General features: G+C 37.6%; 1 protein-coding gene across 3 annotated transcripts; it reads left to right on the top strand.

Annotated features, from left to right (window-relative positions):
• On the top strand, window positions 13,807-56,474 carry IL17REL (interleukin 17 receptor E like). 3 transcript variants are annotated; one of them, XM_021384728.1, is made up of 17 exons: window positions 13,807-13,982; window positions 31,045-31,072; window positions 37,952-38,101; window positions 38,841-38,950; window positions 40,390-40,504; window positions 42,082-42,126; window positions 42,934-43,073; window positions 43,228-43,299; window positions 45,480-45,534; window positions 45,762-45,925; window positions 48,225-48,269; window positions 48,934-48,991; window positions 49,200-49,345; window positions 51,325-51,384; window positions 52,302-52,359; window positions 54,538-54,592; window positions 55,553-56,474. In XM_021384728.1, exons 1-17 carry the CDS (start codon window positions 13,848-13,850, stop codon window positions 55,578-55,580), a joined length of 1,464 nt encoding a protein of 487 aa, XP_021240403.1. In that variant the 5' UTR covers window positions 13,807-13,847; the 3' UTR covers window positions 55,581-56,474. The 3 variants fall into 3 exon arrangements, with proteins under 3 accessions (XP_021240403.1, XP_021240402.1, XP_021240404.1); XM_021384727.1 differs by having other exon boundaries at window positions 48,222-48,269; XM_021384729.1 differs by lacking the exon at window positions 51,325-51,384 and having other exon boundaries at window positions 48,222-48,269.

Genomic DNA, 60,150 nt, shown 5'->3' with positions numbered 1-60,150 from the left:
GTGATTTGCATAGTCATGTGCCCCATCTTGTTTCCATCCCCTGTTCCAAAAGTCAGACTTGCATGTGATCCATACCAGGAACTGCAACTTATGACTGCCCGTATGATCTGTGTTGGTAGATCTCTATCAGCAGAGTTAAATGTGTTCTTCAGATAAGAAAATGGCATGGTTTGTGATCTGCATTTTGTGTTTCTGAAGAGCGTCCATCAGATCAAAATAATAAAATCTAAATTAGTTTCAGAAACGGGATTAGTCAGGCTTCCTTGGCAACTGGCTTGGTTTTATAATATTTTCCTGTTTTTTCAAATGTTAGAAGTACTAACATTTGTACGTTACTGAGTGGGAAGTCCCTCAGGGAGAAGCTGACAGCCGAAGAAAACGCGAGTGTCATTCATTTTATGAATGATTGTACCTTAGGTAAGTATCTTCAAAAGATGAAATTTGGATTATTTTTTTCCCCTAAGCTTGTGTTACCTGTCTAATGCTGAGCTACTTCACGATAAACTTTTTCTGCCCCTGGGAGAACATCCAAGGAGTGAAGTAATAATGCCAGAGCTGAGCGTGATGATGAATCAGATTTGTGCAGAAGGAAACTGTGCTAGCTTTAAGCGATGGAGATGAAAATAATTTGTATTGAAATATCTGTATTTTGTTAATATCAAATTATGAACATCAAATATGATAAAAAACTGTTTTTCAGAATTCCTTTTTCAAGACAGGAGAGGTCTCCCAGTATCAAAAATCCTGCTGTAAAGTGTACTGGAGCTTTCCTCAGAGTATATTTTTTAACTTTTTAAAATTATGGTTAATGAATAAACCTTTCTGTTTACGGGTCATTGTTCATTCTTTCAAAAATTGCACCTTTTCAGTGAACAAGTTATAATTTTTCCTTTCTGTCCTGTGAAGATGAACTGTTACAGGGAGAAAAAATATAAAACCGAGACTTTATTTTTTTTTAAATGCAAATGATTTTCCCCCGAGCTCACTCATTTTTAAAATGTGATAAAAATCCTAATCAGAGAACTCCTTATTACATACATGTTTGCAAGTGGCCATTTCTTCAGAGGGCGAACTTTTAGGTTTAAATTGGCTCTGCGCTTTTCTGTTCGACTTCTTGTGAACTGTAGAGGCAGAAAGACATCCAGATATCCAGTGTTTTTAGGGATTCTGGTATCAGGAACTGCCCAGAATGAGAAAATAAATAGTGTTCAAATAGCGTATGCACAAGAGGATTTGCTTGTTTTGCAGTGTTGTGCTTTATGCTGTCAGACCTTGGGCGTCAAGAGCGAACTTGGAAATGTGTTGCTGAATGGTCAGCCTTGCTTTCCAGCAGCTGCAAGATGCCAAGGGTACTCTGGTTGCTTTCGGAAGCCCCATCGGAGGGGAGATGCTGATGGCATACTCCTTACCTCCATCCTGTTCTCCACGTCTCTGTGGTAGAGCATAGGCTGGCTTGCCCACCGCCCCTCTCATGACAGTGCAGGGACAGTGACTGATCTCGGGTCTCTCCAGGCTCACCATTTAACCAATAACCAGAATTAATATCAACTACTCTGGTATTTGTTTTTCTAGACAGAGATCTTGATTCACTGGGGCTCAGTTCTGGGGATATGTACTCTTTGCCAGCAATCCTGGTTTAAATTATTCACGTTCTTCTGATGCTCTTTTACCCAGTTCCATTGAAGTCTATGGAAAGAGCTTCATTTAATTCAGTATGGTTCATCTTTCAGTCTCTGTATTTATTTTTTGTGTTCTTTCCAACATCTGATTTATATAAAAAGTTACATAAAGTCAGAATTTTATCCACGTTGAATAAACCCTGAAGTTCAAGATTGAAATGGAAATGAAAAGTGATAGCATAAAAACATAAACCTACTCCATACTGCCTGCTTCCGTGGTGTAGATTCCAGAAAGACACTTCTGGTGCTTCAATCCGAGCTGCCTAAAAACCCCCAAATCACTCAAATCACACAATATCACTTTTTGTTCCGAAGTTTTAGAATTGCATTGATGTCCTTTCATAGTTTACAGTGTGGTCCCACAACCCGCAGTTCAGCTGAGGGACTGAGATGATACAGCACAGCACAGCAGATACAGCGACATCTTAGGCCAGAGCTGTTGCTGCTTATGTTTTCAAACCGTGATATGTGGTATGACAACTTCTTTAATGATCTCCCTGTTGCAGAAGTTATTTTTTCAGTTGTACAGTCACAATGGGCCAAACTCTGAGAATCAGACACATGACATAGAACAGGTATTTGCTTGGTGGCTAGCAGAAAAAGATGCCGGTAAATAATTATTTAGTATTTAGATCTGCTCCAAAGGTAACGCCTCCTCTTTTACTAGTTTGGCCCACAGTGTCAGAGGCAGATGTTGGTGGTATGGCAGTAGATGTTGAACATTCCCACCAGGATTTCATTAAATGTTGTTGCTTTGTGACACTTGTAGCACTGAAGCAGATCCCAGCTCTGGAGAAGTTTCCTGTCATGTTACTGTCAGATACATTGTGTGGGAGAATCAGTTCAGGGACTTCGCAAATACAAGAAGTTGGCTGAAGGTTAGCATGCTTTCCCAAATCCTACATTCTAAGCCAAGAAGGGATTTAATTAAAGTAAAACAAAAACTAACCCCTGGTGTTCCACTTTCTCAAAATGCTCTCTTCTTCTCATCCTTACTCCTCGGCTGTTGTTATGTAAGTAGTTATTTATGCAACATTGCAAATTACTTCTAAACCACTTAAACTTGATCTGAAAAGTCTCCATGCTGATGTAAATATCCAATTACTTACTAGAGCCCTCCATAGTAAGGCTAAATATGTTATTTCTTTTAGGATTTTTAGGGTTTTGACTTATTATCTCACTGGTAATCAAATTTACAAAAAAAATTGAACCCTTGTCTATCAAACCTGGCAGCACTGGTAATTTCTGTCTGCAACTTGGAGACCATGTGATTTCAGCAACCTTATTATTATAACTGTGAATGAGGCAGGTTTTGCCCAATGATGAAACATCTGATCATAAATGCAAGATACATTGTCCTTTCTTATGGTCAAGAACAAAGAGACATTTTCCTTTCTTACCATCCAAGACTGATATAAAAAGAGAATTTATATCGAGATTACATAGATGGAAACCCTTGGAAATTAATGACTATTAATACTAGACTATTTTTGCACAAAGCCACAGAAAGTATGACCTAAGCAATCAAGTAGTCAGATTTTTTTTTTTTTGTTCATAGAATATTTAGCTGGCTTTATAACACACTGCAGGAGCTCTGGAATCTCACTCCAGAGAGCAGAGAAATCCTGGTGGACATGTTCACCTTGCCAGATGCAGGATGTTCACAGGTTATTCACATACTGGTGCACACTTACAAAGACAAACCAAATATGAGTCGAGTCTAGAAAACTCAGCACATTACAACATCAAATACAGTCAGAAACATTCTGTTGTTTTGCTGTCTTCTCTCCTGCAAGAGAATATGCATAAGCAAAGTCTACTATTTGGGATGTACTGGTAATGCACATCTTACAGTGATAACACAGAATGCAAACATGTTAATCTTCACGTTACCTCATTTACCCCCGGGGTTCTTCAGGAAAATGAAGTAGATTCATTAGTCATTCAGCTACTTAACTAACATTTGAGCATAGTTTGCATAACTGTAAAGTTTGGCCTTAAAGATGCATTCCTTTCTATTACATGAGAAGAAAATGAAATTTTATAGCTTTTAAAAGTGAGCCTCCTTTAGAAAGTTGCACAGCTTCCATGGCTGTTGTAACTTTCACAATGCCTGTGAGATTGATTGGCAAATGGGTCATAATCATAACCTATGTTGTATTTGAAAAGTGCTTGACTACTTTTGTTCTTTTCGGAAAGCTACGCTGCTAGCGTATACTACAGCTGGAAATAACTGCATCCTCTGAAGTCAAGGCCTTCCTTTTTACATGGTTAGGATACAAGGTTCCCTGCCACTGGAGGATATTGCTTGCATGGCAGATATTTCAAGCACAGCAAATAACTATTGTTGCAAGAAAAAAAAGACATTTTAGTTTGGTAATTGAAGAACTATTTTAAAGTAGTCTTATCTTACTGATACCACATTCAAAGGAAGATCAATGATTCTTCACTGTGATTAACAGATACACAGAGCAATTAAAAGGTTAAAGTATCTGAAGGAGGATGCAAGGCCCTGGAACTGTCATTTACAGAGTATGTACTTCTGCCTGAGGCTCTCCAAAGTTCCATATTCCATCAGCCAGCTGACTGGATGTCCACAGCATGTGTGATCAGGTTAGGAGTTAAATATGGCCTCTAAAAAAAAAATAATTGTTCCTTTTTTAAAAATACAAAAACAAAACACACTTCTAATCAGAAGAATAGATTGTTTCTCTGGACTTCCCCAGGGTCTGATTTCTTCCTTTTCAGTAGGAGTGCAAAAACAAAGATTATGCAACAGATCAGAACGTACGGACAGATTTACTTCCAAACATGCAAGCCCACACATACAGAAGTTTTTAAGTGGATGTTAAAGTATTTTTAAGTGGCATGTGAATATCATTCGCTCACTTAAAATGTGTTTCATATGACTGAATGTTTGATGATATGAGCAAGAGGAACTTGGCAGGGTTTTAATTTTAGATCTGCCCTCAGAGTAAGGAGGCCAGTGCCAACCCAGTGCCTGAACAAAGTGGTTTTTTCCATGCTAGGCTGAGGGTTCGTCAAAGGATCAATTTGCCAGTGTTTCATTTCCAGAGGGCAAGTGGGCAGTGGAATTCCTTTAGAGTTATTGAGGTATTGATTAGATTTAGTGAAACATAACTTACAATAATGTGATTTATTTTAGAAGACTTCTGGAATACAGCAGCTTCTGTATTCTTCTCCAAGTGCATTTAAATGCCAGCAGTGGAATGCCACAGGACACTGAAGAAAAAAGCAAAAAGAGAAATGTATATGCAGAGAAAGGTATTAATTATTATTGTTTTAAAATTTTGTTTTTAAAAGTAGTCAAGGCATAGCTTGCAATTAATACATTTTCAAAGGATGAATACTGTATTTTTTCTTCCACTGCTGTAACTAAAATGGTTGGACTGAGGCCAATTGTATGAGCTTCATGGGGAGTGGCTGAGGGAACTGGGATTGTTCAGTCTGGAGAAAAGGAGGCTCTGGGAGACCTTATTGCCCTCTACAAATACCAGAAAGGAGGTTGTGGCGAGGTGGGGGTCAGCCTCTTGTCCTGGCTAACTAGTGATATGACAAGAGGGAATGACTTTAAGTTGTGTCGGGGAGGTTCAGGGTGGATATTAGGAAAAACAACTCCAAAAGACTGGTCAGGCTCTGGTAATGGGCTGCCCAGGAAGGTGGTGGAGACCCTGTCCCTGGATGTGTTCAAGAAACATGGAGATGTGGCACTGAGGGGCAGGGTTAGTGGATAGGCTGATAGTTGGACTTGATGATCTTAGAGGTCTTTTCCAACCTTTATGATTCTGTGACTCTGTAAAATGGTTGCAATTTAAACTTATTGTCATCACAGCTGCTTACACAGTTCTAGACATTAATGTATAACAATTACATTATAATTTCAGTGATGTACAGAGAATTGTAGGGGTGGAGGGAGATGTATCTGGAAACTGTAGTAAGGATCCCAAATTCCTATTGTAATTCAAATCTCTTCTGAATCAAAAAGGTTGACTAAGTTTAATTTGTCTAGTGCATATAGTCCATTCTTTTGCAATCATTGATTGAGTTTCCTGAGGAGTGAAGACAAGTGTTAAGGACACAATATCCCTCTTACCTATTGCTGGCATGTGCTGGCGCAATACATTTTGCTTTATCACATAATGTATTTGCACAAGTTATCATTGACCTAATTCTACTCTTTCATTTTGTGTGGCTTTTATTTCCTTAAAAGCTTATGCAAAAAAAAAAAAAAAAAAAAAAAAAAAAAGACTTCTATCTAAGCAAATAATTATTTAGAAAAAACTTAAGGAATGAAGGTTGCTTCCATTGACACATTGGCACAAATCATTACTATGAGCTCCATTTCAGTTAGATCAGCAATGATGGCTGGATATTTCAGAGCTGGGTAAGTACAGAAATTCAGTGTTTATGTATTTAATCAATGGCACATAGTATTGGTTTATGACCCACAACATAATGAGTCAATTACACATGCTTGGGTACTGTGAAATGTATTTTGGATATAACTAGGATATAACTGTGCCTTTCAAGGATATTTCAAATCTGTTGGGGAACAGGGATTGATGGCAGGTTGCTGATAGAGGGAGTATCTGGGAAACTGCAGAAATAAAACAAAAATTCTCTCAGGAGAGCGGAATATTGATCCACTGAAGGGCAGAACAAGGCATGTATATCTAAGGAGGTATCTATCAGGAGAAAAGTATGAAAAGGAGAATTTGAACCCGAGTCCTGCCATAATCAGGCACATCTTCACATAATCAGGGGACAGTCAGGCTGAATATCAGAAGAAGGTCCTTCACCAGAGGGTGGTTATGCACTGGAACAGGCTGCTCAGGGCAGTGGGCATGGCACCAAGCTGCTGGAGTGCAAGGAGCGCTTGGACAACGCCGTCAGACATACACTCTGATTTTTGACTGGTCCTGCATGGAGCCAGGAATTGGACTCAATGATCCTTATGGATCCCTTCCAAATCAGGATATTCTATGATTCTGTGATATTGAGCTCTTCACTGTAGGATTGCCAGGGCGAAGGGCAAATTTGTGTCAGAGCTTTCCTAGTGCTAGGAAATCCTGTCTTCCAGTGGGTGGCCAGGAAAGGCTTGACAGCTGTGAATATTGTCTTACACCAGCAGACTTAGCAATGTGCACAGAGAATTGTTCATCTAAACATACTTCATTGGTTCATGAAGAGTGGAATGGATTTCTCACTATTCGCAAAATGTCTTTACGTTCACTTGACACAGTCTAGTTGATGCTTCAAGATATCCAGTGTGTGAAGAAAGATAAACTTTTGTCATATGCTGGTGTCATTGTCCAGGGTGAAGGATGGAAGTATGAGTGTATTCTAAGGATGTGGCTTTTCTCTCAAATTTGATGTTGATTCTGCTTTGTATATGCAAGTCTCCACGTGACTTTCTCTGCATGGATATTTTGAACACCACTGGATGTAAGCCTTTTCTTTTTTAAACTCTATTTCTTTTCTACAAAAGAAAGCATCCCAATCTAAGCAGAGGAACTATTCTCCAGACAAAACCCAGTTCCCTTTTCCATGTCAATACAGCTGCCAGATATATCTTACAGTTACAAAGTCCTTAAGCTGTGGAATGCTTTCTTTTGTAATTATATATGTGGTTAGACAAAGTGTTGAGAGATGCCATGAATTCCAGTTTTTTTTTTTTTTTTTGAAGGTTCTGAATGTTGTAGCGAAATGAAAGACAGATTCTTGGACTAGTAATAGACATTGCTTGCCTCGAGAGTGACACCTACCTTGAGCAGATGGTGTCAATGTTTCTGTGCAGCATTTGCCACGTTTCTGTGTGCATGAATTGCACAGAAATGCACAAAGAGGTCCTCTGGGGCACATAGAAATTTTCCTTTTTATTTTGTATTGTAGACATTTACAGAGTAGCTGGCTGTCCTGCCATAGTCAGTGAAAAGAAATGAATTACTTTATCATTACTATTCTATTCCTCAGTACATTTCTGCTACTGCAGTCAACTGCTTTAAATACCAGCCATGGCTAAAAATTAGATTAGGACAATGAATAGGTCTTTACATTGCAAAATTTTATAAGAAAAAAAAAGATATAAAGAGGTTCTGTCTGTTTTTAAAGTATGTTGAAATTGTTGGAATACAAACATATTAATTTTGTGTTGCTGCCATTGTTCCCTTTGGATTTACAGGAGAGATCTTCTTTCAAAGTATAATGTCAAGCGTAGCATAAAAATGTGTCTTTTTCAGGTAGTTTGCCAGGAAGAAATGAGACATTCTGTTGCTACCTAAAATCTTATAGTAGATTCCTGTGCTTTTCCAGCTTGTTGTGCTGGTGTCAGACAAGCGCTGCTGGGTTTGTGCAGAGGAAGAACGGTGCTGCCCCTTCAGCTGTGAGTGCTGCTCAGCTCATCTTACATAGCTTATACCAGAGGCACTATCTGTAAGCAGATGAGAATGGAAAATAATGGATACAGTTCACAGATTTCCTTGGAGAGAGGAAAGACCACACCAATTGGTGATACCTTGGTAAATCAAAAGCTTAGTTATGTAGACAAGTGTTGGTGTTGATACACCACTTCAGACAGTGCCTGTCCGGTACCTGTGGTGGCGTAACCTTGGCTAAGCGCCAAACTCCTCCCAGCTGTTCACTCACAAGCTTTTGGATTGAGATAAGGGTACTGCTTACCAGTTGGTGCCACAGGCGAAAGAGACAGTGTGAAAGGCCTTACCAGATTCCAGGCAAACAGTATCCTCTGCTCTCCCCTCATCCATCGGGCTGGGCATCTCATTGTGAGAGCTTGTCAAGTTGGTCAAGCCTGAGTTTGTTCAGGTCAGTGCTCAGTAGAGAAGTGTGTTAGTGTGGTATTTGTATCAGAGGGAGAAGGGTGAGGGCAGGGACTCCTTGCAGCAGTGACTCATTCTTTCTTGCCCTTTGCCTGACAGAAAGGAAGGGGGTGGGCTGAGAAGTGGAAATGAGAAGAGTGGAAAGGAGAGACGTCATTCACAGGAGAGACTTTTTTGCTTTGACAGGGAAGCGACATCACCAGACACAATACCCTGGCTAGCTGTTTTACCTGGAAGTAAATCACTTCTTACCTAGAGATTGTTGCCCTGACACAGTATACGTGATTTTAATAGCAGCTGCAAACATGAGAATAAATCTCTAGGTGTTTTTTGTACCAGACCTTCCTCTGCTTCAGACTGTGCTTTGAAATTTGCATTTTCCCAAGGGGACCAAATGAAAGACAATTGCTAAAACTGTGTACAATGGATTCTGCCTGCTTGTAGTGCACCTTGTTACAGATGAAATAGCAGCCTTCACTTTTTGCATCCTACTGAGCAATTTATTCTCCTCCTTGTACTACAGACATGCTCAGTATGACATTTCCAACCTTTAACTGCAGTTCTGGGTGTGTTTTGGCTATAAGTTGTAGGCAATATTCCTAAGGTGCTGCCTGCTTTATCATTGGTCATCGTTGCTGAATACTTAGCACTTTTGTATGAAACAGGATGGAGAATGACTGTGGGGTTCTTTGGATCATGTAGACAAAGTAAGAGGTGATTGGTTTTCGACAGTGAAGCAGTATCATGTTGAATACAGAAGCACTTAGGCAACACCTGTGTCACCAGCTAGCCTGTGGCACTTCAGTACCTCTGCTTAGTACCTGAGTGTCTCCATAAATATTCAGCAAGCATTGATGAATGTCAATATGTGCAGTTTTTTTTCTGTATGTAGGATTTCAGTGACACACCTTTGCTTCATACACACTTCCACGTCAGACATCATTTTGTCAGACTTCCCCTCTGCTGCCATCGGTCACATGACAACAAAATGTAATGGGATACTGGTGGGAAGGTTCAACCTCTACTGCCATACTGCCAGCACCCACCTCTGACACTGTGGGCCAACATGATAAAATGGAAGGCCTTACTTTTGAAGCAGCCCTTGTAAAATATATATAATATAGTTAGTGTATACAAGTAACAAAGTTTATTTTATTTTTGATTACAAACATAAAAAAGAGAGCAACAAAACCATAAAACTAGTGGGATATTTGACCATGTTTTTGTGAAACTAATGCATCAGTCTTGTTCGATGGCAGTGGTTGCAATGTGCAGTGAGTTCTCAAGGTGTTTGTCAGAGATTTTTATGAAATTTTACTCTTCCTGTGCTTTATCCTTGAAAACAGTCGTTAAGACATGTATGTACTGCCAAAAGTGATGACATGAATAAGGGAAGCGAGGGGTATCTTTCTGTGGTAAGAGAGCTCTTACAGGAGTCTGGTAAAGAGGCATAGTCAGATTTTTCGGAGTCAGAGTTTAGTATCTGACTGCAGCTCTATACATTCCATTTCAAAATTCATAAGTAATGTATTTATGTTGACAGAAAGTGGAATTTCAAATATACAAAAAAGTGATTTTCTCAGCACTCTTGAAACCTCTTCTGAAATTCTTTTATCAAAACAGAAACTAGGCTGCATTTTTCTTGCTGTGTTCAGCCAGCGTATCAAAATGCATACAATTACTTGCCATCACTTGAGTCAGCACTGCACTGTGCCCTCCCCGTGCCCTGGTCTCAGTCCAGGCAGTGCCAATCACACACTGATGTTTGATTGGTGCTGAGCGATGGGTGTGTGCCCAGGGCTGGGCTGGGCCGCTCGGCAGGGCGCTGCCACTGCCATGATGGCATGGGGCAGGGGGTGGCTGCAGGGCAGGCTGGCCGGGCCACACGTGGCTGACTTAGTACATGCCCTGGCTGCGAGGGCTCACTCAGGACAGGGGATGTAGGCAAACTTCTATAAAACTGCAGCTCTGTAGGAGCTCTGAATCACTGAATATTTTGTTGTGATGACAGTAGTACCCCACATGGCTCTACACCAAAGCTTGCCTAACATGACAAGAAGCTGTAGAGTTATAAACGCTCAGCTGTCTTTTGGTTGATGTGAGTGGCCCTGAGGCAAGATGTCTGCTCCCTGGTGCAGGCAGTGTGACTGCACACTGAGTTCAAAGAGAAGCCATGGAACTGTGCTGGCTATGGTCCTTCATCTCAAGACAGCTGTAATGACAATATGTCTGCCTGTGTTGGTGAGACATGAAAGTATGTAGTGCTGTACCACAGGATACTCTTGCAAAATGTAGTGTGAATGTGGCTATTGTGGACCAAAGTAGGCTGGGACTTGTCCAGTCTGGATGTGACAGGGATATGCCTACCAGCCTAGGCACTGATATGCTCATCTCAACAAAGTCAGTACGTGTGTAGCCAAGTAGAAATTTGTGTAGATTTCTGCACTTAAACTCCTACAAAAACTGGCAATATCTGACTACTTGAGTCTATCTAGTGATATGCCTATCCTAACTTGAGCATTGGTGGTATCTCTTGAGATACTGGGATACAAATTATATGAGAAAGAAAATTGTGCTGGTTGAGACATAATTTTAAAAAAGTTTACTGTCAAATAAAGTATAAAACAACAAGGTTATTAACAACTCACTGAACCTAGTAGCAGGTATTATAGAAACTTTCAGGACTGAAAGAGTATACTGTTAGAGCAGTGCTACTTACTAGTGTGTTTATATGGTGACAGAAATGTGCCAAGAAACATCAGAGAGAGTGAGAAAGAAGAAAACATAATAAAAGTGAGTGACATCAGTAACTTCTATGGAAATGGAGGAGTGTTACTCTGGGGCTTGATATAGAATCTTAATCAGTATAAACACTATAAATGACTTAAACACTATAAATGACTGTTGCTTGAAGCAAGTAATCATAGACCCCATAGGAAGAAAAGAACTCTTGGGGCTTTTCCAAGCAGCCACTTAAACAACCACTCTTCAATAGTGGCACAAATTCAATATCCAAAAAATGTGCAGTGCTAAAGTATGAGTAAAAAAGTAACTATGTAAAATGAACAAGTGTTTGAAAGGAACTTAAAAGGGGCAGTTTAAAGGGTGGAACTATATAAAATGAACAAGTGTCCAAAAGGAAATTAAAAGGAGAAGTTTTAAGGGTAGAAACTTTCCAGGCTTACAGAGCTTGTTTTAAAGTAATACAGTGAAAGCTCAGAAGAGAGCACACTTAAGATATATCCCCAAACTCCACCAGTGAGACGTCATTTAGCAGAGCTTAATGAATGAGTAGTTTTACGAAGGGTAAAATAGCATCCTTTTTTAACCAAAGATGAGAAGGAAGACCCATAAGGAGTCTATGGAGCTGACTAGAAATGGAGATATGAAAGGACACCTTATGTTTAAGGCATCTAATGGCACAATAAAACATGAAGTGCTTGGTTGCAGTAAAGTTCATTACAGGGAAACATACTAAAGGGTAAGCTGAAGGAAATGTCTCAGAATCAGTTTTCTACAGAGTCCCATAAATTGCAATTGAAGTTGAAGTTGCAAAACGACTGACAGTGGTGTATGCTGAACTGGCTTTTCTGCAGTGAACATGCTGGTAAATGTGATACACCAAGGGAGAGGCACAATGCACTTTTGTTTGAGGCAAATCATGCCACTGATGATTTGGTCAACATCACTGTGCTATTGTACAAATGGTCTTTGGGCTGATCACTCCTGAACAGTCCTGAGCAGAACCTCCATCTTACAGAAGGGTATAGTGAAAATAAAGAGGTCTATTCTTAATCTTAAAATTAATAATAATAATAATAAGGCAATGCTCAATTTTCTAATGCAAGAACAAGAAAAGAACCCTACTGAACTATTTAGAAGCAGCTTAAACTCAAAACAAAGCAAGTAAACATAGTTTAATAGTGTAACTCTTTGCCACAGGATGTTTTGAAAACTAGATGGATAAATAGATGTTGTTTGTACAATAGATGTTATTGTACAAATTCATATAAAAAAAGGTCCAGAAATAGCTATTAAAAATAGTGACATGCACATGGCTTTCTGTTTGGGAAATTCATAAACTATGGATCACTGGAGAGTAGACTGGGCGGATCTTTGATGAAGTGCGTTTTTACATTTACAAGTGATGACATTTACTTGTTATTTTTTAGGCAAAGTAATTTAATGACAATTTGTTCAGTACTGTGACTGTTGCCATTTTTCATCTTAAAAAAAAAAATTGGAAAATTGACAAACTGGACTCGTGACAATATCTAAAACACTAAAATATGAATACAGTAGATTCACTGGCAAAGTAGACATTGTCTCTAACCAAAAGAAATATTAGTAAAGCTTCATCCTATCAGATGGAGTTAATTGTGCATCCCCTACTGTAACTAATGTGAAAGGTTTAATTAGAGCACTGAAGATGTGGGTTCTAGCACTGTCCTGTGGAAGATATCTCTAAGTTGTGAGCAAACCCACTGTGGTGTAATACTTCCCTATTCCACCTACAGGCATAACATACTATGTAGCCTCCATATGAAACAGAAAGTGTGTTTTATGGAATACTTACTTATATAAACTTTGTAGGATCAGACCAAGAAATGCATTCCTAAGCAGTGGATTATTAAGGCATAGCTCTCTCATACACAGCTTTCAGAGCTGGTGGTGTTCAGCTTCTTCAGCAAAGCGTACTTCCCAAATGTGATGAAAATCCAAAAACTGGAGGTAGGCTATCGGACAAGAGGCTTCTATCAATACAATTCTATAGTACACAAAATAAATCCAGGACACAGATTCCTAGGATAAAAGAAGCTGTTTTTCTTCTTGATGAAAAGCAAGAAATGAGTCTTCCAAAACTACTTATCCCAACACAACTGTTCTTTATTTTTAAGATACATTTTTATTTTGGTGCAGTAGAAAACCAAGAAAAGTAGACGTAATAATGCATTTTTTATTTCAGTGAAGCTGCCTGCTAGAAACAAAATTCCCATTAATACACAGAATTACAGAAAAGAAATGCACTAAAAATCATTCAAAGCTAACATGGTGAAATCCAGAAGAAAAAGTCTTTTACTGCGATTGTCAGAAATTCAAGTTTCCCATTTTTCACTAAGGAACATAATAAACGAACTGAGCATGCTTTATATTTCCCACAACTAGCAATTTTCTGTCTTTGGAAACTTTCAGTGGGAGGAGTTGAAAGGTGCTGTGGGAGGGACTAAAATTCATACTAAAGTTTTGGCTTGAGAGAGAGAATTGTCAGAGTAGAAGATTTCTTCTGAGGTTTTTCTTCTTCTTCCCCCCCATGTCTTTTTTTTTGTTTTGTTTTCACTTTAGGATGATAAGTATTCATGTTCTGATTCTTCTTATAATTATGTTTTGGAATTGTGATTGTCATATTATTCCCAGGATTGAAGAATGTGGACTTTCATGTTCTCAGGTAAACCTCTTACTTGTTCTTATTTGCTATCTCTTAATACAATAGTTGTATGCTGATAAAATAATTGTAAGCAAAGCAATAAAGGAAAAATGGAAAAATATTTCAACTGTCCTGACCATTCACTTGATATTCCTGTCATCTGCATTAAGTACCCAAAGTGGCAATGATGACTGTTGTAAGAAAATAAGAAAATGCTTTATTTCCAGCTCTTGTTGTTGTTGTTACCTTTAAAAATTTAATTTTTGCATTTAGAAAACAGTAATAAAACTGATTTAATTTATATTAATTACTTTGGAGATTCCATTTTTACAACAGCAGTGGTGTCAACTGACAGGAGGAGGAATGGGAGGTTGCAGAAGTTGCTAATTATGTTAGGAATATAGGAAATACTGATTTTCCTGTAAATAAATGGATTAAACTTGAGAAGGAGTAAAACCTGTTTTTCATTTTGTGTAATGAATGCAACTGGCCTATTACATTTAATGACTTATGTATGTGCCCAAAATTGGAGTGTGAACTATACTATCACTTTAAGTGTTGAATTTTGAATGCTTCCAAATATCCCCACAAAGGGGCAGTATAGGGACATTCTGCTTCTGTTAGCTTTCTGAAAGTTCAAGAATACAGTACATGGAAAGACATATCAGAAAATAAAATAATAGGGTATAAATAACAGGTTATCTGATATTTTCAGTCTGAGTAGGCAAGAATAGCTATGTAGTTGCTATGGAGAAGTGGAATTAATAGCATAAAAGAATTTGGCTGAATGTGGACTTCTGCTTGAAAATATCACAGTACTCTGCAGTCCCTGGGACAGACAACTGAGACATACTAAACATTGTCTAACTGTGATTGTACTATCTAGATATTGTCAGTATGTTACAGCAATTAACTCTGTATTTTATATGTGTATTCTAGGATGTATCTGGAGTGAAGATGCTTATTAAACACTGGAGTTGAGGGGAAATAAACCCTCTATTTCAAATATTGCTTTACATTCCCGAATTCAAATTCTGTGCAGTCTCACCACATTTAGATATTGCTTTTAAAAGAATAAAATATAGTCATCAGAGGTCCATTTTTGGATGTACCTGAGCACTTTCCAGCAAATTATGTACTTATGAATGTAAAAGCATGTGCGTTTAAAATAATTTATTCTCCGTGGTCTGCAACAATGAGTATTTAAAAAAGATCTGATTTAACTTTCTGATTTATTTCTCCAGAGAGTGGTTTGCTCTCAGACTCAGAATGTGAAAAACAATAACAACTTTTAGTCTGGGGCCCTTAAAAGACATCCTTCTCTGTTGTATCTTAGGTATCTATTTCAGGAAGGCTGATTCACTAGCTGCCTAAGATGCTGACATAAAGAAAGGATCCCTTTCTTTGCCTTCCAGATATTGTCTTGCATCTTTTCCAGTGCTGAAGGTTGGATAAATGAGAAAGCTCTATTTTTTTTTTTTTCAGTTTAGTTGGAAAACACATTCTTTCCAGTGTAACAATCAAGTATAAACACCGTTTGTGATGTTAAGATAGAATTCACTTCATGTTCTGTATGTTATTTTTCTGCTAGTTGTATTCAGTAGAATCTTGAATGCATTAATGACTTTTTAAGACAAAAATGTTTTCTTACTGGAAACAATAATGATCTCAACAGGACAAATTACTGCCAGCTTAGCATTTGCAATCCAGTGCAAAGCATTTTGAGCATTTTGTACTCCTTAGCAGAGTAAGGCATTGGTGATACTTAAGAAGGAAATAGCGATTTAACTGTTTTGAGGAATGTGACCTAATAAAACCTTTACACTCACCTGTCTAGATTTTGGGTCCTATTACAGCTTAACAAATCATTCTTAGCTTACCAGGAGTGTCCAGCAAGGCATCTTTGCACTGCCTTATATAATATCCAGGTACCATTACTATAACACAAATTACTTTATCCAGTATAGGAAAGGAGAAAACAAAAAGTCACTTCATATTTATGCAAGTATTACGCAAACATTTAAACAGCATGAAAATATACAATTGTGGTTGAATGATGGCAAAGGAACATACAAGTTTTTATTATGTATTGTGATTTTTTTTCTTCTTCCTTATTTTAATGGCTTGTCTTTAATGCTTGCGTTATATTCTGGTATTCAAAGGTTAACTACCATGGGCTTGGTCTTCAGACCTCACCCAAAAGCAAATACAACTATCAACCAAGATTCCCTGTAAAAGCACAGGGGAATCCCAGCCTGCAATTGATACAGAGTTGGTGCTCTACTTGCTTTACAATCCACATTGTTTGCAGGCTGTACACAAAGGAACAAGCTCACGCCAAGTTTGACTCAACAGCTGGTAAAGATCATGAGCACTACATTTAAAAAAAACTTCCCAGAAAACTATGAAATAGTATTTGTATTGTCAGCCTTTAAATGTAGCAACATTTCCAAAGTTCGCAAATAAAGAAGAAATGAATGAAGAAAAGAGACTGAATGTGGGATTTTCCTGCAACTATAAAGGTTATTGGTAGTAAATTTTTGATATAGCTGTTGCCTGTTCATGCTACTCATACTGAAAATATGTAGTGTTTCTTGTCTGGATATTTATGTCATTGATCAGAGTGTTCTGACTGAATACTACGCACTGCGAAACCGATGATATAATACAGCTCTCAGGCTACTAACTCAGGCATTCATTGTTCTCTATCAAGGTAAGCAATTTGTATTTTAAAAGTAATCCTAAGACTCTCAGCAATGTACAAGAGTATCTAGTGTCTGATTTTCTTGGAGTGAGATACATCAGCATGAAGACACAAGAAGGGAAGAATCACCACAGGTGTTTTTGTGTGCAAAGGTATACCCAATGACTGGAGGAGACGTAAAAATATGAAACATATTCTCTGCTAAAATCTGCTGTTGTGCAGTGCAGTCCATGGGAGCATGCTGTTAATGGAAAGCCTGGGTTTTACATCCCTGCCTGTCATTGACTTATTTGTGTGGGCCTAGTCGAGTAATTTTACCTCTGCAGTTTTCACAAGTACAAAATAGTGCTGACCTTCCTGTGAGATGTCTTAATTACATTTTTTAATTAGATGCCTTGAATACTATAATTAAATATTAAGTTTTCATTAGTCAAAACAATCATACTAAAGCAGTTCTCGAATCACTGCATTAGAATGACATTAACCATTTTCTTGCCTGCTTTGCTTGTAGTCAGGAGAGCTGCTGTTTAGCAAGTTTATGTGACTTATGATCTGTGTTTTATAGGATCAAAAATAGCTTGGCAATGACAGGAGACTGTTGGCTTTCGGGTTTCCTGCTGTTTCCTGTGCCACTGATTGGTTAGCATCCCATTTCCTCACCCCCACCAAGAGTCAGATACACATACAAACGGGGACTTAAACTCTCCAATGTTCCCCATAGTTAGAGCATCTATTAGCACTTCTTTCAGGAGAGGTGGAGATGGCGAAAGCTCTGCAGTTTGAAACTTGCAAAAAATGCAGCAGTAGCTCTTGTTTTTTTCTTTCTCACTCCTTCCTCAAAAACTCTGGAAAAAGATTACAAGGTCTGGAAGGAGATGAGCCACTGGCGTAGCAAAAGCAAAGGCACTATAGACAGTCATGACAGTTTGGGACATAAAATTAGCTGATTTTGAAACTGGACCTGACAAGGTGTCCTGAACTTCAAATACAAGGCAGTGCTACCTGTAATTTCATCTAAATTGTGACTTCTAATCATGAAATCATGGAATGGTTGAAGTTGGAAGGGTCTTCTACAGGTCATCTTGTCCAACCCCCCTGCTCAAGAAAAGACACCTGAAGGAGGCTGCCGGGACTGTGTCCATATGACTTTTAAGTATCTCCAAGGAAGGAGATAATTTAGGCAGGACAAATTTTGCAGAGAGAGATAGTAACTTGTCCTAGACAAGGTGGTGTGGCCTAGCTGGAATTCTTGCAGTGAAATCAACAATTGGCTTAATTTGTAACTTTGCTGGAGCTGGCAGTGCTGTACCTATTACTTTGTCATGTTGATTTATACAGTTTTGTTCTCCTACTCTTGGCAGAATGCCTGTGCTGGTGAGAGAATCAGGAGTGATCCAAAATGAGAAGTAAGAAGAGGTTTTAAATAATTCCTTTCTAAAGATAGTTTTGGATAGTCTCCTGGCTTTTTGGTGTTTGCCTCAGCATTGAGAAGCTCCCAGATAGGTAGGTAACTTGGACCAAAGGGAGGAGGTCAAAGGTTTCTATCACTGAGTGAAAATCATTTGATTTTTGGGAGCCATGAATTCCCAGGTGCAATGCAATGGGTACCAAACTGTAAAAACCAGAAACCCACATTTAAAATTACACATCTTCTGTTACCATCACCCCCAGAAGAGATGCCTTGTTTTGTACATCAATTTGGGCACAGGTCAATCATGAAGTTATAAAACAGCCCAGCTCAGCTGCAACTTTTTTGAGAAAAGGAGCCTAAATGAGATTCTAGTACCCTGTCCAATTGCACCTTGAAAACCTCCAGTGCTGAGGACTCTATGCTGTTCCTGTGTAGGTGGTTGTAGTGATTTGTTGTTCTCTCTGTGAAAAATTTTTCTTATATAAAGAATAAACCTTTCCCAATAAAACTTGTACCTGTTGTCCTTTGGCTTCTCCATGTGGCTTCTTGTGAGGAAAGAGCATCTCTCCTCTTTATAGCCATCTTTTAAGTATTGGGAAACTGTAAATATCACTCTTGAGACTTCTTTTCTCCAGATAACTCCTTCAGTTTTTTCTTGTAGGATAAGTTCTCCAGTCATCTGGTCGTCTTTGTTTTTATGGCACTTTTGGTACTTTGAAGAAAACTTACTTATTTGTAAATCTTTTTTCGTCTGATTTTGTTACCATTTATTGTATGTTTTTTGAAGACCAATAAATTATTTGTCTTCCTAAAAGTTTAGATAAAACACAAACCAGAAAATGTTCCTAAACAGTAGCGTGTGGCAGAGGAGGTTCCAGAGTAGCTCTGAACTACTTGGCTAGGAATGATCACAAGACCAGTAAATTCATGTATACTCAGGTGGGTTGTACACTTATCAAATCCCTGACTCTGCCTCACAGCTATGTGAATTCACTGGGCCTGAATTTTGTGAAGTTGTGAATGATCTGGAAAGTCATAGTGGCTAATGATGCTGAGCATTCTAATGGATTGCCTGTGGAGCTTGTAGAGATCTCCTCACATGCTAGGCAAATATCTCTCAGATATGTCTTAGATAAAGGACGTTCTTCCTAAGGCAGTAGTACTGAGTAGGTGGCATCTTGAGTTCTTTTCTAACCATAGTATCTCTACCTTTATGTGCAATTTCATCTTTTTGGGGGATCTAAAGATGGTCATATTCAAGTCATAATTAAATTACTGCTTTGAAACAGTCAGTAGAGCCAAAGACCTGTTTTGCTGCATTGTACATGCTGTCCTTTCAGTATGCAAAATCTAGGACTGGCAATTTCATTCAGGAAGTGTCCGTGGGAAAATGAACAAAGTATAAGTTTTACTTAGCAAATGATCAGTGGCTCTTTCTCCTGCAGGAAAGTGTTTCAGGTTAGTTACTTTGAATATGTGTGGCAAGTTTCAATAACTTCTGGAAAACTGATTGTCTTGGAGTTGTCTGTGCTTGCCTACATATTTTCAGAAAGTATGAATCATATGAACACCCTTGTACAATAGATGTGCATTCATTTTCTTCTCTTGGAAAAATATTGAGGAAATAGAATTTATTAAAACTGTCTCCAATTTTGTTTTTCCCTTTCATTCCTATGTATGAAAACTTCCTTGATCTTTTTCCCACTTCTTCATCTCTCTGACTGTACTTCCTTCTGTGGCGGTAATGACAGATTTCTCCATTGTTTTTAAAATATTAATATCTTTGTATTATTATTTTCCTTCTTTCTACTTTTTTTTTTATTTTAGCAATTTTCATTAGAGTATCAAGTTTAATGCCGAATTTTGATCAGCAGCATATGTTCTTTTAATTTTGTCCCCTCGATTTTCATTTATTATTTTTCTATAGCATTTAGAATATAGTTTTAGAGCTTGATCACATCTGTGTTAGCCTCTAGTCTGCTTTTGTAGCTTATTTTCTCATCTACATTGGAGAAAAAGTAACACATACACTTTTTAGGAAAGTGTGTGGCATAGGTGATTTTCAGTGACTAAAGGCTGTCATTAAAAATGAGAGATAGGGTGAAGAAGCAAAGGAAGGTACTGAACACTGGTGGGTTCATTAAGCTGAGGCCATGCCCAGGAATCATTGCTGCCTCTAGGGACAAAGGCATGATCAAGAGAGTCAAGTGAAACAATGCTGCTGTTGTAAAGCTGGTGGAATCCTTCCTCTTTGGAACCACTTCTTTTGGACCTCTGCCACCTTTAATTGGACCTGTGCTAACTTTAGCAACTACAGATTCACAAGATAAAGTTGAACTAGATGATTAGTTCTTAGTTGCTTTTTTTTTTAAACCTCCTCCCCCCAAATTGAGTTAACTGTATAAAAGTGAAATAGACTAGGTAATGACTTTGTAAGTAATTTTTATTTTTTAAAATATTTTATATGATTTATTCTTCCTTAGAATTTCCATTTTCATTCCTTTGTCAATTATCTCAAATTGCAGATCTTTCAACTGAAATGCACATTATAGATATTTTCTTTAGGGTTTTTCAACACAGCTAACTCTTTCAGGGGAAAGATTTTGTTGCTCCTGGCAATACACACTGGGAATCTGGTATGAATTTTTGATGTGTATTAAGACTTTCAGAAGCCATAAAAATATAAATTACTCTTTAGGGAATAAGTCATCTCTCTCCAAAATCTTCAAGCATACAGCAGCAAAAAGGTTTTCATCTACGTATGCTAAGACAACTTTCCTTTCTGTGCTGTGGTTAGAGTGTTTCTGTAACTCATGCGAGCACAATTAGAGCTAGTCAGATATCTTTATCATGAACTCTATAATGGAAGCAGTTCCTTAACTGATAATGTGGCACCAAGGAGGAATGTAGACCTCTCAGGATTGTCATCTGAGACTACTCTACTGCCGCTTCTAGCATGGCCTGAGGGATCATTTGTATGACCTTATATCCTTACACAACAACATAACAAGCTAAGGCTAGAATAGAAACAAAATGAACATTAAATAATTTTTCTTACCAGGAAGAACTGTTCTAAGTTTTTGTCATGGTTTTATGATTTTTGGTTATTGGTATTCCACATCGTAACATCATGTAGTGGATATACCTGGTTCTCAGAAGAGAAGGACTACTACATTCCCCAGGGGACTTTGCTCCTCTGTTACCATTTCCGGTCAGAGGGAAAGATAAAAACTTGCAAATCACAAGACCTTGCTCTCTTTCCGCACATCTCTTGTCCTGGCAGCACCTCGCTCCCCAGCCGTCTTATCGTCAATATTAGAGTAAGGCCTACCTTGATTTTGGGACATTCTCTCTCATTGTATTGGATTTGTCAGCTTAAATTGTAATTATATTGTATTATAGTGTGTTGTTTTGCATTCCGATATCTTATTTAGTAAATTAGTTTGTTTCTCCTCAGATCGTTGCTACTGTTTTAGCTCTCAGGCCCATCTCCTTACCCTTTTTTCCCTTTTCCCTTTCCTGGGGCGTGGCTCCGTGGGTCCCCCCTCCTATTTGTCACGGAACCGGGCCGAATGCCCATAAACCGTTGACAGTTTTGATATGACTTTGTGATTCACACTGGCAGGGATGGGAAGGGATTATGAAGCTCATTTTTAAGAACTCACTCTTTTCTACACCCAAAAATTTAGGATAGCGTCTGTAGAACTTTCACATGTTCTTTAATCCAGCTCCTTTTCTGTCGTTCTGGATTATTAAATGCAGGCTAAATGGAGATTGTGAGATGGCATTAAACATCTGCTATGACAATATGAGAAACCTGAATATTCACCGTGATGAAACCTTGTGAAAGTAGAAGTAAGCAGTTAGTAAGAAGTAAGAAGATAAGCACAAGCTTAATCTGAACTCCACTCTCTGGAGCCCAGACCTGAGTTAGGATCCTCAGGTTAGGAGCCTCCTAACCTGAGTTAGGAGCTAGAGTTTGGTGTTCTCTCTTCAGAGTAGCTTCTGAGAACCACTCTTCCAAAGTTTCAGGTTTTCTTTTTGTTTTGCTTTGTTTTCCTGGTGAAAATGGAAATAGCCTTTGTTTGAAGTAAGAAACAGATCTTGCAACTGAATGTTGAAAGCACTCAACTTTAAAAATGACCGTCTCTCTTCCCTGTCCTTCTCTCAAACCATCAGTTTGCCATTTCATACAGTATCATTGTTCTGATAGGAGGCCTGGGAGACTCATGTTTACTGGAGAAGCATTGCAAAAAGATAACTTGTGTAAGGTTAGAACTTCAGGCTAAGGAAGGTGTTGAACTTGGCTGCTCTTGAGGTTAGGATTTGAACAGCCAGAGTATAACAGCTGGAACATGCTCTTGGCCTGCTTATCTTCTCCAGCACTTCCATTTTGGAGGAGAAGCTACACTTGATCTTTGTTAATTTGATCTCTGTTAGATTACCTCCAGCCTCCTGGTGCACTGGGGACATAAGAGTCTCACAAATTAGTGTCTGCTATCCCAAAGAGCTTTGGTGTGAGGTGGATGCCATTCAAGCTCAGTTCTGATCATACATATCAAGGCTCAAGCGTCCAGGGAGCTTTTAGATCAGAAAGACAGGTACCTAATAGGCTTAGGTGCTAGGGTTTGGTAGCAATTAATGGGGTATTAATGGATCATGGTGTTTGGCTGTGATTACTACAGCTTTTTAAAGTGATGTTTCAGGTACCTAAATCCTCTTTTAGATTTGGACCACAAACGACTACAAACTCTGACTTCATTTCCCTACCAGTAGTAATGCAAAATCCACGAAGAGAAATTGCTTACTTGGAAATGGTGTTAGTGGCAGTACTCTTGTGGGCAGAGCTAAAGTTTGTACACGCAAATAGTTTCTACCACATTTAAATCTGAATCAAAGTTCATTAAAATGTGGGGAAGGAGTTTCAGTGACTTTCAAAGGCTTGCAGTTAAAATCATAGAGTTCTGCATTTTGTGAATGTGAGCAGGATGGCATTTATCATTTATAAAGGCCACAGTACACTGCAGTACGGTGTTCTTCTACTGGAAATGACTCTAAGAAAAAGCAAAATGAATAGCTGACCAGAGCAGAATGGTGAGAGCCTTGCTGTGTATGCCAGAGCACAGGAAAGCCAGGCCTGCATCCTATTGCATCTTTTGCTGAGTAACAGTGTTGGGATGCATGAGAAGACAGTGACTGGAATAGCAAAAATCTTTAGATCTTCCAAAAGAAATAGGCACTGCCTCCAGCAGCAGCAGGAGGAGCAAATCCAGCCCACAGGGTCTCTTTCCATAATCTTCAGTTCTTGCTTTCTTGCTTGTTGGGTTTTTTTTTTTTTTTCCTTTCCCATGGCAATCTCTCTACCCACTGGTTCCAGTCACCTCTCAGTGCTGTTTGTGCAGCTGAGGGATCTGCTCTAAACTTTTCTTGTAGCCTCTTCTGGGCTACAAGACATGACACCATCCAAACCTTAAAGTACTAGACACCAGTGGATGTCTAGAGAGGTTGTAGAACCTACATCCTTGAGTTTTTCAAGAAACAGGCAAATTCGTGTCTAAATTGGTCTGGTGTTGGTCACAGTGCTGCTTCTAGCAGGCTGGACTTGGTGACCTTCAGAGACTCCTTCCACTCAGAATTTCCTTGATTCCATTTTATCATCCTCTGTATGGGAAATCCAGTCATTCACTGAAATAACCATTAATGCTGTGTAACATTGTCCCTGTCTCATCGTTAGACTAGAAGTGCTGATTTGGTAGATTAGTTGTCCTTTCAAGAAGCTGAGTGGTCTGACATTTTTGACACTCTGTGTATGGGATGGTGCTGATTTATACCAGCTGAGAATATGGCATTCAAAGTGCATTGTAATTTTACTTTGTCTATTGTATGCAATTCTGTTTTGTTAACAACTTGTTTTAATATTTCAGGAAACATGACATCAAAATGATTGACTTTATTTATTTATTTTTGTTTTTTTTTATTTCTAAAAAAAAAAAAAAAGAGCATACTGTTGCTTGAAGCAAATTCTGTTTCCAGTCCTGGAGCTGAAGCACACAATAGATCAGGCAGCTTTTATTTCAGGCTGTCACAGTTCCCTTTGGTTCAAAAATTTTAAAAGCAAGTGTTTTCTGTGTAAGCCCTTTTTGTATCACAGGATTATTTTTATGTACAGTTAACTTAAAGTACAAGGGGGGAATATTCTTCCCAGTTGTGAGACCTCAAAGTATTGTTGTTTTGACTGGACATTCAGTTATAGGATGAATGCATGCCTCTGCATGCAGGTCAGTGGAAGTTATATGCCACGTGCAGTCCATGTGGCATATATGGGAATGGGATTCCTCTGCATCGATACAATGCTTGAGGATACATATACTGTCTTGAAGACATGAATTTCTGTTATATCTGAATAGTAGCAAGTAAACAAAAATCTAAACAAAAATCTAAGAGTCCTGAAGAACTTGTTTTAGTCATATGCATTATAATAATACTCCTAAACTGTAAGGGAGACGTTGGCTTTCAGTTTTGACAAACTCCAGGTTGTGGAGGATGGGGTCCATGCATTTGCATCAGTGAAGCTTTACTGAGAATTGTCCTGTAATCTTCAGTAAACCCAATATTCTTTCCCCTGTTTGTTCATTATCAGCTCAGTGGACAGATGCTCCATTTCAGAAAAGGTCTCTTGGGGACAGTGTATCAGTAGAACTAACCAAATCCTTAGCAGTCCTAAATGTTCATATTATGTGTATTAATTGTTATAATTCCTCTAGTTCTTAGTAAATATTATAATTATTCAATTGCCAGGTGTGTTCTGTAGGTATATTATTTTTCATTTTCACTCATGTCTAGTAACACATCCTTTTGCATAAGCACTTGGCCTTGATGTAATTAAGATTTTTTTTAGTGGAACAGGAATCATTATATTATGCTTTCTTGTACTGTAAAGGAGTCTGTTTCCTACATTTGGTAAGATAAATACAGGGGTGATCTTTATACCTGTCTTAAAATGAAATAAAATTGTGTGAGAAAAATTCCCTGAGGTTTCAGTTCTCACCATCATTAAGGATATGTAAAATGCAAAGTTATTATCTCCTTTGTGTATGAAAAAAGCTCTGGGAAAAGCTACACTATACTCAGTTGCTTCTATCTGTGAAGTTTCCCCTAGATGATTTCTGTATATGAACATTTTTGTAAGAAATTAATGCAATGTCTTGAAAATCTAGAAAGTTAAGAAAGTCTAAGATCATGGTACAGTTCTTAATTTTCTCTTTTTCCATCCAGGGACTGTCCACCACTCAAAGATCTTTTTTTTTCTTATGAAAGTGACTGAAATCACGTTAGCAATTTCAGGTTTTTCATTAGAGACCTTGACAAATCATTTATGACTCTTAAAGACCAGCATCTGTAGGGTCTTTCCTCCACAAACTGAATAGGATAAGCAGATGGAGAAAAGAGGCTGGCAGTGGATTGCATACATAGTAAGGGGTAAATAAACCCCTCTCTGTATTGCAGGGTAGCCACCAATATGACATGGCTGAGACAAAGAATATTACCACTTTACAAGGCATCAAATAAACCCTTGTGGAAAACTCTTTTCAGAACTGTACATGGCTCTGCTCACCCCAGTTGTAATGCAGTAAAGTAGAGTAGAGTAGAGTAGAGTAGAGTAGAGTAGAGTAGAAATAGAATAGAATAGAATAGAATAGAATAGAATAGAATAGAATAGAATAGAATAGAATAGAATAATTCTTCAAAGATCATCTAGTCCAAATGTCTGGTCTCAGGAAAGATGAGTTAACACAGACATAAAAAGAAGGAAAAGCTATTTTATTAGAGGAGAATAAAAGAGCTTGGCTCTCATAGCCTTGCAAAACAAAATCTGAGAAAAGTTAAATTACTGGCTGTAGATAAATAGAAATTAAATTCCAGGGTGGAAAGCATCTATTTAAGTGAAAAACCAATAAACAGAATCAGACGTCAATGCAAACTGAGCATTATTTTATTTACCTTAGAAAATAGAAGTTTTGTTGCTGCCAGAGAACAGGGCTTCTGGAAAAGCCTTAGCATCAGAGCAGTCCAAAACCTGTTTTTAAATGTTTTTGAAATGGATTAGATGATGTGGCACTTGTGGTTCTCAAGGGACTAGACCCAGTGGTCTGTGATATCCCTTCTAATTCTGCATAGAATAACATGAATTTGTGCAGAGCAACCTCTCCTGACTGAAAATCAAGAAGAACTTGTCGGGATTCATCAGCCTTATGAGCTTTTTGGTTACAATTTGAGAAGCAGTTCTTGCAAGACCCTGAGTTGTAAGACTATATACAGCCTCATGCTTGCTTTTTATGGTAATTAAATAACAGAAATTTCTGGAGCAGAGGGAAACTTCATAAAATGGTTGTGTTCCTTTTTCTCTTCTCTCTGATAATTAGGTAGGAGTGTAGGTAGTAGTTTTGTTGCTGAGAATCTCTCAAAAGACTCACTTTGCATTTACTGACATTAATGCAGGCATCTTGAAAGAGCGAATGTGGAATGTCTGACAACCTGTCCCAAATTGTGATCAGAATACATTTTAAAGCATTTTCAAGCACGTTTCTGCTCTTTCTGGAGTTGTGAAAGAGCTTTCATGAGCTCTTGTATGAGCCAGGTACAACAGAGGTGGTGAGCAGACTAGGAAACAAAATTTGCCTCGGACTCTTTCTGTGTTGACAGAACATTCAGGGAAGAATTTCTACAGTTCTGCTTTTGCTTTGGTGCCTGGAGGTATAAAGGGAAGTGAGAAATAGGTCCAATCTTTTTTTCTTTTCCTCAGCAATTTCATTTCATGAAAGTACTCCTTGAGCCTTCAAATTTAAATCTTTCTCTGTCAATCTTACTTTCTGCTCTACAGTCTTTAAAAGCACAATGTGCTATTACAGTTGAATTAGATTGAGAAGTTACTGTGCTGGCTAAAAAGCTGGCACCACACCTCCTATTCAGAATGATTCGTATTGGTGGTGTCTGTTCAGATAACCTCTAGCTACAGTTGACTAATACCACAAGTGGGGAAAACCCTAGAGAAATAGGAAAATCCCTAACTGTTTGTGCATTGTGTAAGTGTATTTTGCTTAGGCTTTTTGCCAAAGCAGATATGAATCAGAGATGCTCTCTGTATTGCACTAAATTGTACCATCATGTTCAAGACCTCATTTTTGCATAAAAGACACCCACAGCATTTGTGAAAGGAGAAGAAAATTTCCATTCTGGTTTTACTGTGTTATGTTTTTTTATTGCATTCATCACTGAAAATTCCTGAAAACAAAAGATATAGAAAGTGGGAAAGGAGCTTGGTTCATTTATTTGAGTTCTTTGAGACAAATGGTCTCTCTTTTGACTATTTTGCAAAATGATTATAAAAGAGGAAAAAAAAAAACCCTTTGGCATTGTGCAATAAAAATAATCACTTATTAAAAAAAAGAATTGAACTGTGACCGAATGCTTGCTTTAACTGGCAAGTGTTTGAGTAAATGCTTGATTATTTATGTACACCATCCAAACAGCTCCTCATCCAGCACAAACCTAAGGACCCAAGAACAACAAAATATCTCCTTACCTGAACAAACATCGTTACTGGATATATTACCTTTTCCCCATGGAGTGGATGAGTAAATAGATACAAGATGTTACTAAAAAGTGATCAGAGATTAGGATTCATCTAAACAATAGTGAAAAACAAGAATTAATTGGGATAGAAGATGTATTTCTGTATCATCCTGCAGCCCCAGAGAAGTTGGTGGTTTGTTTTCTCACACGTAACTTAATTTATTTACATACAATTTGCATTTTTCAGGTGTCAGAACAGGGGATCTTAAGCATAGATCTTTGAGTGTAGACTAGATGCTTTGAGTTTTTTCAGATTTTCTGTTTATTTCAATGGAATTTTTTTTTATTTATTGAATTTTTGTACTGTGACCATAAAGAGAAGATAGTAGACAACTAGTTTCTTCTGAGAATTTTTCACTTGCAATCGAGATCTCTCTCAAACCACCTGACTAGAACATTTTCAGTAGTTTTGCTGTAAAATGGGAAGTTAAATATACAAAGGTAATTTACTAGATTATCAGCCTCATTAGAGATTAATTCCTTCCAGTGAGTAGTAGCTCATCAATTTGCTGATCCAATAGTTAGATTTTCTTACCAAAAATCTAGCTTCCTAGCTCACTCACTCATTGAATTTTTTGCAGTTTGTGTATTTGTCTATTCCATTTCCTAAGGCCATCAAAAACCTCAAGCAAAGGAGACTGAATTCAAGTTGTCCTCCTGCATACTCCTGCAGGGTCTCATTAAAAATTAGTTCAAAATTAGGGCTTTGAAACTGCAGTTAAAATTCCAGCGGAGTTTTGTATGAGTTGGCATGTTCTGCTTCTATTAGATTAGTGTTACAGTGAGTAAGTGAGAAAGCTATATTCTTCTTTCTATTAATGAATCTGCATTGTGAAAATCAGCAAACTACGAAGTCTTTCTTCAGAAGTAATTTGTAAGTGACAAATATATCTATGAACATATTGCAGGAGAAATAAGGTCACATCAGTTACATTTTTTACTCCTTCGGGGGATCTGAGGAATTTATGAAACCACTGAAATAGAAGTACCCCAGTTTTAGAACAGTTACGTAAAGAAGTTTGATTTCCTTGGAGGTCCTGATGGATGAAAACCTGGACATGAGCCCCCCGACTTGGTGTTATCTGCAGACTTACTGAGGGTGCACTCAATTCCTTCATCCAAATCATCAATAAAGATATTAAACAGGATGGGCCCCAACACTGACCCCTGGGGAGCACCACTTGTGACTGGTCATCAGCTGGATTTAACTCCATGTACCACCTCTCTCTAGGCCTGGCCCTCCAGCCAGTTCTTTACCCAGCACAGAGTGTACCTGTTCAATCCATAGGCTGCCAGCTTCCCCAGGAGAATAGTGTGGGAGACAGTGTCAAAGGCTTTGCTGAAGTATGGGTAGACTACTTCAACAGCCTTTCCCTCATCCACCAGGCGGGTTACTCAGAAGGAGATTGGGTTGGTTAATCAGGACCTGCCTTTTGTTAACCAGGTTGTCTAGGCCTGATCCCCTGGTTGTCCTGCTCATGCTGTGTGATCTCACTCAAGATGGTCTGTTTCATAACCTTCCCTGGCACCTAGGTCAGGCTGACATTACGACCTTTCTTGTAAATGGGTCACATTGGCAAGCCTCCAGTCCATTGGGACATCTCTGGTTGACCAGGAATGCTGATAGATGGTGGAAAGTGGCTTGGCAATCACATCCGCCAGCTCCCTCAGCACCCTCAGGTGGATCCCATCCAGCCCAATGGACTCGTGGTAGTTCAGGTAGAGTAGTAGATCTCTGACTGTTTCCACCTGAATCATGGGGGGTTTATTCTGCTCCCCATCCAAGACTTCCAGGTCAGGGAGTAGAGTACCCTGAGGATAACTGGTCTGACTTTTAAAGAGAGATGTAAAGAAGGCACTGAGAACCTCAGCCTTTTCCTTATTCTCAGTGGTCACGTTCCCTGACGCATCCAGTAAAGGATGGAGATTCTCCTCTTACTGTTAATATATTTTTAAAATGTTTTTCATTCTCTTTTACTGCAGTGGCCAAATGTAGCCATGAAGGGCAGAAACACTTTTCAGCTACTCTGGGGTAAGACCATGCATGTGTACAGCTACCACAGGGCTGTCATTTCACACTTTCAGAAATTAGATTTTACAGCTGTGTTTATGGGGTGGACAGAAAGACCTGTGGGTGACAGCCACATAGAAGACCAAGTAATAGTTCTTTTATGACATGCTAGTACTCACCCGGGCTGCTGACGGTATTTGTCTACAACTTGAGAACTTCCAAATGTCTGCTGAGAGACTTTCGCTGGCTCTAAATCTCATGGATTGTTGGCTTACTGGCAGGGTCCTGAAATGCTTTAAAAGGACTAACGGCTGCCAGTCCATCTGAGAGCAGAGGAGACAAGGTGATGCCTGCTTCTTTTGCAGTTGTGACAAAAGCATCTCTGTGAATAATGCACTGATTTTAAAAGAAAGTAGAGGGGAATATACTTTATGCCATACAGAAAGGAATGCTGGTAGAAGTGTTATATCAGAAGCTTGAATGCCAGAACAGCAGGAAAATAATTTTTTTGGTTTGGTAATATCCTGTATTTAGAAAGTGATACACAGTATTCAAAATAATATTTGTTATTTTTATATTCTACAGAATTTTGGTGTGTGGTTGAGTGTTTATTTTACTTGGAAAATGGGTGTAGCCTGTCTGAAAGACAGCTGGAAACCTGCTCAAATCTCAATATCAGGTTCACTTTGCCTCTTACAAAAAAAGAAACTTACTCACTTGACGTGGTATTGTGCCTGAGTAATTTCAATTTCAGGATTATGAGCCAGATAGTTCTCAGAAATAAACTGGCAAGTCCTATTCCTCAACTTCATTTGCAGTTGATTGTAATACGCCCTGTTGGCCTGGTGTGACCTTCTAAAACTTATCTAATATTCATAAGTTTTATAGATATCTTCCATTAAAAAGTCACTTGTTTTCTTTGCCTGGTTTATTTATTTATGTTTATTTATGTCTGAATCAATAAATAAACTATTTTTTTTTTAAAGCTATGTTTTTGTTTTTTTGTTTTTTTTTTTTTTGTTGGGCAGTGTCTGATTGAGGTCTCAGTTTGATGGAACTTTAGACTTGTAACAGTTACAACTCAGTAGAAAATACATGAAAATATGGATAACACTGATCATGTGTCCCTAAACTTATCTGGCCATCATACGAACTAGCATTTTCACTGTATTTGAAAATCCGTTTTAATTTAAAAATTGATTTCTGTTAAGGACTGCTTACTTTTTATAAGTATGTTTATACATGTGTATAATGATTAAATAATATTTATTTTTATCATCATCTCAGAAGACCTATTATAATATCTATTTTTTTCTGTTTGCAGGGAATTCATTGTAAAAGTAAACCTTCCAGTGAGTATACATCATTCACTTTTTACTGCATTTATTTTTGGAAAATAAAGATAATTTATTGCAGATAATAGATCCACTTTCCTGGTCACTTTAGATCACTGTGTCATAGAATCAAAGAATCATAGAATCATAGAATGGCTTGGGTTGGAAGGGACAACAAAGATCATATAGTTCCAACTCCCCTGTCCCCCAGGATCAGGCTGCTCAGTAACCCATTAAGCCTGGTCTTGAATGCCTCCAGGAATGGGGCACCTACAGCTTCTCTGGGCAGCTTGTTCCACTGCCTACAACCCTGTGAGTAATGAATTTCTTCTGAACATCTAACCCAAACCTCCCCTCTTCCAGTATGAATCCAAGTTTCCGTGTTCCAAACGTAGGAAATTGGTAGGCTGTAGTAAATAATAGGTTAATAATTGTGCATTATTGCTTGACAGTTTTCTTAACCATAGATAGTCATTGGGAGAATTTGCTTGGACATTTCACTCACATGTTTACTTTGCTTTTACTTACTATTTTTGGCTACAGTAGCAATATAGGCTCTTGAATTTCCTAAACTCTGAAGCCTCCATCAGTCACTCCTCCAGTGTGCATACTTGCTTGACAAGGAAGTACAACGCAAGTGCCTTGCAGGCTGTCCTCTTTCAGAGGACGGTTGTACCTGGAGGCTCAGCTCTGAGCGCTGCTTATCTTCAGAAAGCCTTTCCTGGATTCTCATGGCAGAATACCCATGGACACAGAGAAGCTCTGTTAGTGAACCACAGACATGTGAGGTTCTGATGCTATTGGGTGGGGCAGTGAGCTGGATGGCAGTTGTCCTGAGTCTTATTCTGAAGGCATAATATTTATGGGACACATACTGTTGAGGTGTAGAGAAAGAACATGGCTTTGGGAAGGATGCAATTAAAAGTCCCGCTTGAAAAAGTCATTAGCCTTCTACTAGTGAAGAGATTGAACCATCAGTGACTGGATCAGGGCTGTGAATGAGTCTTATTTGAGTTAGACAGCTGATCTGCCAGTTACACAAACTGCATGGAAGGAGTCATAGAATAAGAGAGAAATGGGTACTGAACTTTGCCAAGCTGAAGCTTGCCTTCATGCCTTTGGGTAGCACAGGCTGAGGAAACCAAACCCTATAACTCTGGCCTCTAAGGGAAGGACACTTGCAATACTGTTGATTATGAGCTAAAATAATTGCTAGGTATTACACAAATGCAAATCTAGATAGTGGAGACAGTACTGATAACAGAAGATGGTGATTTAATCTTAGGTCAAAGTGAATTACATGCTGGGAGGAAGGCAAGAGGGGATCTTCCTCTCCTTTGCCTGCCAAAGGTAAGCACCTTATGATGTATATAAGCTTAAACTAGTTTAACTCTGAGCTGGATATATTCTTTGGGCTTGAAGAGCTTGTAAGCTGAAGATCCGTATCTTCCAATACAGTGTACATCAAGCAGAGCAGATTGTAGGTTTTCAGTACTGCCTGAAAATGACTTATCAGCTATCTTTAATACGAGCAACACATAGGATGACTCAGCCTTACAGGGGTGACGAAAAAACATTTTTTTCAGTCTTCATCCTAGTTGTCTTGTGCAACATTGGGTGTATACTTATTTCCATACTTCCTTTTCTATAGTCATACTTCGTATTAATTATTTTTGAGGTAAAATTACCTCAGAAGACCTTTAATGTGTAATACAGCACTTTTGCAGTAGTCATTGCTTTTAGCTGCACCAAAAATTCTGCAGAATTTGTGGATATCAGCTCTGTAGTGTTTGGCAGTAGAGCTTTGTTTCTGCCTTCTCCCTCCCCTTCTCACAAACTATTAGTAGTACATTAAGGCTACTGCAGTATTTTAAATTAACTGTACTTTTTCAAGACCCCTTAATTTTAAAATCACTCCGAAAATATATTTGACATAGTGTAACATCGTACCATTCATCATTCTTGCAAGTCTGAAATACTTCCTGAACATACAACTGTGGAACTCTTCTGAATTTACTCTGTATTGAAATCTATTGTAAAAGAGAAAACTGAACTGTAATCAATTTCATAACTGGTTCAAGTACTTTTAAGTTGCAGATTTTGATATTTGTTAACATAAATGCATCACGTTGTTATCTTAGGTGAGTGTACCTAGTTTGTTTATGAAGACTGTTGAATCATCATAATGTACAGATGCAGCAGATACTGTGGTAAATCATATGCAAATAGGTTTGAAATGTTACTGCAATTTATACTTGTGGAATGATGCCCCATTGAAGCAATTTCAGTGCACAGTATATATGCTAACAGATGTATCCCTGTCAATATCCTAAGTAGTAGAAATTCTTAGCATTCTTGTGGGGAAGAAATACCAGAAAAAAAAGAAAACAGTTAGGAGTTTCTTTCGGAAGTTGCCCTGGGCCTATTCTTAATGGGCATTCTCTGCTTTCTTTTTGTTTTTCCTGTTCTCCAATTTCATCTTCTTGCCTGGGGCTTCAAATTATCCATCCAATCATTTCTATTGCGTATTCATTGCTCAGCTCTGGCTTCTATTATCCAAGGATACTAAGGTGTGTTTTGCTGTCATGACAGTTCTAGGTTGATTGTTGCATCAACAGATAGATAAAAAAATAATCTGCTGTGGTTAAGCTGATGGCAAAAGTACAAGGAAAGTGTCTACATACTGAATAATAAGTCTTGGCTTCTTTATGCCTTGGTTTATATCTGTCCATAATTAAGGATTCTTTTATTACAGCAACAATCCTTCTCTCATGTAGGGCTAATTACAGTTAAAATTCACAAACATAAAGTTTAGGCAAGATTTGCTTAGGAGACGGTTTGTGTAGCAAGATGTTCCTTTATGTCTTCTGTGGTGTAGATCAAACTACTCATGAGAAAGAGGTGTCCATTCCAGAGGAAACTATTTAAGTGGGGAGGAGGATTAAAGATGGTAAGGGAAGAGTTTACTGAGGAATTAGTCAGAAGTGTCTCCTTTTGTGATTACTGAAATGTCGGTGATGATTTATAGCAAATAAATTCTTTTCTGTAAGCTCTTTCTTGTATCATGCATTTATTGAGATTGAAACTAATATCTTCATGCATGATATAATTCATTTAAATTATTATTGATGAGTTTTGTGGCATCTTTTGCAATTCCCAAAATTAATGGAAAAAAATTCCTAAAATTAATCCAAAAAAAAATCCAAAGTGAAAGAGTCTTTTCATTTTATCCAGTGTATTGCTCAGTTGTTCTCAGTTTGAATGTAAAAACCATGACCAAGAAAAGCAGTGTCCCTGCATACTGATGCAGCAGTTCTAAAACTGATCATACTGATCCAATGTTGGTAATGCACCTAGGAATGACCTGGGATTCTCCTTAGAGAGGCAAAGCCTGTGACATCTAATAATACTATACCTCAAGCAGTAATAACTAAGGATAAAATTCAATTGGCTCAAAACAATCTCCCTTAAAAATATATAGGATCAAATAATATGGTCAAATTCACTCAGATAGAACACTTTGTCAAGAAGTATCACATTCCTCTTCCCTTGAATCATTTCTACACAGACATAAAAGTAGGCAAGGTAAGGCCTTGATCAAGCAATTGACAACTGAGGAACTAATCTGAAAAAATTTATTGACTTATTTCAGATACTGCTTATTTTCTTATGGAAATAACATAGACTGGTTATTTAGGGCAGGTGCACCTAACTGCTTATCATTCAATGTATTCAATGTAGGTAGATCTGGCAGCCCTGATCTGAAATGGATAGACCAAGTGGCTGAAGAAATCCAAGAAAACATGTTTTGAGCAAAGAGCTGAAAGTAAAACTGGTCATTACATTTTTAGCACATTAGTAATATTAATAATTATCAAGTAGTTCTGCAGTATAATTAACTGGGTGGATTGATTGGGTGTTGTAGAATAACTCTCCATCTTGAGACACCTTCAGGATTATTACACAACCCATTCTTGGAAAATGGAATAGAATGTTCACATCTGGCTGCTATGCACTGTACTTCTTAAGTCTGCTTCATCTTTGTGGAAACATGTTCCCAGGGTTCTGAAGGACCTGGCTGAGATGGTTGCTGAGCCGCTCTCCATCATATTTGAAAAGTCATGGCTGTCAGGTGAGGTCCTGGGTTACTGAAAAAAGGGTTATATCACTCCCATTTATAAAAAAGGGAGCAAGGAGGACCCGGGGAACTACAGGCCAGTGAGTCTCACCTCTGTGCCTGGGAAGACCATGGGACAGATCCTCCTGGATGACATGCTAGATCACATGAGGAATGGGCGTGTGATCCGAGACAGCCAGCACGGCTTCACTAGGGGAAGGTCATGCCTAACCAATCTGGTGGCCTTCTGTGATGGAGCGATGTCATTGGTGGACAAAGGGAAGGCTACCAGTGTCATTTACCTGGACTTGTGCAAGGCCTTTGACATGGTCCCCCACCACATCCTTATCTCCAAAGTACCTAAAGGGAGCCTACAAGCAGGAGGGGAGTCAACTCTATGAAAGGGTAGGTAATGGCAGGACAAGGGGAAATGGTTTTAAGTTGAAGAAGGGAAGATTTAGGTTGGATATCAGGGGGAAGTTCTTTATTGAGAGAGAGGTGAGCTGCTGGAACAGGCTACCCAGAGAGGTTGTGGATGCCCCCATCCCTGGAGGTGTTCAAGGCCAGGTTGGATGGGGCCCTAGGCAGCCTGGTCTAGTATTAGATGTGGAGGTTGGAGGCCCTGCCTGTGGCAGGGGGGTTGGAGCTTGATGATCCCTGAGGTCCTTTCCAACCCAAGTCATTCTATGATTCTATGATTCTATGTTTAAAAATGCTCCAAAAGTCAATGTACTCCTCTTATAGCCTCATTTGTGCATTTTGAATGACCTGTGCTTGTTCTTTGTTTTGCTTCTCTCACTGCTGGTATTACCTTGGATAACTGAGAGTTGGGTTCACTGTCAGTTGATGAAAAGTGTCCTTCTTTTCCCGCTTTTCCACTTAGTTAAGGTCAGAATAACCTACAGTGTGTTTAATGGCAAGAAAACCACAGGTTAATGTAGTGGAGATTCAGGTATTTTGTATTTTTTGACTTGTGATATCTCCTGATACCAAATGTGAGGGCACCTTAAGGCCTGACAGAGTCAAGCCAAAGTACCACATTTATATCAGCCTGTCTTCATGTTCTGCATGTATCAGAATTTGATCCCTGAGAATGGGCTTCTGCTTGAAATGGGAAGCGAAAGTGCTAGAAAGTGCTCTTGTACAGGTTATTATTCTTTCAGTCTTTACACTTAGAGCACTTTTCTTCATGACTGAAGGAGTAAATAAGGATATGCTTTGTCTTTCCGTTCTACCTTTCCTCTGGGAGAACACTGGATGCATCTTCCAAGTGAGCCAGTGAGAATCCATGCCTTGACAATAATTATTGGCTAGACACTGAAGGCCGCACACTTTCCTAATAATTTAAAGTAGGATTATTAGGATGTGAGGAAATGGTCCCAAGCTGTGGGAGAGGAGGGACTGTGGCAGGTCAGGTTCATGGTTGGTCTTGATGATCTCAAAGGTCAACCTAGATAATTCTATGGTTCTATGCTATTCTGTATTTTTTATGGTAAGCACAGTATTATGCCATTGCACTTACATACTATGCTTTTCTCCATAATAACTGGACACCTTCTAGGAGTATGCTTAGCAGCATGACTAACAAGAGTCAAAAGGTTGAAAAGGTGAATGAGCTGTGAAATACTTTGTCTTACTCAAGTGTCTTTTAACTTTCATGCTGAAGTTAGGAGGATAATGAATATTTCAAAGAAACTGCTATCATATAGTTGCAGATAAAATGAGGTGTGCTGCACTGTAAACCACAAAGCCAAAGGACAAAACCCAATTCCCTAGCTATTCATTTTGACAGTCTCTTGAACTCTAATTTTTGGGACTACAAACAATGAATTTGAGATAGAGAAGCCTCAGGCATGCACTGGGGATTACATCCACTGTACTAACATAAACTCATAAATGAATGACCAGTTTCTTTGCTGAGCAGTCTGGGAAGTAGAAAGAGATGAAATATGGCTAACTGGTGAGACATGAGGCCTTAAGACTGGTTTTTCTTTTACTTTAGTCTACAGAAGACTGTTGTGCAAACCCATGTCCAAAGGCTTTGAGGCATGACTAAATTGGCTTAGGAAAATAAGATGAGATATAGTAGTTCTGTTCAGAGGCTTCCATTTACACCTTGGAGGAAGCCTGGGTAATGGATTTTTTTGTTTTGTTTTTGTTTTTCATCTCTTACTGGAAAGAAATCTCATAGGTGCAGGGGATTTTTTTCGTCACTAGGAATGCAATGGTGCCCTCTTGTGTGAAAATTATATTTAACATCAGCTGAGACTCTCTTGTGTGAAAATTATATTTAACATCAGCTGAGACTATCAGCCAATGACTCCTAAAAGTGGAATACTACTTATGAGGGTAATCACAACATGCAGGCAAAGTTTTTGGTTAAAAAAAAAAAAAAAAAAAAAAAAAAAGCTTAAATTATTAGTCTAGCCATGGTTTGGAAGACCTAATTGTTTAGAAGTTCTGTTAGTCTAGCTGCACTCTACTACCCTTAACCGTTAGAAATATGATTTCATTTTTTGAGTTCATAATTTCCTAAACCAGGAAATTTATTATCAATCCCCATCTATAATGTAGTTCTTTCCCACTGCATTGCTAGTGAGATCAATTGGCTGTGTGCTTGCTGTGGTCATATGAGCATCTTAGGTAAACTGTTGGTTTTATTGAAGTCAGTGGTGACTTCCCTACTGATTTCCGCAGAGCTGGAGTTTCATCTTTGGTGCTTCCTCCCCCAGAAATATCCTGTGCACACTGTGATTTCTCTTTGTGTTTTATATTTGCAGCTGGCATTTTTAATAGCTTCTGCCACAGTGCTCCTGCATCTTTGTCTTCTATGGTACTGAAAAGCATGAAGATCTCAACAGTTATTAAATGTGTCCAAGGAAGCCCATGCTCTCTTCATTTAAACATTAAAGGAATTCTGAGTCTGGATGGTAGGAAGCAGATTTGCTACTGAATCATTTCGGTTTGCTTCTTGCTATTCTGTCAATTTTTGTTCTGTAGTGTAATGCTTGTGTCCAAGCTGTTTTCATGTGGTTGTATCAGATTTTTTATGGAACTATTTAACTACAAACCAGGAAAAGCCCTGGAATTTCTCAAAGGAATGAGAATTGACATTTTACTTCCAGCATATTACAGTTGTGCTCTACCAGTTTCCCTCGGAGTACTGCTGCCCTTTCTTTCTTCTCTCTCACACACGAGTATTTGCACACACACATAAACACAGATTCCATCCGCCGTGGCAATGTCGGCATGAGTGGCTGCGCCAACAGAAGAAACTGTATTTTGTTCTGAAGTTACAATTCTACACCAAAATAAAATGAAAGCACTCAATTTTGGAGGGCATAGTTTATTTTTACCAACATCCTGCCATTCATGTACTTAGTGTGTTATTGTTTAGATATTTCCTGGTGTGCTTCACTCATTGTGTAATTCATGCTTTATCATTTGCATGACAGTTTGCATAATTGAAGCCTTAATTCATAGCAATCTGTATTAAATCTGTGGAGGCTCCCACCTCCATGTGCATGTTAGACATATTGTCCCATTTTTTTTTTGCAGAGATAAAATACATGTACTTTTCACTTGGAAAGCTTAGAATATGGTATATCTTATTTTTCTGTTAAAGATGTTCAAATCACATTTTTGAAATGTATTCCTAACTTATTTCAGAAAATATTCGTGGGCTGGAAATATGTTCTTTTTCACTGGACACACAGCAATCTCAGTGCACAAATGTGAGATTCGCCAGGAAAAAAAGCAAGATACTTAATGGAAAGAAGGTAGACTCATTTTTATGGGGTTGTTTTTCATTTAAATGTTTATAAACCTTCGGAAAAACAAAGTTTTTGTATTTCTCTGTATTGTCTTAATGATTTTGTGGAAAACAGCAATGAAATGTATGCTTCGGTAGTGTCAAATGAAACTCCATAACAAAATGTCTTCTTTATGTGATTCTCCACCATTTTTATACTTCTTATGCTTAACTTTTATCAAGAGAAGATGCCTCTATAAATCCTACTTTTCAATTGATCTTGTTTCCTTTCTAATTGTACCCACCAAATTGTGGGGAAGCTTTTGTTACTCCAGTTGATAGGAAGCACAATGTCACAGGGACCCTTAAGTGCATACTGTCATGTACCACCTACATTTATTTAGATCCAGCCATGTCAATAGAATTTACACACCTAGAAGACAACCAAGTGCCTAAACTCTTGTGCACATCTGTTCTAAACTCATGATAATAATTGCAACAGCAGAGTGTGATTTTGTACTAAACTAAACCCAGAAGTATTTGTTATTAAAATCTGCAGATGGAAAAAAAAAAAAAAGCAATCTTTCACCCACTGTTTAAAAGAGGAATTTTTGCTTTCAGCTAGTGGTGAATAACTGTTATTAATCCCATATACATGTTACTTCATGTGCTTTGTTATATTGATTGCATGTGTGAAAACAGTTTCTACTCCCAAAATGCAATTGCAGTCTACACTCAGGATAATCGGCTGATGATCAAAAGTCCCTACAGGCAATGCAGGGCTGACAATCAACAATTATTAGCTTTCAGAGAAAGGTGAGTCTTAGAGGCATGACTCAACAAATGCATTTTGGAATATTTCCTTACTTTCAGGTCAGTGAGCAGAAACATGACAAATCTTTTACACTCCAGAGGTATTTGTATCAAAAAAGGAGTATATAGAAATGAAAGTCTGTATGGAATGTAGTAGCTATTACTATCAGTGAGGGAATGACCTGCTATAATTGGACCTCAATGTTTGTCTCCTAAAATACTTTCTCAGAAGCTTACTGGAATGAACAAATTATCCAAAGTTGATGCTAAATGTTTTAACAGACATATTTTCCTATTCTGCAATTGTTTGTGCTTGTAAAATGCTTACAACTCTTTTGGTTGTAAGTTGGTTTTTAGTTCAGTGAATTCTATGCTTTTACTATTACTTGACAGCTCATGGATATTTGGTTTTCTGGAAGTGAAGATGACAGCGAACTCCTAGATTAGAAGTAATAACACTCTTTGAAATCCTTTAATTAAACAGCATCTGCTTTCTTTACATTCTTAATTCTGCAGCATCTCAGAATGCTTAATGCTCCTTGCAAATTTAAATCAATTTAAACAAAAATATTGCTTGTTTAACTCTCATAGCTAGTGGTTTTCATGCATTTTGGAAGTCACACACAAACTTTATTCTATAAATGTTTTAAACAGGTGCAGGTTCAATTCAGTTGCTTTGAAGTCAATGTAGCACAACACATCTATGTGACCATGAAAACAGTACCAAATTACTGTGAAGTTAAGATGAGTCAGGAATACTATGTTGAAGGTAGGAAAACATCTTCAAACAAATGTTTTTCAAAAGACATATTTTCGAAGAGAAAGGCAAGACAAGACTAAACAAAACAAACCCAAAAATTCCAAACAAAACCAGAATCTGAATGCAAAGGCGTATTACATTTTGGGATACATTGATCTAAATGATTCTATGTTATGTCTGACATAATCAGTCTTATTCTACATCTTGGTGATTTACTTAGTGCATGTAAATGTCTGACTTGCCAAAAACAAAACAAAACAACACCAGATATTAGAGCTTATATTTCAAAATATTTGGAAAATTACATTATGCGTTTATCCAAAATTGCATTCCTGTAGTTGGCATGCGATCGATCTCTGCCAGCAGGCTCAGTCCTGCTTGATCTTTGTGCATAAGATGGAAATTCTGCTGTCTTCTGTTAGGCCCCAGGTGGTTTCAGAGCTTGAGGAAAGTTTAATAAGAAAGTGTAAAGAAATATCTTCTTATTTTCACTAGCTATCCGTTCTGTCACTTGTTTTTATGTAACTGAGTGAGATAAGATACCATTGGTCCTTCTTTTGGGTGTAAATTGCCTATCATATGCATATTGAAGTAGATTCAGCACAGTGGTCCAACCAATGTGGCTGATGCAGGCAAGTGGTGGTGCAAAAAATGAACTGAGACCCCTTGTTCAGACCAGTGCCCGTACGTGTCCTGCCATCCCATTGCCACAGTCTGTGGGCAGCTGCTCTAGCCCATGGCCATTGGTGGGGTACAGCCCCTTGCACAGAGTATCAGACATGCTGTGGCTGCTTAAGTAAAGCTCTATTCTATTTAAAAAGTATTTCATTTTCTTGCTAAATCCTCCCCTCCAATTCACTATTGAAGGAGATAGTACTTTGTGAATGAAGAGGGGAAAAAACAAGGCCTTATAAAGCCTAGTTTTAAGCTACTTCAGGGAGAAGAACAAACAAATGAAAACAAAGGAAAATGTTTTCCTGTGGAAAATTGTGGTGTGGGGCAATTAAAGCAAAATACTGCTCCAATACACAGTTAAGCAAAATCTTTTAAATTCAAGATTGAGATTGTGGAGATACAGGTATTAGATAGTAGTTCTGAAGATGCTGGTTGGCCTCTAGTTCTGGCGAGCTCCCTGGGAACTAAGTGAGGGTAATTATTTGCAATTCTAGAGGAAAACCAGAATAGAAGATATACAGTTGTTTATAGCAGAGGAATGAGTCTAGTGAACAACTGGAGTAAGTTTCAAGGAAGGCATAACTGAAATTATTACTACTTATATTATTATTAGCTACTGAGTAAAGAAGTGTACTGTTGTATCCTAGTTTGCCACCTTAAATTGCTGAAGAGGTTTAGCAGTAGAAACCCCACACTGGTGAGATAGCTCCTTTATGCAAGTTAAGACACAGTCATTGTGTGTGGTACTTCCTCCACTTCCTTCACTATCTAGAGGTGGATCAAAATCTGCCTTTAAAAGGGATGAATGAGATTGCTTTACTGTTGGGAAACTATTGGATAATTTGGAAGTCTTAGTTCCACATCTATATAAATAATCAGTATTGAAGAAAATTCTGGCCTCTGTTTTGCAGATTGCAGAAACAGTGATGTGGGAAAGCATATTCCAGCTTGTTTTGGTGAGCTGATTTTCTGTATAACTTGAAGTTGTGGGATATTTCTTGTGACCTCTACAATGATATGTTTTCATAGCTGAATAAGCAGAAAAAAATTGTTTACAACTGCTACTTAAAATTATATGTTGGATATGTTGAAAAATTTCAGTGTTTCTCTATATTGACTTGTAAATGCTAGATATCAGATAAAGATATTGACAACCTATTCAATGTTCAAACATCTGGAAGCAGGTTTGTGTCTTTTTCATGAAATTCAGATTACTAGTTTCATATTTTGTCTATGAACAGATCTCATAATGAGATTAAAACTAATTGGCCAAACTGCTATCCTGATTTTGAGATACCTATGAACAATAATAATAAAGAAAAGCCCCCACGTATCTTACTTGTCCAACATAATTGCACATATTTTCAAAGGAATGAGATTTCAGCTTTAGGATAATCAGCTTTTGAAGTAGCATAAGTGTGTATATTTCAAGTATTCGTACATGAACTGCATAATATTTCAAGTAATGATGCTGAAGTACAAACTGTAGGTGTCTTGGCCTCTCATTATTGACAGTGTTAATTAAAAATTAGTAATAATGAATTTTATTCTTCTGAAAATTATTATATGTCATAAAATGGGATTACCTGTAGGAATATCAGGATATGAAAAGAATGAATTCAAATATCCTTTGTAAGAAATGTTGTTTTATCTCTATCAAGTTTTTAAAAACATTATTTTTATAAAGCAACAACAAAGTCAGAAGTATACAAAGTAATGAAGAACCAGATACAATAACTTAATTTTTGAATTTTCTTTTTCAGCTGGAAAGTTAGACTATAATGTAGACAGGACAAGGAAAATCATATCAGTGAATGTATCCAACTTTCTTCGAGATCAAGATTATTACATTCGTTTGTGTCACAAATGGTTTACCTGTGAAGATGTGGGACAATTTGCTGTGGTGAGTTAAGGCTTGATGCATTGCTTTCTTGAGGTTTTCGGGGGAGAAATGCTAATTGAGATCATACTTATCAGAAATGGTCTTCTGTGTCTTTATTCAACTGTATTAAAAGTTATTTACTGGCCTGGATTCATGATCATCTTTTTCATTTCAGATAAAAGGGAAGGATTCTTTAAAATCAGTTTCTCTGAAATACTCTCAGCTCCTTCCTTGTCTTTGCATTGAGGTAACAGTCTGGATTTTATATATACTTGTGTTTCTGATTAAATAAATTTTATATGGGATTTGTGCTAAAAAAGATGGGAAAATCAGTAGGAAAAGGCTCCACAGCTATCTTTTTAACTAAAGCTTGTTTGACCTTATGGTTATGTAAAAGTTGAAGAGATTTTTCAGAAAACACTAATTAAAAATGAAGATAAAAGGAAAGTAGAATACAATTCACATGAATTTATACAAAGTTTATTTGAGTTTTTGTAAGTAGTGAAAAGACTGCAAGCTTAATCTGAATTTCAGCATAGTGTTTGAGGTAGTTTCACACTCAAAACTAAGAGATGTTTTGAGGAAGCTGGGGTACGTAATCCTTCCTTGGAGAACTAATTCAGCTGCTCATGTTGAATTATGCAGTGGCAATAGGAAGGTTATTTAAGGATTACACTCAGGTCTTACATAAATGCTTTCATCAGTCACAAGGGCACAAAGGGAAGGAACGTGTTAATGAGATTTGCTAGTAATACAGTTGAGTGATACAATCAAAATAGAAGAGAATTTGGATAATTGGAAGAGACCAGACATCTTAATATATGAAATAACTAAAGGAGGATAAAATGCAATGATGTGAAGTGCAAATTCATGCTTTTGCTCAAATAAAAACACTCCTTATTGTAAAATATGAGTCCTTATTCGGAAATGACAGTGGAGGAAAAATATCTGGGTGTAACAGTTCATCCTAGAATGATTAAATTAACATGCTTACATGATGTAAATGTGAACAAAGATGAAGGGGGCTAGATTATCCCAAGCTAACAGGAAAGTATTGGTAAAACCTTCTATGAGATAATGTAGGCAATTATTGCATTCATATTTAATAAACATTAATTAAAATGGAAGATTTACATAAAAAATCTAGAATGGCTGGGGAGTAGAAAGGCTGTCTTGAAATTCAAAGAATGTGTTTTCATTAGCCTAGTAAAACACATGTAAAGAGAAACTATGTTTGTTAATTAAATACTCATCAGAATGGTCTCTTATATGAACAAATTTTTTAAGCTGAAGTCATTTTTGACACAGAAATGAAGGATTATAAGCTCTATTTGTGTCATCACAGTATCTACACCTTTTTTTCTGATAATCTGATGACCAAGAAGAAATAAAAAGTCACCAAACAAATTTAAAATGAACTTGATAAAATACAAAAATACTAGTTTCTCACTGAATATTGGAGTAGGATTTAACTTGTGGATAAACATAATAAATGTAGATGTCCATATGCAAATATTTACCTTTGAATTAGATGTCCAAACATTTCAGTCAGTGGTAATCTAGTTAGTGCAGTTAATGAAGCCTGTAAAGTTACTCAGTGGACTTATTTTTGGATGAACTGATTAGCACTGTGAAAACTCCACTGGCTGCATTGACTGGATCTTCATATGGCTACTGTAATAGGAATTTGAGCAGTCTAGTTACATTCAGATCTGTACACTCTAGACACCTAATATCACATACCTTAATATGTGAATTGGACCGAGTGGTCTCTTCCAAACGTAGTAATTTATTTTATTTTATTTTTCTCTGAAAGGTAGGAGGTCTCTAGAAAATATTCCAGTCAGCATATATACAGAGAATCCCACAATATGATTGCTGAGCATAAAAATGAGAACTGTGAGCAGTAAAAACATTTGCATATTAATCTAAATAATTAGGTTATACTAACAGTTATGCATAGGTTCTTGCAAGATTGAGTTAAACGTTAGTCCTTAGACTTTAAGGCTGCATCCTTAGCCATAACAATCTGACAACAATCTGAGATCTGGCATTCTGATTCTAGAACGTCTTGCCCCTAGAATATAGTAACGCTGTAAGAAACAATGAATATCGTTAGAAGTCTTTTAAAATGAATCAAGGTCCACACATATGACTCAGAAATAGTAAGCATATAGGGCTAGAAGCTATCACATCATCAGCTCCAGTTCATGAGCTTCCAGCTAGGATCAATTCAACAGCTCCAATCCCAGGAATGATGAATAGATATTCAATGCAAAACAACCTTTTAAAAAATACTTCCCCAAACACCATAATAGATATAACACATGTCTTTGGTGGGAAGGCTGGTCTTTCACATTCTTTCTGAAATGTTAAAAACTGTTATATCTGAAGATCTCTAGTTAATCGTTAATTATTGGGTTGTAGGGTTGGCTGGCAATTCCAGATGCAAGGAGGTTACAACTTTGTCCCTTTGAAAATGGCAAGTATTTGGTGATTACTCTTTATCTGAGTGGTTTTTTTTTGTCACAATTTGAAATTCATCTAAGGTGAAAACCATACATTGCAAAACTGCAAGAAAAATGTCGTACTGGCTTATTATATTGTGGTAGATGAAATAACTTATTTTCAGGTCTTAAGATTAAAGCATCTTTTCCTGGTTACATTTTTAGAGATTTTGAATAATATTTCCACTTTTTTGGTGAACAGATACAAAGGCATTATGGGATAATATTGTTTATACTCCAGTGACACAAACCCTAGCTTGGGAACCAGCCTGCCCTGTGCTTGTCGTTGTTAACCTATGCAGATTAATGAAGTCTAATGACCACTGTGAAGATATCCAAGATTCTTCCAAACGTTTCCCTGAGAAGGTAAGAGCTATACAATTCTTTGTTTAACTAGTGAGATTGGCCATGACCAGAACAATATATAACGTGAAGCTAGACTTTGGAATAAGAGCAGTTGCAAATTCCTCTTTTCTTCTCTGATACTTTAAACTATTCATAACCACAGTCTGTTCTTGTACACTAACCACATAATTTATTCAGAAAGTTCAATATTGGTTGACTCACTATTAAGAAATAAAACATGGACATGACTGTGAAGCTAGTAATGTTTACTAAATTCTTTGGGGTCAATAGATTCTGCTTTTCATTTATAGTAAAGGCATGATTCATCTGTTCTGACTTTTCTGTAAAAATTGTGTGTTCAAGTCTAAACTATTTATCTCAGATTCCCTTTAAAGTAAGAAAATGAAGCAGACATATTCAGAGGACAACTCTTTTCATCTGACAATAGGTATTTAAGAAAGGTTGGAGCATGTCTCTCATGTTTCACTTCACTATGACAAGAATTTATTATGACTGGATATCATAATATCACAGTCTGGATACTTAACTTTATACGTGTAAAATATAAGTCAGATAAATCTAAATCACTTTAGATCTTACTGGAGATGTAAAGGTACCTTGATGGTAGTTTTATACTCCATTATGCTCTCTTTGAAGTGTCTGCCTCAAGCTGAGTTCAACGCCTTGAAGTTGTGGGTGTTGAAATACTGTGTTCTTCAGTTCTTCCAGCACTTATATTCTAAATCTGAAAAGGATTTTTAATGGATGTATCTTGAACTGCTACATAGTTCAGTCTGACGTATCACGGGAGTGAATGCATTGGACTTATGAAATTGGATAGAATTTGACCTTACATTTTGAAAAGTAAGTTTCAGACTTTATTGGGGAGAGAAGCCAGTAAAATTCATGTAACATCTCAAAAGGCAAATAAAATCATATACAAATTCTTTATTTTTGAAACATTATGAGACTTACTCTGATTACATGATGGCAAGGGGCTTGAAGGTTAGAATGTTTTTTTGTTTAGGAGCTCCTGGCCAAGTGTTCAGTGATTGTTCAGATTCACCATTTTATGTGTTTCAACAAAGATTTGATCATGCAAAACCAAATAAGTTTAATTTTACACATGTGAGCAGGCCTGGTGAGATTCATCATCTGCTGACAACAAGCACAACTCATTGATTGCAGGAAAGAAAAAAGCAAACGAAAAAAAAGGAAACCTAAAATGAGATTTGACTGGTAATGGTCATATTTATTACCCAGAACATGGTCCAAGGTTGCTTTATTACAGACAGTGAGTGTTCTCTTGTACTTACTCATTGCTTTTAATGGCTGAATTCATGGATGGAATGATTTTATTTTCTTCAATTTAATTGTGAAAGGTTTGGCACTGAATTTTGACCATTTCTTGAAGAACAACTTTATAGTGTTCTAGAGAGATTCCTTAGATAATGCCAGCTTTCCCAGTAAGCACACACAATGACACAAACTCTAATTCTACGTACATGTACTGATTTTGGCCCAGATGCTATGCAACTCTTCTCTTTAATTGGGCTGGGGCTTTCTTTGTCAATGACATGCTGTCTCCATTTCTGAATGGACAGTTCCCATGGCACTATTTTCTGCAACCCTACTGTAGATGCGCTTAAGGATATCTTCTGTGTGGTTATCAAAAAAGCTGTAAGAATGAGTGTTACTTGGTCATGATAGTATGTTTTGTGTATTGGATCCACTGTGCTCAGTTACTTGAGCAATGGTGTTTGTCTTAGAAAGGACACTTACATGGGTAGTAGTTGTTTCAGTGAGATAAGGCTTTTTATACTGAACCCCATTGGAAGGTGAACCACTGTTAATCAAGAAAGAAAAATTTTGTCGATCACTTAAGTGGGTTTCTGAAGTTCATTCTCAGTTTAAATCTTTTCTTGAATAGGGATACTGAAAATTGAGAATTATCTAAACTGAAGGTGGAAGTGTTAATCCAACAACACTCTGGGGTGAATGTTTAAACATTCTGCAGCATTACTGATGAATAAAGGACTGGATCAAGACTACTGTGTAATCAGAATTTTGTACACAAGTCACAAAAAAATCAGTTAATTAAACTCTAATGGGTTAGACTGACTGTAAAAATACTACATGTTGCTGATAAACACAAATTATTCAGTAATACAAAATAGCAGTTGTTTCTATTTTTAATATTTCATGCCAGTAAGTAAACCAGCTCCTTTCTCTGTTATCAAACCAAGAAAATTTGGGGTAAGTAATTTTCTGAAACTAGTCAATGAAACCAGCTAATGCTGAGTACTCTCTTTTCAAGCAGGTTAAGTATTCTCGTGTGGACACTCATCCAAGACTTTGCATGAAGGTAAAGTAGTTTCTTTGTAAAAAAACTCTTTCCTGCCCTCTTTCTGACTTGCTATTATTATTTAGGATTAATGTTTTTTTTTTTTCCATAGCTCTGATGAATAGGAAGTAAAAATGATACAAATGTGAAAGATTAAATTAAAAGGAGGTTCTTTGGAAGTGCAGCAGCAATGATCTGACAAAGGTCAGGTTGTGCCCAGATTTTTCTACTTAAGAAAAGCAGGAGAAATGTTTTAGGTCATACATGCAAACTCTGAAGCATACATTAAAATTAATGTGGAAAATTTTCCATATTAAATATTTGACAATAAAAGTGATTGATTGAAATGCTACCTTTACTGGAGTACTGTTTATTATTGGTGAGAAAAAAATGTCACGTAAGATTAATGTTGGCACTATATAAGACTAATGTTGGCATTATTATTTCATTGTAGACTACTTTTAAGTCAATGGAACTACATGTTTCTGTAAAATTGAGCACGTGTATAAATATCTGAAGAACTGGGGATCTAACTTGAATCAAATGTTAGAAGATACCAGAAAGCAGAAAAGTTGTGAATTCATCTTCCTTTTCTGGAATGCAGTGATTGTCTGTATTTGAATCTGTACCCACAGACTGAAATAAAAAAAAAATCAGTTTTCCTAACAAATTTCTCTGGTTTCAGTTTACAACCAAGCAAGGCTCTTGGGTTAAATGTCCATTTGCTCATGGAGAATTTCCAGGTAAATATATATTTTTTAAAGTACATAATATTAAATTGTGACTTGCTTTCTCCAGTAAGCAAGTTTTCCCTTTACTAATGTATTCACATCATTGTAGCCTATAAATTATAGCAAAGAGACCTGACGGTTTGTTACTTATATGTATAAACTTCCCAATAGGTCCAGTGTTGATCAGTATGAAAAAGTAATTACTTTCCCTTATTGTCAGTTTGGAAGATGAGAATGGCTGCAGTTGCAGATCGGATACAAGTTTTCTTCACATCCCAAACCAAAGCACACTTCTCAGTGCTGGTGTGTAACAGGACACAGCTGGCCTCATGTGAATCTGTTGGGATGCGCCATTCAGTCTCTGTGGTTTGTATACATTATTTCTTCAAATACTGTAATACTTTTTACCAAATCTAGCTGCATTTGTTTATTATTCCATTTATTGCTACGCAGCTTGAAAGTGTTAATAAGCACATGCATGTACGTACTGGAACAATTACTGGAACATTTTTAAAGCATGTAGTTCTAATTCTGATCTCACACTAATGGAATATATAAATAGGGAGGCTGAGGTCAAATTAGTCATGTCAAAGAAAGTAACTACCATGGACCAGAGCCTTAATATTCTTTTAACATCATTTTTTTGTGGTATAGTATTTGTGTTATGAATACAGCAAATGTTACTGTTAGCTTTTCATATATGGGTCACCTCATAGGTGACCTCCCAAGTCTCACATCATTGAGGCACAATTCCACAAAGGTCTTGAGCTACTCCAAATCTCATGGCTGCCAAAAGAAACCCACTTCAGCACATGAGAAAAGGTAAGTTTTCAGACAATTTAACTTTTTCAGACAGCTGACTGGGGCTGCACAACAACTTCTGACTGCACAAGGAAGCAGCAAAAGGAAGGGAGACAGGAAAAAGACTGTGGAAGGGCAAGACTGCTTTTTCAGTCGTCTGATCCTTTCAGTGTGCAGCGTGCACATAGCAGGGGGTTGCTGACAAGAAGGCAACTTCTTAAGCAAGCAGTTTCTTAAACTCAAGTGGACGGACACTGAAAGCTGAATTTATTTTCTAATGAATCTCTTTAGTTTTTTAATTACATCTCTTGTTCTGAGTGTAGCAGGGCAGCTGTTCCAAGCTGAGTTTTCCAACTCTGGGTTTTGTTGCACAAGTTGAAGTTGTGTTTAAGTGGAGCCCAGTAACTCCTCCAAAAGATCTGAGAAATGAGGGCACAGGTCTATCAGAAGTCCATCCTAATGGAGCAAGATAATGCAGATGCAGAGATGGAGATCTGTGCAGCAGCAGACAAACACCATGTTCAGTGAACACTTATCAGTGTAATTTCCCTTCAGTTGCCTTATTTCAAATAAAATCTGTGGAATTCAGACTTTTGGTTTTAAATGCTCACTGTGTGAATTGCAGAGTGAGAAGACTAATGGTACAACACTGATAAAGCAGAGCAGAGTGTTGTACAGTGTCTTTCATGAAGGGCACCGGTATGTTTAGAAATGCTTTTTTTCTTCCTTCTGGTGCAAAGCTGTGATTTCCTTTGTGTACTGTGACACAGTGGGAGCCCACATAAGTTACACACAGTTCCTGTCTCACCACTGTGAGCAATATACACAAAATTTTCATAATGACTTAGGTCTGTGTTCCCAGAAAATGATGTTCCTTCTAGTAATCCCAGTTTAGTTGTGCTTGAGTAAGAACACATTCACCTAATTTACCCGAAATTATTTTAGGAGTTTGCCACACTAAAGAAAACAGTGTGGGATGCAAAGCTATTAGTGGACTAACTAACATTATTTTGAGGACAAACTATAAACAATAAAATGTTAAGTGTCAGAACAGTCATTTAGGACAATTTTACCCTAAGGCTGAGCTTGTTCTTGGCATACACTATGATGGGAAGCCCACAAGAACTGCAAAGAAAGGGTCATTCCTTCAACTCATGTATACCAGGGAAAAGAAGTGAAGATGCTCGGTGCTAACATGGTGTCAGCAGCCTTGGTGGGAGGGTGTCCTCCCTCATGATACTTCACAAAGTACAGGAACATTGACCTTCTTCCTATGCTGTCCAAACTGTGCTTAGCAAAACTACCCTAGCTGCTCATGGTCATTGAGAGTCAGGGATACCTCTACTAATACGTAACCTTCCATAATGAATGTGTACTTTTACATTTTTTACTTTATATATTAATTTTTCAACGCAGCAAAACATGCAGTATTGTTGGCAAAGGAAAAAGAGCTGGAAAGATAATTTTTTTTCATTGTTCCAGGATATGGAAAATAATAGTTCTTCTTTTTTCTTTTTCTTTTTTTTTTTTTTTCTTTCCATAAGGGAGATTCTGTGTCAATCACTATGTCACAGGAAATGTGTGGGTCAACAATTTGCATTCAGGTACATGTCTTGATTTTGCCAGGTACTGTGTACAAAATAAACAAATCATAAAAAAGAAAAAAAGAAAAAAAAAGAAAGAAACCAGCAGGCACCCTCACAGCTTCCTCCTCCTAGCCAGATCTGATTACTGTGCAAATGGAGTTGGCAAAGAGCATTATTTATAGCTTGAAGTGCTGCCACCACCTCTTGTTGAGATGATATTAATTAACAGAGAAGTTGCTGTCAGCGATCCTGCTGCTTTGTAAGTGGCAGATAAAGGGATACCAACAGGAAATTGTTAATCCTGTCTCTGTATGTTCCTTTGTTTGTAATAAAAAGATCCAAGTAAATCACAGATGAATCTTTCAAACCTTGACATTAGCTGAAAAAGGTTAGGCATATAGCTAACAGCACAGTAAGTACATAGTATGCTAGAATTAGCACTCCTGAAAGCACAGCAGACCAAATTACTGACATTTTTGCGCACTAATTCTGTAGCTGAACTTCATTAAGACAACATTAATAGAAAATGAGTATGAAGCTGATAGGTTTTCTCCTCTCTGGCGTTAAAAGTTCTCAACTTGGCGTTTCTTCAGTTTCTTGAGCTCTTGAGTTGATGTTTTCCTGCTTAAATTGTCTGTCGTGTAAATAATACACATCTGCTATATATATTATATATGTATAATCTGTTGTATAAATAATAACATCTGTCAGAATATAACTCTCCAAATAAGAAAAAACTGATTGGTTTTAGCCTTTAGAAACCTAAAAATGATAGTGACTCACTGGATTGAAGTCTCCATGTGTATTTCTTTAAAAATAGAATAAAAATGTACTCAGTCCACTAATAGAACAATATTTTATTATTTATGCCAACAGAAATGTTTAGTAATAGTACTACTGAAAGGGGAATAAGACTCAGTTCTTTCTTTTACAAGGGCTGGAGGACGGATGTAGATTATTCAGTTCCGCTGCAGATCTGTGATATACACTGTGGTAAGTACTTATGGTACTTATGGTCACAAAAGAAAAATCAGGTCTTGACTGAATGGAAGAGAGTATCTCAGGTGAAGTATACTTTCATTGGGAAATGGAGATGGGATTCATTTGACTGAATGTAGATGTCTACATGTGAGCTAGATATGCTCAACTTCCTTTACAGACAATGGAATCGTGCCTATACCAGCTTTTAATTAGCTACTGTGAGGGCAACTTGTGTGGCTGTCTGTTTTCGCTGCTCCCTGGGTGAATTTACCAGTCTGTGCCAAGTGCTGCATACCACACCTACATTTGCCTTGCTCTCGGTAGATGAAGTAACTACTTTAAAACAATCCTTGGCAAGTAGGCACGCACTTCTGTCATTGTAGTGATTGCAGCATAGCCCTACTGTTAATTCTCCACCTCTGCAAATGGAACAGCAGGAGTTTCCTCCACTGAAGAAGTACTGTGAGGATTGTTTTATGAGTTCAAGTGCACTCAGATACGCTCATGAAGTCAGAATATTCTGAAATCTCCAACCCCTGATGGTAAGGCTCTGTAAAATCTAATGAATTTGAAGTAAATAAGCCTCTAGGGTTTACGGGAAGAACACAGGATTAGGTTTAGCAGAACTAAAAAGTTTAAAAAAGGAGTCAAGCTGAGAGAAAGCTCAATCTCAGCGCTGCAAGAAAAAAAGCCTCCCCAAACCCACGCAAACACTGTCCCTCCCAGTTCATTGTAAACACAGCAATTCCTATGAAAGATTTGCTCTGTGTACAGTTAACTGTAGCTTCAGATTTGGAAGCCTGATACTTGATGCTTGAATTTGCAATCCAACTGCAGTTCTCTGTGCAAGCACTGACATAATGCTTCTTTAGTTTTCTTCCGTACTTAAAAACTCATGACAAGTCCACTCAAGGTGAATCAGTTAATTTCTGAATGTTGTGATTAATGCAATCTGGATGCATTTTCCTTATTCATAGTTTCCATTTAACAAATGTGAAGGATATGAAAAAAACATCAGAAATAACAGTCGGTTCCAGGGATGACAGTCTGGGAATTCCCCTCTGCCTTCTAATAGGAGAGAACAGATCTATGTATTAAATGAAAATGTTGGAACACTGAAAATTGAGTAAAGAATTTTCTGGATATGTTATTTGATTAAAATGTGGAATATGTCATCATAATTTCTGTTCTGATCAAGAATCTGTGGAGATTCAGAAGAAAAAAAAAAGACAAACTGTACATTTCCAGGACTTCCAATGAATACTACATTTGTTGTATGGAGGATAAATACCATATGCTTCATGGCTTCTGCCAAACTTCATATTTTCGGGGTAATGCTGTCCACATTAGCAAGTGGATGATTCCACCTTTGCTGTCTTGCCAGGAGGAGATTGCTGAAACTTCCCTCTGAGATAGCTGGTGCAAACTGTTCCCCAGTGGTGGGACTCTGAACTGGGTGGGTCCAACTCATTGATGTAATCCTTGTGCTCTTGATGGCTCATCAGGAGTCATCAACTAACTGTTTTGTCATGTGTCAGATTTTGAATGTAACAGCATTACTGCTAAGAATTTTGAATTCTCAAGTGCTCATTTTCTAAAATTAAGACATTTTCTCAAGTATGAGCTTTTCAAAATCAAGAGATAATGAAAGTTCCTTAAAGACAACCTCATCTAGGGTGGTAATTCTTACATGGGGATGCTATTTGTCCTTGAACCTACTATGTTAAGAGAAAGAAAGGAATATTAAATATAGAATTTGTCCATAATTTGTAGCAATTGAATTCTACTAAATGTCAAAGTAATTGAGAAAAAATCTTATAAAGGTATAGTGAAAATGTCTACTGTATACATCTTTGTGAAATAGAAACTTACATCATTACTACATTTTATTAAAGATTCCATGTAGTGTCAGTATGTCCAAAAGAGGAGTGATGTTATTTACATGCATTTTATTTCTCAAATGGAAAACCCAAAGGCAAAACTTGGTTCCTTTTTCAGTTTTATTATTACTTTGCCCACTTCTCTGGATTCTCTTTAATGTACCAAAATATTCTGAAACATTATTTCACCTATTTTAGAAGAAACATATCCATTCCAAATGAAAAAATAACTGGAATCTATTAATGTGAAAAAAAACGTGAACTGTAATGAAAACAAAATGACACCTTACATTTTAACTTGTTTCTTCAGGTTTTCATGGACAGACATATGGTAATGAAAACCCTGCAAAAGCCATGACACACAGGTATTCAGCCATTCTTTTCAAAGCATTGTTAAAAAAGTTTTAAGTTGACAGAGTTGTTATTTTTGAAAACATCATTATGGTCTCTGAGGAACAGAAGCAATACAAGAGTGATTTTTTTACTTGCTGGCAGGAATATCAGGTTCCTATCTCTCCCCTTTCCTCGTCCCCACTGATGGCATCTCTTACACCTTTGTTCTTGCTCTCTCTGTATGCAATCTGGCATGAGAGGTAGCTGCTAGAGAGACAAAGGGACAAAATGAGAGAAATAACCAATGGAAGTGAGAAGTTTGTAAAAGAACTATACAGCCTTACAGAGCTCTGGAACAATCAGATTTACTGAGCATTGCTTTCATATTATTAGCTCCTGTCTCCTGCTTTTCCCCTGGCATTTGCAGGGGGATCACAATACCCTGTTCTCTCACTCTTTGGATGTCTCTGCTCAGCTGTTTCAGTCTTTCTTTTCTTTCCCACATCCACTGCAAAACACTTAGTCCTAGGCTGTAAAGAAGTCAGTAATTAATAGAGTCAGTGGATGTTTGATTTGGTAGGACCCTGGGCTTTTCAAAAAGCTCTTTCTTTAAGGATGTCCTTTAGAAGGCAGCCTGAAACAGTGGGAGCAACCTAGAGTGCCAGAAAGAGTTGAGGTATTATGAAAAGTTATCATTCAAAGATGTTTAAAATATGCAGCCTTGCTGAAGTTAGGCAAATCATGTGGTTGAAAATTTGCTACCATCTTTGATTTCGGGTAGTCTTTGCCTTTTGCCTTGCTAGATGGAATCACTAAGAACAAAGTATGTTGTTTTTGTGCATTTGTTCAAAATGGCTGTGTGGTTTGGGCAGTCAAGTCCTCAAGCGATAGGTAAATTGCTACATTTATTGCTAACTCCAACTGTATAAGAATGCAACAAACTCTCACAGTGCAAATCAAAAAATATCTTTCCTTTTCTGTTTCTCCCCTAGAATGAAGAGCGTACATTCCTTGCACTGAATTTAACAACACGTTTTCAATGTCCTTAGTGGCTTATCAACATCAAGTCGTATTTTGGTATAACTTGCAAACTGGTATCTCTCATCTTAATAAAATCTCCTAATTCTGTGGGATTATTCTGATGGGTGAAAAATTTAGCAAGTTAGGCCTACTTTAATGTCCAAAAGAACCTGTAATATGATTCCTCATTTCACAGTATTTCAAAACAAAGCTCATCTTAGAACATGGAGTTAGAGAATCAGGTTCACATTTTCCTTCTAAATTAATATTTCATATGTAATGCGCTTTAAATGAATAATTTCACAGTACCAATAGAACAAGAATTTCAGATGCTCTTATTTGTAACTTTCCTTTTTAAACCATAAGAAAAAGTTTTGGGAAAAGAAGAAAGCAAGTTTTCTCATCTCTTTACAATATCCTTCTTTGTAATTTCCTTCGTTTTCTGATGCCATTCTGATGACCTCATCATGACAGACCATATTTCTTAAATACATCTAATAACTGATTTCTGTGTTTACATTTGCATTTGACTTGGAGATAACTCCTAGTTATCGGAGGTCTTTGATTTGGTAGTTATTTAAAACCGTCACATGGAAAACCAGCATAGAAGGAAACAGGTGGAAATAACGGAAGTATTTTTTTTTCCATTATGTCAGTATTTAACATTTGAGGATAATATTACACATTGTACCGATTATCAAACACTTGGCCTTAATTTCAAGGAACACTCCTGTCAAACATCCTTACTTCCTGTGTGTAAAAAGGAAATAAAGTAAATTAAAATATTATTAATAGCAAGTCTTAAAACCATGTGGAATTGCTCATGTGAGATCAAAGAGGTAGGAGAGGAGTGAGGGTCTGAAACAAGAAGCTTATCAATAAAAATATTTTCCATCTGAGTGTGTTTTTTGTTTCATGATTTTCAAAGAAGAATTTACAGAGTACAAATATGGTGTAAGAGTTGTATTTGCTATACTGAAACAAGGTTTCTGATGGGGTTTTAAGAGGACAAAAACTGCCTGGCTCCTTTGATATTAAAACTTCATTGTGTAGAGCACAGAGCTACTAGATATATTCCTATTCCATGCAGTGCTACAGCTCCAAAAGCAGAGGTAGGAAGGCAGCCTTTGTGCAGCATTTTGTTAATTGCTTTGACTGTGAAATAGAAGCACCAATCTATTCAGACATCTGCTTTTCCTTTAATACCCTCCAGACTGCAGCCAGAAACGTGTTCGAATGAGCAAGCTTTATAACATTACTCTTTAGTGGAAAAACCTTTTCTGTAGGAAAGGTTGATTTGTACAGTGTACTGCTTTTCATTGCAGCCAAGTCTTCAGATGAACATTTTGCCTCAGTTCTTAAAATGAATTCAGATTACAATGGTGTGGTAGGATCTGAAAACTGAAGGGTAGCTCAGACAAAACACCACCTCCAATGACAGTTTCATATAAGGTCCTGAAGCAACAATATCTGTACTGGAGGTTGCTGGATGCATCCAGGCCTGGGTTCCGCAGCACAAGAAAGATGCAGAGCTCTTGGAATGGGTCCAGAGGAGGGCCAATGAGATGATCAGAGGGTTGGAACACCTCTCCCATGAAGAAAGGTTGAGGGAACTGGGCTTGTTTAGCTTGGAGAAGAGAAGGCTCCAGGGAGACCTCATTGTGGCCTTCCAAAACTTGAAAGGAGCATATAAACAGGAGGGGGAATGATTGTTCATGAGGGTGGATAGCGATAGGACAAGCAGGAATGGTTTTAAACTAAGACAGGGGTGATTTAGGTTAGATATTAGGAGGAAGTTTTTCACTCAGAGGGTGGTGATGCACTGGAACAGGTTGCCCAAGGAAGTTGTGGATGCCCCATCCCTGGAGGTGTTCAAGGCCAGGCTGGACATGGCTCTGGGCAGCCTGAACTAGTGGTTGGCAACACTGCACACAGCAGGGGGGTTGAAACTTTAACGTCCTTTTCAACCCAGGCCATACTATGATTCTATGCTTTCCATTGCAAAATTCTATTTTGGCTGCACGGGTACTAAAATTGTTGGGTAAATCTTTTCTTGTGGGTTGCAGTGATGGAAATGCAAAAGAAAATGAGACCAGCCATGGTCCCAATTGCTGTTTTTTCTACTTCACAGAAAAACTCAAAATGGTGAAGGTAGTAGACATGCCACTTAAATGAAATGTCTGAAGTTTAACTGTCCATTCAAAGGTAGTAATCTAGACTCCAGTGTGGCCACCGCAGTGACAAGTACTTCTGAATTGTGTTTTGTTCTGAGTAGACACTTGTGTTAGAGGTAGCCTTGACAGCTCAGCTTAAATGCTTACCATTAAGACATCCTTGCCTCTAGCAATGTTTGAAAATAATTCCTAATTGTATTTCTGTACTTTGGCTCAGATCTACCTGTTTGCAGTTCTAGAGCATGATAATCGATTCTGATGACTCCTGAGCTGAATCTTAAGAATCCTGTTTCTAACACACCACTTCAGGTAACCCTTGTCTCCTCTGATTACAAAATTCCAGCTCCACCTGAGACTAGCTCTTCCTGCTCCTTCAAACTGGAATGCCCTGGAAGGGAGTTCCATGTGATGCTTTTTCTAGAAAAGTTAGAGTTCTGCATTACTCAGCTACCAGACACTAGTGTACGTGTGACAATATAGCCACAATATACAGCCATTTTTTTTTTTTTTTTCCATGAGGCATTTCAAACATTGGTAGGTCAATCCTGAAAGGATCAGGTATAAGAATATATTCTAGCACTAAAAGTATTCATTTCACTCTGCTGAACACTGATACGTTTTCTCTTTCTCACCCAAACTATGCAATAGTTTTGCAGTATTGATCAGTGCACAATACTGCAATAAAAGTCAAATCCAAAAATCCCAGGTGTGATTGCTTATAGACTTGGTTAATTATATAGTGCTTCAATTTATTTTAATGAAGGAAATTCCCTTCTTGCTGATAATTGGCCCAGTTGGATCACCCTGTTTTGAGACAGTTCACAGTTATTTGTTTTCCATTTCATATGGATATTTTTTATTTGCATCTTGGATACATCTCCTTGATCACAAGTTACAGTTGAATTGCATGCACGACTTGCCACGTCATAATGAGAAGCTGTGTGTTTTGCTAAGCCATAGTAACAGCCACAGCAGATCCAATCCAGTGCTCTACAGGTTGTTTTCTGACCCATCTCTTTCCTGGCTGGTAAACTGCTGAAAATTGCTTCAGAGAAATAAATGGTAAAGGATATAATCACTACTTTGTAAAGGCTAGAAATCATCTTCCTCTTGCCAGGGAAGTCCTTTAGAGCAAATGTAAGACTGCTGTATTTAGTGTAGTACTGGAACACATCCTGTAGCAGTAGTGGGAGCTATGACTCCCATCCTTCTTTTGTTTTTCTACTGCAACTCCATTTTCTGTCAACATAAGTACATTACTTGTAAATTTTGAAATGGAATGTATAGAGCTGCAGTCAGATATTCAACTTAAAGAAAAATCTGACTATGTCCCTTTACCAGACTTCTATAAGACCTCTCTTACAACAGAAGTATACCCCTTGCTTCACGAGGGGCAACCACTGCCATCAAACCAGCCTGATTTGCTAGTTTCACAAAAATAAGGTCAAATATCCCACTAGTTTTATGGTTTTGTTGCTCTCTTTTTAAAAATTGTTTTAATAAAAAAAATCCTGTTACTTATATACACTAGCTATATTATATATTTTATATGCAGCCCAAGACAATTCCTCTTCACTCCATGCAGCCCAGGCAAGCCAAAAGGTTGGACACCCATGTCCTAATATACACCGATACCATAAAACCAGAATGGTTTATCTATTGTAAACCAGATGATCGTTTATTTATACCACATCTTTAAACAGATAGATTTTGTACAATATGTTTCTTGCCATTAATTACATCCTGACTAATGAAACCTAGAACATTCATTAGTCCATTCTCTTTTTAAGCTGCATCTAATTTCTGAAGGTCCAGTTTTCAAAATCATCTTGGGATGTGGTCACATTCCTCACTGCTGTCTGCATGTCAATGCAGTACAATTTTGAACCTTTTCATACTGTAGCTAATATAATAAAAAATCTCTCACCTTTGAACCAATAACCCATGTTCACATATATTTCTTAGCTTTTAGTATATGCTAAAGTTGCTGAACTTCTGCTGCAGAGGTTTCCAAGCTTTGCCCTCACAGATGATGTACTTTCTGAAGTTGGGTTTGAGCTTGGACAGTAGTTGTAGCATGAGAGGTTTCCTTACAGGATTCATCTGGAAGAAGAAAGGATGAAAAGCAAAATAAGGCCAGAGAGATGATGACTAAAAGATGGGAAGAATGTGCTTCGAGCATGGGCAAAGTTAGAGAGTAACACTCAGCAGGAAGCTATGTATATGAAGCCTGCAGGCGGAAGCGCTGAAGGATGAAGTGGACATGTGAAAGCAAAGGCAGGAAGGAGGAGAGATGAAGCAGGGAAGATGGACCAGGGGGATCAAAGACTGAGTCAGGAGAGAAGAGGGGAAAGTTAAGCCAGGTGCGATTCACAGTTCTGAGTCAGATCTACTTT

Source organism: Numida meleagris, chromosome 1, assembly GCF_002078875.1.
Source record: "Numida meleagris isolate 19003 breed g44 Domestic line chromosome 1, NumMel1.0, whole genome shotgun sequence".
Lineage (NCBI taxonomy): Eukaryota > Metazoa > Chordata > Aves > Galliformes > Numididae > Numida > Numida meleagris.
The sequence above is the reverse complement of the archived record's forward strand: the minus strand, read 5'-3'. Positions and strand labels throughout refer to the sequence as shown.

What these genes read in the sequence shown, in the direction of transcription:
- IL17REL (XM_021384727.1), top strand. Translation starts at nt 13,848, where the DNA reads ATGTCTTTTTTTTTGTTTTGTTTTCACTTTAGGATGATAAGTATTCAT. An exon ending in TCAGGAATACTATGTTGAAG is followed by an intron (nt 40,505 to 42,081) that starts GTAGGAAAACAT and finishes TCTGTTTTGCAG; the next exon opens with ATTGCAGAAACAGTGATGTG. An exon ending in GGTCAACAATTTGCATTCAG is followed by an intron (nt 51,385 to 52,301) that starts GTACATGTCTTG and finishes TTCTTTTACAAG; the next exon opens with GGCTGGAGGACGGATGTAGA.